At 53.7% G+C, this 60,948-nt stretch overlaps 1 protein-coding gene and 4 non-coding genes across 5 annotated transcripts; all 5 read right to left on the minus strand.

Annotated features, from left to right (window-relative positions):
* Window positions 1–40,019: 40,019 nt before the first annotated feature.
* On the minus strand, window positions 40,020–47,556 carry RPL3 (ribosomal protein L3). The gene is made up of 10 exons (XM_003821613.5): window positions 46,755–47,556; window positions 45,559–45,751; window positions 44,622–44,790; window positions 43,865–44,000; window positions 42,522–42,708; window positions 41,842–42,002; window positions 41,259–41,360; window positions 40,772–40,867; window positions 40,327–40,446; window positions 40,020–40,120 (listed from the first exon to the last, which is right to left on the minus strand). Exons 1-10 carry the CDS (start codon window positions 46,755–46,757, stop codon window positions 40,076–40,078), a joined length of 1,212 nt encoding a protein of 403 aa, XP_003821661.1. The 5' UTR covers window positions 46,758–47,556; the 3' UTR covers window positions 40,020–40,075.
* LOC112438193 (small nucleolar RNA U83B) lies at window positions 40,971–41,063 on the minus strand. Its single transcript, XR_003026670.1, has one exon. It is a non-coding gene; the product is annotated as a small nucleolar RNA U83B (small nucleolar RNA).
* LOC112438194 (small nucleolar RNA U83B) lies at window positions 42,366–42,460 on the minus strand. The gene has a single exon (XR_003026671.2). It is a non-coding gene; the product is annotated as a small nucleolar RNA U83B (small nucleolar RNA).
* LOC112438198 (small nucleolar RNA U82P) lies at window positions 44,001–44,055 on the minus strand. Its single transcript, XR_003026674.1, has one exon. It is a non-coding gene; the product is annotated as a small nucleolar RNA U82P (small nucleolar RNA).
* Window positions 46,208–46,271, minus strand: LOC112438190 (small nucleolar RNA SNORD43). Its single transcript, XR_003026667.1, has one exon. It is a non-coding gene; the product is annotated as a small nucleolar RNA SNORD43 (small nucleolar RNA).
* Window positions 47,557–60,948: the final 13,392 nt, after the last annotated feature.

Consider the following 60,948-nt stretch of genomic DNA (forward strand, 5'->3'; position numbering starts at 1 on the left):
GAATTGCTTTTGCCATGTGAGATGGCATAGTCACCGATTCTGGGAATTGGGACGTGGGTGTCTTTAGGGGGCTGTTATTCTGTCTACCTTCCTTCAAGCCACCAGCCACCTCACGCCCACAATCACCTGTGTCCCTGTTGGATCTGGGCTCCCCAAGGGCAGGGCTAGGCCCGCCTCCATCCCTGCTATGTCCCCAGTGCCTAGAACAAGGCCTGAGACACCTGAATTCCAACATGCATTAGCACTTACTCTAACCTGGGCATGGCAAACAGCCATTCTTGTGAAAAATGGTCAAACCTCCATTTCATCGGGTCCGCCCTAACTTGCACGAGGCACACCACGCAGAAGCTTACCCAGAGGACCTCGCCCCTCTGAACAACAGTCTGTGCAGAACAAGCCACCCTCAAACCCACTTTACAGACAAGAAACCAAGGCCCGGACAGGTGAATGAAGTCCCCATAGTCACACCTACATTTGCACGTAGGTGTCCCTGCCCCTAGGTGGGAGTCACCAGGAAGCCATTTCAGGATTTGCTATTGAAATCCTGAAATACAGACCAGGCATGGTGGCTCACACCTGTAATCCCAGCACTTTGGGAGGCTGAGGCGAGTGGATCACCTGAGGTCAGGAGTTCAAGACCAGCCTGGCCAACATGGTGAAACCCCGTCTCTACTAAAAATACCAAACTAGCCAGGCATGGTGGCGGACACCTGTAGTCCCAGATACTCAGGAGGCTGAGACACGAGAATTGCTTGAACCAGGGAAACGGAGGCTGCAGTGAGACCAGATGGCACCACTGCACTCTAGCCTGGACAACAGAATGAGACCCTGTCTCGAAAAAAGAAAAAAAAAAAAGAAAGAAAAAAAAAAAGAAATCTTGAAATACACCTAAACCAATGGTAACTACTCTCTGCTTCAGGCCTCCAAATGCCCCTTGCACTGCCTGGACCCTCCAGAGCCCCCAGGCCTCCTCATGAACCAGTAACTAGTGGTCAGTGCTTGTGGCAACAGGGGCTCCCCAGGCCACCCGATTGGTCAGCACCAGCCCTGCTGGGTGGGAAATGCTCTCCCCTGTTCTGGCCCACAGTAGGCACTCAGTGGGCATAGCAGGCTGGAAAAGTGACGACTCAGCCTCACTCTTTGCTCCCCACTGCAGCCCCCATGAGGGAATGGCACCTCAGCACTACAGGCTGTGCCCCCCTTCCTCTGGGGCCAGTGGATGTGAGGGGACTGTAGGGTGCAGAACAAGAGGGCTTTGAGGCAGCCCTATCTCCGGAGGGAAGTGAAGGAGATAGCACAGCTTCTCACTTTCCCAGCCTGTCCCAGAGCAGAGATAACCTGGAGGAGACGGGGTGCCCGGAGCCCTGCGAGCAATAGGGCCACCCACCTGCCCTCCAGGTCTCCCACAGTCCCTGCTATCGCAGACTCCAGGCTGAAACCTGAGGAACCGCTCGGAAGAGTGGCCCAAGACAGGCAGGTGATAAGCTGGGCCACTCAGCATCCCCTGGAAAAAGGCCTGCAGGCTGCAACTGCCCCTTCTGCAAGCCTGGTGCCACCCGAACCTGCCCCGGGGAGCCCACCATCACCCGCCCCATGCTCCCCAGAGCTGCCCTAAGACATGGCCTCAGCCTAGCTGCCTTCAAAAGCGCCTGGTCCAGCCCTCTCGCTGACCAATGAAGAAGCTGAAAACAGAGAGTCTGGGGGTCTTGCCCAAGTCACACAGCATTTTGATGGCTGAGGGAGGACTTGAACCCACATCTCCTGGCTGCTGCAGGGAACACACCAGACTGCTGTTCTCAAATACGGCTCAAATATTAAGAGAAGGGGGCAGGGGGCTGGAAAGCACCAGGTCTAAACTCCAGAGGGGTGGGTTGGGGAGTGCAGAGAAAGAGGCAGAATCATGTGGAGAGTCTGGAGCTGGGAACCAGACACCAGGTTTCTGCCTCCAGCTCTGCAACTAACCCACTGTGACACCTTGACCCAGTCTCTGCTCCTCTCTGAGCCTCAGTTTCCCAATATATGAAAAGGAGATAAGAATGGTTTTATCCCATCCTGGCTAACACAGTGAAACCCTGTCTCTGCTAAAAATACAAAAAGATTAGCCGGGCGTGGTGGCGGGCACCTGTAGTCCCAGCTACTTGGGAGGCTGAGGCAGGAGAATGGCGTGAACCCGGGAGGCGGAGCTTGCAGTGAGCCGAGATCACACCACTGCACTCCAGAGCCTGGGCAACAGCGAGACTCCGTCTCAAAAAAAAAAAAAAAAGAATGGTTTTATCACCAGGCACGGGGGCTCACGCCTCTAATCCCAGCACTTTGGGAGGCCAAGGCAGGCAGATCACGAGGTCAGGAGTTTGAGACCAGCCTGGCCAATATGGTGAAACTCTGTCTCTACTAAAAATACAAAAATTAGCCGGGCGCGGTGGTGGGCGTCTGTAATCCCAGCTACTCAGGAGGCTGAGGTAGGAGAATGGCATGAACCCGGGAGGCAGAGGTTGCAGTGAGCCGAGATTGCACCATTGCACTCCAGTCTGGGCGACAGAGCGAGACTCTGTCTCAAAAAAAAACAAAAACAAAACAAGAATGGTTTTACCATAAGAGTTGCATAGTGGATTAAATGACTTAATTTGATTAAGGGACCTGGGAGAGTGACTGGTCCCTAGCAGAGACTCTAAGGTGCTGCCGTTGTTACTCCATCTGTCCCTCCTCCTCCGCCAAGAATGTGGTGAAGGCAGGGGCTGGAGGTATTTGACTCTCAACACGGGTCCCATGCTCATGGTGTCCACTCCTTCAGCAAGTTTCCTGAGGAATGGCTGCATTGCAGTCAGCGCTTCCATCAGGAAAGCACGGGGTCCACGAGAGGCCAGCACACACGGCTGGATGAATGAGTGAGTGAGTGAGTGAATGAATGAGTGAATGAATCCATCTGCCCAGTTTCTCCCCAGTGGAGGCGCTCTCAGCCTAGTTTCCTCCTAGCCCTCCCCCGCCTCTGCTCCCTTGATAGCTCTATGCCCCGCACCCGCCCTGGCCCCAGGTAGAAGCAGCAGGTGGCCGGGGCTGCAGGTGGCCAGTGCAGAAGAGGCTCTTGCTCAGGGACAAATGTGCTGCTTCCCACAGACTAGCAGCCCAGACACCGCCTGCATGCTCTCTATCCAGCCCCAGCCTGAGCAAGCCTTCTTTGCAGGCCCAGAACTCTTAGTGCTTGGTGGCCAAGGGTGCAGGCTGGCCTGAGACCCAGAGCAGAGGCCTCACCCACAGCCAGCCCTGGAGGGCCAGCGACTGGAGGGTGAGTGATTCCCAGGTCTGGAACCACCAGGGCCCTGCTCTGGCCTTCAGTACATTCACATGTAGCACCAAATCTGATTCCCACGGCAGGATGAAGGCATTGTTAGCTGGGGAAACTGAGGGTCAGGGTAGGAAGTGTCTTGCCCAAGGTCCCAGAGTGAGACAGAGGCAGAGAGGAATAGGAATCAGGGCTCAGTTCTTCCAGCCTGCAGTGCTGAGGGGGTCCTCATATCTCCTTGTTTCCCTCATAACCCACACCCCGCCCCCTAGGCGCAGTGTCCCAGCACGGGGCTTCTGTCTCCACTATCTCTCAAGAGTTCCTCGGAACCCCAGTTTCCTCATCATCAGTGTGACTGACCATAGTTCCAGTTTCCTCCAACCGTGTGGTTGTGAGGATTCAATGACAGGCTGTCATTTGCGTAGACATTTCTCCAAAAGAGATCTACAAATGGCTAATAAGTGCATGAAAAGATGCTCAACATGACTGCTGATTACGGAAATGAAAATGGAAACCTGTCCCTTCAGTGGTGGGACCATGTCACACCCACTAGCATCGCTGTGATCAAAAAGACAGGAGCCAGCGTTGGTGAGGATGTGGGGAAACTGGAGTCCTCCCAGGTTGCTGGTGGGAATGCAAAATGATTCAGCTGCTCTGGAAACCAGTTTGGCAGTTCCTCAAAATGTTAAACATGGAGCTGCCACGTGACCCAGCAATTTTCCTCCTAGATATTTACAAAGGAGAAATGAAAACATATGTCCACACAAAGATACGTACAAGAATGCTCACAGAAATATTATTTTTAATAGTCAAAAGGTGAAAACAACCCAAATGTACATCAATGGATAAGTGGACAAATTGTGGTATGTCCTTACAATGGAATATTACTTGGCCATGAAAAGGAATGTTCTTTCCAGCTGCTCTAGTGGAAGAAATAGCAACAAACAACAAGGAATGGAGGAGTGACACATGCCACAACATGATGCTCACTGAAAGAAGCCAGTCACAAAAGGCTACGCATTGTATGATTCCATTTATACGAAATGTCCAGAACAGAGAACTCTCTAGAGACAGAAAGCAGAGGAGCGTTCCAGGGGCTGGAGGAGGGGAACAGGGAGTGGCTGCTGATGGGTGTTGGGTTTCTTTGCGGGATGATGTAAATGTTCTAAAATTAGACTGTGGTCATGGTTGTACAACTCTGTAAATATACTCAAAACCATTGACTCATATACTTTAAGTGGGCAAATTTTAGGGTATGTAAATTATCTCCCACGAAAGTGCTGTAAAAAATGGGCTCGTCCAAGTCCAGGCTGGACAGCCTGCAGTTCAAGCCCAGGAGGCAGGAGCTACTGTGGATCTTATTCTTGCTATCTGCACTCTCATCTCTTTGACTCCTCACAACCACCCTGTAAGGTGGGCACTTGGCAGAGGAGGCAATTCAAGTTTTGGAGAAGGAGGAGCCCCACTACTTCCCTGGTCTTCTGGACAGACAACAGCAGGGTGAGACTGGCTGGGGGCTCAGTGAGCTTCAATTCCACATGCCGGGGCTCTGTAGTAGACTTGGGGAGAGGGGACTCTAAAGGTCTCCAGGCCTCTGACCCTCCTACCCCCCCAGCTACGGGCCTCTGTTTTCCCATCTAGCAAAAGGGCTCCATCAGTGGTTTTCAAACTGTGCTCCAAGGCACCCTGGGGCCAAGAAGAGTTTGCAACCACCCTGAAGAGAGGATGTCCCCAAGGTCCTCCTGGGACCCCACCCACCTCCCTGCCTCCCCTTCAGTCCTGGTCCACCCCTGAAAGGCAGGATGTGGCTGCCAAAGGTAGGTAGGGAAAAGGAAGGCGTGGGGGGCTGTGCGCAGGAATCTACATCCTGGGGACCCGGAGATGGGAACTCCAGGTGCTTGGAGCCCGGCTTCCGGCTCCATCCTAGGGAAGAAGCCTCGGCCGCCGCCTCCCGGGATGAAACTGCCTGGCTTGCAGCCCAGAGCTCTTCCCGGACACGGTGCCGGCATCTCAGCTTCCCTTCTGGTGGAGGAGACACTCTGGAGCCGCTTGCTCAGGGCTTGGATTTCCAAGACTGGATCATCCATGGCTGTGGCTACTGAGTCCCAGATACCCCAAGTATCCAGCAAGAGAGTGAAGCTGGGCCTGTGCCGAGCGCTGGGGACCCTGCCCATTCTGTTTGCATGAATTTAACCCCAGCACACCCTTCTGCGGAGGAGGACTACCAGGTTGGGGGATGTCCGTGAGCAATAGGGAGCGGTGAGGCCTGAGGCCAAATGGAGCACCCCTCGCCCTTCCAAAGCGGGCAGTGGCTACTTGGCTCCAGCCTGCAATGGCCAGACTTTTGATTTTTCAAGAGAAGCCAGAAATCTGGGTTACAATTTGAAATCTCCAGAGTTTGGAAAAGTTTTATGAGCAAAACACATCCACAAACGGGGCACAGCCCGCAGGCTACCCACGGGCAACATTATCTCCTGGATGGGTACAACCACTGCCTTTTTTATTTTATCTTTTACTTTTTTTTATTTTTGGTAGAGACAGGGTCTTGCTGTGTCACCCAGGCTGGAGTATGGTGGTGTGATCATAGCTTACTGCAGCTCCGACCCCCTGGGCTCAAGGGATCCTCCTGCCTCAGCTTCCCGAGTAGCTGGGACTACAGGCACACAGCACCATGGCCAGCTAAGTTTGTTTTTTTGGGTGTTGGGGGGGATGGTCAGGGGTAGAGATGGGGCCTCACTATGTCTCCCAGGCTGGCTTTTTTTTTTTTTTTTTTTTTTTTGAGATGGAGTCACGTTCTGTCACCCAGGCTGAAGCACAATGGTGTGATCTTGGCTCACTGCCACCTCTGGGTTCAAGCGATTCTCCTGCCTCAGCCTTCCGAGTAGCTGGGATTACAGGCACGTGCCACCATGCCAGCTAATTTTTGTGTTTTTAGTAGAGACAAGGTTTTACCATGTTGCCAAGGCTGCTCCCGAACTCCTGACCTCAGGTGATCCTCCTGCCTCAGTCTCCTAAAGTGCTAGGATTACAGGCGTGAGCCACTGCGCCTGGCCCCAGGCTGGTCTTGAACTCCTGCCCTCAAGCGATCCTCGTGCATCGACAGCTCAAAGTGCTGAAATTACAGGCATAGGCCACCGTGCCCAGCCACAAGCAGCATCTTGCCGATGAGAACACTGAGGCTCAGGGGAAGCAACACGTGCAGTCCCCGAGAGGCAAGTAGCCCAGCTCAGACTCAAGCCCGTCTCCGAATTCCAGATTCCAGGAAGGATGCTTCCATGAAGCTATTCCTTTGCTTTGAAAAAAAAAAACAACCTTCCCTTTACAGCCTCGTCAAATAACAATGGAACACCCACCCATACACCGCAGCTCAAGGAAGCTGTTTCTGTGCTGATGCCTGCCATTCTCCAAGAAAAAACTCCGCCATTCACAGGGTGTGTTTAAGGCAGAGAAGAGAATACAAATGCATCTCCCCGCGTACCCACCTAGGGCATCTCTGGAAAAATATACTCAAATACTCAAGAAACGGCGGGGGAACGGGGTGGGAGGAGGACTTCTCTCTCACTGCATATCCTTTGAGTATTTTGATGATTTGGACATGTGAACATATTCGCTCTTCAGCAAGTAAATGGTTGTTTTGTTTGTTTTTCATTGTTCCCTCAATTCATTCTGAGCCTGGGACAGGAAGGGGCATTTCCAGGTGTCTCTGGGGCCCAGAGCCAACTCCCTGGGAGCTGGAGAGAATTGGGGAGGGGAATTAAGCCTGGATGGGACCCCCCGTGTGCCAACCACCCTGCAAATCCCCACCCACCCCTGTGTGCACAAGTACACTTGGTCCTCACAACCACCCCAGAATGGGAAAAAGTTACAATCCCTGTCTACACATAAGGAAACTGAGTCACACAACCAGAAGTTATGGAAGCCTGTTTGGAGCTTGGGGGTCAGGTCCTAGGCCCACCCCTGCTCCTCCCCAGGCCCTCCCGTTTCTCAGCTGAGGATCCACAGCCTGGGATCTGTCACAGCCCAACCCAGGCCCCAGGCCCCAGGCTCATTCTCCAGTTCCCTCTGGTGAGCTAGTGGGGCGGTTCTGGCCCCAATGGCACCACCACACTCCTGCCTACCCAGCTGGGCTTGGAGCAGCTGGATTCCTTCCGGGAATGGTCCCATCCCAGGTCCAAAGACCATCTGGGCTCCATCCAGAGGCATTTCCACCCCTGAACCTCCGGTGCAGCTGGGGGCTACACATACACCCCCGCCCGCCCCATGGAACCTGTGCCTGGGAGTCCCTCGGTACTTCCTGCCCAAGGTGAGATTCGCAAGCAGGATACCCAGAGAACACAAGGTGTCCCCTTGGGCATCTCACAGCATCGCCAGGAAGAGTTTGGCACCTCATTGACTCCTCCTAAGAGACCAGAGAGATTAGACCATTAAGTTAAAGTCACGCAGCCAATGGGCAGGAAGATAAACTGTGCTGTTATTCAGAGTCACCTAGACCTGCTTTGGGTTATAGAAGAAATATGCCAATAGGGCCAGGCGTGGTGGCTCGCACCTGAATCCCAGCACTTTGGGAGGTCGAGATGGGCAGATCACCTGAAGTCAGGAGTTTGAGACCAGCCTGGCCAACATGGTGAAACCCCATCTCTACTAAAATTACAAAAAATTAGCTGGGCGTGATGGTGGGTGCCTGTAATCCCAGCTACTTGGGAGGCTGAGGCAGGAGAATTGCTTGAACTTGGGAGGCAGAGTTTGCAGTGAGCCGAGATCGTTCCACTGCACTTCAGCCTGGGTGACAGAGCAAGATTCCGTCTTGGAAAAAAAAAATTAAAATAAATAAATAAAAATAAAATAAAAATACAGAAAATTAGCTGGGCGTGGTGGCGCAGGCCTGTAATCCCAGCTACTCAGGAGGTTGAGGCAAGAGAATCTCTTGAACCCAGGAGGCAGTGAGCAGAGATCACACCACTGCACTCCAGCCCGGGTGACAAAGCGATATCAAAAAAAAAAAAAAAAGAAAAAGAAATATGCAAATATGGCAAATCCATTCTCATTGGAAAGGAGTCATACTATGCAGATGAGGCTCCCCACTGCCCTCCATCCCCCTCCTCTGCTTCACTTTGCTCCCCAGCATCTACCCCTCCAGACGTGTCACAGGGCTACATGTGAATTACTGTCTGTCTCCCACGAGACAAGGACAGTGTCTGTTGTGTTACCCACTGTGTTGTGTTCCCAGCACCTTAAATGTAAAATAAGGAGATCATCCTGGATGATTTGGGTGGGCCCAGCACAATCACAAGAATCCCTGGATGTGCAAGAGGGAGGCGGAAGAGCAAGTGTCAGGGTCAGAGGGAGTGGAAGACGCTGTGCTGCTGGCTTTGAGGGGAGGAAGGAACCGCAGGCCAAGGAATGCGAGCGGCCTCTAGGAGCTGCAAAGGCAAAGGAGAGCCCATGAAGGCACACGCCCTGCCCGCACCTTGACTTTAGCCCACAGGACCTACTTCAGACTTCCGACCTCCAGAGCTGTAAGAGCTCACATCCCTGTTATTTTAAATCGCTACATTTGTGGTCATTCCTCACAGCAGCAATAGGAAACTGATAGGAAACTAATGCAGTTACAGTGTGGGCTCAAAAACACTTTCCTCTGAATTTACATTTGTTTTGTTTTGAACTGAGTCTCACTCTGTCACCCAGGCTGGAGTGCAGTGACACGATCACGGCTCATTGCAGCCTTGACCTCCCAGGCTCAAGCGATCCTTCCACCCCAGCTTCCTGAGTGCTGGGACCACAGGCGTGCACCATCGCGGCTGGCTACTTTTTTTTTTTTTTTTTTGAGATGGAATTTTGCTCTTGTCACCCAGGTTGGAGTGCGATGGCGTGATCTCGGCTCACTGCAACCTCCACCTCCTAGGTTCAAGCGATTCTCCTGCCTCAGCCTCCCAAGTAGCTGGGACTACAGGTGTGCACCACCACACCTGGCTACTTGTTGTATTTTTAGTAGAGACAGGCTTTCACTATGTTGGCAAGGCTGATCTCAAACTCCTGACCTTAGATGATCTGCCTGCCTCATCCTCCCAAAGTGCTGGGATGACAGGTGTGAGCCCCCGTGCCCGACCGTGTTGAAGTGTTGAAAAGTGTGCTTCTTCATTGGTATGGAGCCCCACCTGGTCAGCACGGATCCAGCCCCCTCTTGTGTGTCCCTTTGTGTGGAGGGTGCTCACAGAGTACTGGCAGGCGTCCAGGACCATTTTTCCTCTTTCGCTATGACACACAGTGCCACGAGCGTGTCCATGAGCACGAGGGAGTGTTTCCTAAGACCTGCCTAGGCCGTTCCTCACTGTGGGACCTCGGGGACATCACATCCCCTCTCTGAGCCTCAGTGTCCTCATCTGTTAAATGGAGCATCTGATGGTCACTCCTTCACAACACGCTCTCCCTATGCCAAGCTGGTGCCCTCTCCTCTCCTCTTGGCAGGGCCCTGCAGGGGGGCAAAGGACACAGCGGGAGACTCCACCCTGACGCTCAGCTGTGATCAGCGTGTCAGGCCCTGCCTGGCTTGCCCTGTGGAGCTGAGCTCCAGGGAAGGCCCAGCCCAAGCTGCACACGCACCAGGCTCACAGAATGAAAAATCAGTCATGGGTGCTTGGGCTGGGTCATCAGAGCCTCTGAGGTCAGGGGCTCCAGGAGGAAGGATCACAGTGGCACAGTGATGGGGAAAGCAGGACATCCGGGAACAGCCTCCACACTGGCCACCCCTTGGCTGGGGACTGTGAGCCAGTCACCATCCATGCCAGGCCTCAGAGTCCTCCCCTGTAAAGGAAGACAACAATGACCCCTCCTGGGCTGTGCTGGGGACCCAGCGAGGGAGCAAGATGTAAACAGAGATAGAAATGACACACTTCCTGGCCCTTAAGAAGCTCAGGTCTGGACACGAGTAAACAGGCTTTGACTTTGTAGAGAGAGGGGCTCCAAGAGGGAGCTGGGATCTCAGAGCCCCACCCCCACTCCATCCAGCCTGGGGAACCAGGGAGGACTTCCCGAGGAAGGGGCATATGGAACCCTTGGGGCCGTGCAGCTAAGCCCGGAAATGCCCTTCTGCAGGGGTGGCCATCACCCCTCCTGAGGCCCAGCAATGACCAGGCCAAGGCAGGAAGCCAGCCAGGGGACTCCAGAGGGGCTTTCTGGGCGGAAGTGGAGGTGGGGTTCCTCAAGGTGGAGAATGAGGTCAGGGCTTGGCCGACCCGGCAGGTGATTCCTCCTGGCCAGCCCCTGGCCTGTCCAGGGAGGCGGTCCCACCCCCAGGCCTGCCCCATCACCAGCCAGTGGTCAGGCCCGGGCTGCCTGATGCCCCCTGTGCTGACTCATGTCCGCCCGGCTGTCCCTGGCCGGAGGGAGGGGGCGGACCCTACTCCACACTTGACCTTATCAGGCCTTGCTGGTGTCCAGCCGCTGAGACGTGGGCAGGGCCTCGGCCTAGCAGGCACGACTCTGGACCTCCCAACCCCCTCCCTGCTCTGGTTGGGCAGGGTGTGCATGAGCTCATGGGAGCCCCAGGCAGGGCAGGGCAGGGCAGGGCAGGGCAGGCAGGGCGTCGGCCCAAGAAGGGATGAGGCCAACAGCCTGGCTGGGGTGCCCCCGTGGAGCTTGCCCGCGGCCCCCTGCCCGGCGGGACAGGGCTGGGCATGGGCTATTTTTAGTTCCCGAGTGGGCCCCAGATGTAGCAGCTGGTACCCTACATTCCTACCATACAGCCCGGCCTGGCACACAGGGCACGCACCAGTATGAGGGCACACACATGTGGACACACCCATGCACAAGAACACTCCTACAACTGTACGAGCATACACATGAGCGTGAATGTGCAGTGGTGTGCACATGAGCATGTGCCTACATCTGTGTACAGAGACACGCTCACTCCACCTGCCTTTATGCAGACACACCAACTGCTATTCACATGTGTACAAACATGTGCACACCCACCTCCCACAGGCACGCCAACATACACAGAGGCCTGCATATAAGGCCCACCCAGGTGTACACTTTGGGGACACCAGCTGGCTGAGGGTCACTCAGCAACATCAGCAGCCCCGGGTCCCCGCCGGTGTGTGCACACACCGAGTGCCAGCTTTAGAGAATTCCATTCCTTGCTGGCTCTGCTAATGATGCCCTCAGGGATGTCCCAGTCTGGCAGCTGTAAACAGGCAACGAGCACAATGGGACTCTTGTTCTTTCAGGTGTAGCACAGAGGGCTGGAGGTGCACAGAGGAGTGGCGGCCCAGTGTAGGGTGGTCAGGGAAGGCTTCCTGGAGGAGGGGGTCTTCGAAGGAACAAGCAGGGAAGGACATGCCTGTTTGAATGAACCCAGCCTAGACTGAGTAATTTTCTCTGCTTAGGGAAATAACAACCATGGTGGTAAACCCTTGTCATGCTCCTATTTACCACACACTTCCTCAGCACCAGACTCCATGTGTGTCATCTCATTTCATCCTCATGACAACCTTATGAGGCAAGTCCTACTACGGTCACCATGTGCAGATGAAGCCCCTGAGGCAAAGAAGGGCCTTGACATATGGCTGGTGAGTCTGATCCCAAAGCCCGTGTTCTTAACCCAGCCTGCAGGCACCGGTAGCGACTTTGTTGGTCATGGAGGGTGTTCCAGTTATCCATTGCTATGCTGCAAATGATCCCAAAATTTAGTGGCTTAAAACAAGAGCAATCATTTGTTTCTCTCACAGATCTGCAAGTCAAGCCAGATGCCACAAGAAGGCACAGCACTGCTCTATGAGGCATCAGCTGGGGCAACTTGAGTGGGAGCTGGAGGTCCCATTGGCTCTACTGGGGCTGACAGCTGGCAGGGGTAGAGGGTCCTCTGTTCCTTCCCACACCGGCCTTTCCATGGGGCTGTTGAGCTTCCTCACAGCATGGTGGCTGAGTCCCAAGAGGTGGGAAGTAGAAGTTGCAGTTTCTTATGGCCTGGGTCCAGAAACTGACACAGCCTCACTGGCAACATATTGATCAAGCATCCACAGAGCCCAGATTCAAGGAAAAAGGACATAGACTCCCATCTTTCAAGAAGAGGAGTGTCAAATAATTGGGGGAAGAGCATGTTCTAAAACCACCAGAATAAGAATGGAGGGGACTCCAAGGCAGGCGACCAGTATCTAATGCAGAGCCTCCTGCCCTGTTCCAGACCTCAGAACTCCAGCCAGGGCCACAAGTCAGCCTAGTGCAGACCACAGACCACCCCACCCACCCCTGCTCATTTCCTTTACATTTCTTTCTTTCTTTCTTTCTTTCTTTTTTTTTTTTTTTGAGACAGTCTCACACTGTTGTCCGAGCTGGAGTGCAGTGGCACTATCTCGGCTCATTGCAACCTCTGCCTTCCAGGTTCAAGTGATTCTCCTGCCTTAGCCTCCCCAGTAGCTGGGATTACAGGTGTCCACCACTAAGCCAGGCTAATTTTTTGTTGTTGTTGTATTTTTAGTAGAGATGGGATTTCACTATGTTGGCCAGGCTGGTCTTTAACTCCTGACCTTGTGATCTGCCCACCTCGGCCTCCCAAAATGCTGGGATTACAGGCGTGAGCTGCCGTACCTGGCTTTTTTCTTTTCTTTTCCTTTTCTTTCCTTTTTTCTTTCTTTCTTTTTTTCTCTCTCTCTCTTTCTTCTTCTTTCTTTCTTCTTTCTTTTTTTTTGAGATGGTCTCACTCTGTTACCCAAGCTGGAGGGCAGAGGCACAATCTTGGCTCATGGCAGCCTCAACCACCCCAGCTCAAGCAATCCTCCTACCTCAGCCTCCCCAGTAGCTGGAACCATAGACATGCACCACCACACCCAGCTAATTTCTTTTTTCACGTATTTTTTGTAGAGACAGAGTTTAACCATGTTCTCCAGGCTGGTCTTGAACTCCTGGTCTCAAGGGATCCACCTGCCTCGGCCTCCCAAAGTGCTGGGATTACAGGCTCTGTTCACATTTTTGTGTGTGTGTGCCAAGCACAGAGGGGCCACTGTGTGCAGCTACAGAGGCCCAGCTGGCCTGGCACCTCGGCTGGAAAGGGGCAGCCTCTGGGTAGAAGAGCTGGGTGCCCAGGTGGGGAAGGCATTTCACTCACCCCCTGCCAGAGCTCCCTTGGAGCCCCAGAGTTCCAGGCTCCTGGGTCCTATCTCCTCTGCTTTCTCCAAGCCCATTCCAGGGAAACAGAAACCCAGACAGGGCTTGGAAGATGTCACTCCTGGGTCCTGAAGTGAGACCCCAGAATAGATGTTCTCCTGAGGTCCCCTCTCCTGAAGTTTTATAATTCTGGGGTTGGAAGTGTCCCATGCTGTAAAATCCAAAAGTCTGTTTCCCTGCTTCTCTTTTTCTTATTTATTTATTTATTTTGAGATAGGGTCTCACTGTGTCACCAAGGCTGAATAGCAGTGGTGCAACCATGGCTCACTGCAGCTGTGAACTCCTGAGCTCAAGTGATCTTCCCACCTCGGCCTCCCAAGTAGCTGGGACAACAGGCATGCGCCACCACACCTGGCTAACTTTTGTATTTTTTATAGAGACGAGGTCTCCCTGTGTTGCCCAGACTGGCCTTAAACTCCTGGGCTCAAGCGATCCTTGCACCTTGGCCTCCCAAAGTGCAAGGATTACAGGCATGAGCCACTGCACCAAGCCTCCTCTCCTTCTTAAGATTCTGAGTTTCTGTTTTGACTCTATTTGACAGCATCAGTCAAATTGCAAATGGGCTTACCCTTTGACCCAGCAATTCTCCTTCTAAGGAATCTTCCAGCCTCCAGAAATCATCAAGCATGTGCAGAAGAGACGAGGCAAAAGTGTTCACAGTGGCTTCTTGTGTAACCAAGGAAAACTGGGAGCTGCCCCCATCTGCACCAATGGCCAGAGCAATTTATGGAACGTTTACGGAACACCGCGTCTGGTATGTGCCTATGAAACTTCTGCATTCAACAGACAAAACTTCTGCATTCAAAACACCACATTTCAAAACAAAACTTCTGCATTCAGCATGCCACAGTCGTGTGTGGAGAGCAGAGAGGAACCCTGGAGGGAGGAGCTGCAGACGGAGCAGGGCCGTGGGGCAGGTGTCTACTGGTTTCCTGTAATAAATTACCATACACTCGGTGGTGGAAATAACAGGCATTTATTCTCATAGCTCTGGAGGCTAGAAGTCCAAAATCAAGGTGTCTACAGGGCCATGCTGCCTCCACGGCTCCAGGGGGCAATCTTTCAGCTTCTGGGGACTCCCGGGTTCCTTGGCCTGTGACCACACTGTTCCAATCCCTGCCTCTGACTTCACAGGGCCCTTTCCTCTCCTGAGTCTCTGTTTGCAAATCTCCCATCCCTTTCTCTTCTAAGAACACTCTAACTGGATTTAGGATCCACCCCAACCCAGGATGACCTCATTCTGAGATCCATACTCTAATTACATCTGCAAAAATCCTTATTCCAAATAAGGTCACGTTCTGAGGTGCAGAATAGACATGAATTTTGGGGAGACCCTTTTCAACCCACAACAATTTGAAAGGCCAATGTGTGTCTTCTCCATCATTTGGTCCTGCTGCAAGGAGGGTGTGTTTCTGGACCTGTGTATTATTTGTGTGTCATTTCATTTATGCCTAGTGTTCCATTATTGGGAGTTATTTCTGTCCTCCTTCTCAAGGTCATTGCCAAGGTCTGATTGCAAAAGTTTTAAAAATTGCAACTTAGGCATAAATGGGTTAATTTTTTTTTTTTTTTTTTTTTGAGACAGGGTCTCTGTTACCCAGGCTGGAGTGCAGTGGCACAGTCATGGCTCACTGCAGCCTTGGCCTCCTGGGTTCAAATGATCCTCCCACCGCAGCCCTGCTGAGTAGCTGAAACTATAGACATTCGCCACCACACTCAAATTTTCTTTAATTTATTTTTTGTAGTGATGGAGTCTCACTATGTTGCCCAGGCTGGTCTCAAACTCCTGGGCTCAAGCGATCCTCCCTCCTCAGCCTCCCAAGTAGCTAGGATTTCAGGTGTGCACCACCACGCTTGGCTAATTTTTAAAATTATTTTAGAGACAGGGTCTCACTATGTTGCCCATTCTAGTCTGGAACTCCTGGCCTCAAGCAATCCTCCCACCTCAGCCTCCCAAAGTGCTGGGATTACAGGCATGAGTCACTGTGTCTGACCTCATTTGAACTTTCAAAAAGTTCTAAAATCCCAGAAGACAAGTTGTCTTCAAAGATCCTCTACCTCCCAGGGTCAATGACTCCAGTTTTCTGGGAGGCCCAGGGGGCCCCTCGGCAATGAGGTGGAAATCGTCAGCATGGCAGGGTGGACGCCTCTGACACCTGCCCTGCTGACCAGGCTGGAAGTTGCCGTGGCATCCTCAGGCCTCCAGATGGTGAGCCTCCCTGAGTCAATGGCGAGGTGATGGCCGACGTTCCCAGCCCAGCACTTGCTCCGGGTAGGAGCTGGGCACCTTGGAGCATGGCAGGGCCAGGGAGTGGGGGACAGTGGACTGGGAGCTCTGCCTGGTACCAGCGGCCCACTTGCCCATGACAGGCTCCTCAAGGGTCCTGGGCAGTCACAGATCCCAACCCCTCATTTTGGGGTTTTGTTTTGTTTTTGAGACAGAGGCTTGCTCTGTTGTCCAGGCTGGAATGCAGTGGCACAATCTCGTCTCACTGCAACCTCTGCCTCCTGGAATCAAGTGATCCTCCTGCCTCAGCCTCCTGAGTAGCTGGGATTACAGGCGCCCGCCACCACGACCGGCTAATTTTTGTACTTTTAGTGGAGACGGGGTTTCACCATGTTGGCCACGCTGGTCTCAAACTCCTGACCTCAAGTGATCCACCTACCTCGGCCACTCAAAGTGCTGGGATTACAGGCATGAGCCACCACACCGGGTCTCCAACCCCTTGTTTTATCAATAGGGAAACCGAGGCTGACAGAGAAGAAAGGGCTTGGCCAGGGTCACCTCCTGAATTAGGAACCATGTGGCCTGTCCCACTGCTGCTCAGCAAGAACCTCCCCAGCCTCCTCCACACCTGTTAGGGCAGCCCCAGTGCCTCTGCCAGAGCGGCTCTTCATTCTCCCCAGCTCACCCTGCGAGGAGAGCAGGAAATGACCAGCCCTGTGCACAGATGAGGGAAACTAAGACTCAGGCTGGCGGAGGGGCAGAGGGGGTCAGAACCAGTCAGCAGACACTGGGCTCAGATCCCCCCGCCAGTGCCCCAAGGACACAGAGACACCAGACCCCCCAGTGTGCCGCGGCAGGATCCACGGGGGCTGGGAGGAGCCCTCCTAGCCCCGCCTGGCCTCTGGGGTTGTGTCTTCTTTCCTGACGGTGCCTTGCCCGTCTCCTGCAGGCTGTGCTGTGGCCCAGGGCCCAGGACAGAGCAGGGTTTGCTGGACCGGTGACAGTCGCATCCTTGCCTGTGTCTGTGAGTTTGGCGGGCCTCGTCTGTGTTTCTCCTTGCTCTCATCAGGGGCTGGGAGACCGGGGTACTGCAGAGAGGGTGCCCTGGTCGCAGATACCAGGGGCACTCAACCGAGTCCCTGTGGGTCTCGGGTAATTAATTAATCATTGGGCCGTTTAAAGATTAACAGCAGGACGGTGGGAGAATGGCTTAACTCATGATAGGGGCACGGAAGGGGAGCTTTCCCTGTTCCTGTCGACCCCTGGACTCTGTGACCTGAGTTAGGGGGTATGGAGGCTGGCTCTGCACCCCCACCCCTTCCTTCCTGTCTGCCCACCATCCCCAGCCTCTCCTGGTCCCCAAGGAGGGGTTCTGAGCTCACAGTGAGGGGCCTGAGGCATATAAGATGGGGCCAGAAAGTTCCAGGAGCAAGAACCAGCCCCAGTTGGGCTTCCCTCCACAGGCACTGGCTGGGCTGTGTGGCCTTAGGCGAGTCACTGCCCACTCTGAACCTCGTTTCAGAGGAGGGCACTCACAGCAGGTGGTTGCAGATGGCAAGAGAGGACGTCCACACTGTCCACGAGCTCAGCGCACAGTAGGTGCTCGGAACTTCCTCCCAGAGACTCGACACCCCAAGTCTTCGCGTTGTGCCCCCTCGTGTCAGAGCCACTCTCCTCTGAGAATAATAGTCAAGTTCATTCTAACCCCCAGGCAAGGGAAAGGGTCCCTTTCTCCAGGGCCAGGTGGGGAAGGTGAGTCAGCTTCCTCACCTGGGCTGATTCACACCTGTGTGGAGTGCGGGTGGGGAGGAGACAGAGACTATTCCTCCCTTCGCTCTGGGGCAGCCCATTCCAGCAGGCCTGAGCTGGAAGGGAGAGGGATTCAAGATGAACCAATACCCCCAGAAGGGGTGATATGGTCCCAAGGCCCAGAGAGGGGCAAAGATGCATGCCCTCACACAGCATCCCAGAGGCAACACCATGGGCAGGGAGCCACGACCCTGCTCCTTTCCCCAGCTGCTCCTCCACTGTTAGGTAACAGAGCCCAGCCCCACCTCCCACCAGCCCACCCAGCTGAGCCGGCCATCGCCCCTCCCTCCAAAGGTGCCCAAGGGGTCAGTGAGCCCCGGTGACTCAGGGCGGGAAAGACCCGTGAAGTCATCCAGCGGCCGGGGCCACCTCCTGAGGCTGTCCTGGCCTCTCGTCTCACCGGCCTGGGAGTTCCCCAGCTGTCTGCTCCCCTGGCTGCAGGACAGAGGCAGCCGCCGGTGTGGATGGAGCATGACCTCAGAGGCTCCCAGCCCTTGGCTCAACGCCGTCGGCCCCAACTGCAGGCCTCAGAGGAGCAGGCCCCTGGCCTGCCCAGCGCCTTCCTCGTGGCCCCACCACGGAGAAGAGTGAAGGAGACACCTCGAACACAGTGTTGGCGCCGGGCCCAGGGCTTGGCTGGAGAGGGAGTCAGGGAACACTGTGATCATTTGTATGATCTGCGGGGCACCCACCCAAGCAGCCAAAGCTTCATCACTGTGCTCATCAGAAAGGCGACAAATGGTGTTGCCCAGGACCCAAGGCCCCAGACACTGGAGGAACAGGGACACAGGCTCACATCTGACCTTCCCCAGCCTTGAGGCTTGGACCCCTTCACGCCCCCTCTCTGGGCCTCAGTTTTCTCATCTGTCAAAGGAGCTGGTGACAGCTGCCTGGCCTGGTGGCTGGGAGGACAAAATCAGTGTCCCAGCAGGAAACAGACAAGGGGGGATGCGAGGAAAAGATCTTAGAGACCTGGCTGAGGGGACTAGATCCAAGCTGTGCTAATGGCAGGAGCTATTTCCAACCCGGAGCCGAGGGCTCTGACAGCCAGCGAGAGCTGGAGGCAGAAAGAGGGCTGAGAGACAGGAGCTACAGCTGTAGGGGCCGGCTGGGATGAGGAGGGAGCAGGGGACACCCCACTTCTCCCCATGGTCCCCCTGTCTGCAGCGCCTCCCCCTGGCCAACCCCACTGCCCAGAGAGCCCAGTTCAGGGCACAGCCCAAGGGGAGGGGCCTGATGAAAATGCCTTCACAGCCAGCTCTTACTGAGCACAGCCACAGCCAAGCTTCGTCCTGGGCCCTGGGGACACAGTGGTGCCCAAGACAGCCCAAGACCCCATTCCACGAGGAGAGAAAGAGGGAGAGTGAAGGAGGTGAATTGGGCAGCAAGAGATGTTTTAATCCAAGGAAAACCCTACAGGGCGATCAGAGACCCCTTACGCAGACGAGGCCCCGACGGTTGGTGGCACAGGGAACCGACGCCCGCCCCCATCACTCTTCCAAGGCCCCACAGAGGTTGCAGGGGGTGGGGACCCAGGAAGGCTCGGTCAGCCAGCGCCTCCCTGGGCCATTCCAGGCTCTGAGCCGCCGCGTGGCGGGGTGGGCAGGCTGCCAGCCGAGGGAGCCCACCACAGGGGAGCCGTGTGCATTCCCAGACGGGCACATTCCTGGGCACATTCCTGCCGGGGAGCCACTCTGCCACCCGCACCGCCCCGCCCACTCCCCGCACACAGTGCCCATTGTCTGCCCAGACACTTTGAGCTGCCGCCGCCCCCGGCCTCTGCCACATCCCCACGCCTCCCTTTCCCGGGTGGGGCTCCACAAGCCCAAGCACCCCTCTCCCGGTCCCCAGCCCTGAAGGGCACCTGCCATTTTTCTTGGAACCAAGGAAGGATTAGAGGAGGGAAGTGACTTGCCCCAAGTCACACAGGCCAAATCCAAATCCAAATCCCTGGACCCCCAGTGAATTACTCTTCCCTAAGAACCCTTCCTCCTCCCAACCCTACACCCCTGGGCTGAGGGGCACCCTGGCTCAACAGCTTAGACCCTGCCTCCCGAGCACCTGCTGTGGGCCAGGCCCTGTGCCGGCCCCTACAACCCTGCCTCCCTCACGGGGCCCAGCAGCCCCGCTGGGTGTGAATTTCCCCAATATCACACAGGACCAGGAAGCTGACTCAGGGCGGGGAGGAGTTTGCCAAGGCCACCCAGCGAGGAAGCCAGTGAGCCGAGATCCAGCCCGGCCCACGCGCTTTCCACCTCCTGCAGGGAACAGTACAGGGCAGAGCCTGCCGGGGTAGGAGGGACTGAGGGAGTGTCCAGGGGAGAAAGTGGTGTCCAAACAAAGCCTTGAGGGGAATGGCCCTGCTCCACAAAGGTGGGCTGGTTTGCTGAAGCCGGGTAGGCCTTTGTTTGCTCATTCACCCAGCATGTGGATCCAAGCCCTAGACGGCACCGGGCTAGGATACAGGTGAGATACAGGTGAGATACAGGGTGAGGAGTCAGGACAGCCTGCCTTCAGGCAGATGGGTCAGATAATATGCACTTCCCAGGTCATAAAACCAGGGGGTTGGCCGGGCTCGGTGGCTCACGCATTTAATCCCAACACTTTGGGAGGCTGAGGCGGGTGGATCACGAGGTCAGGAGTTCGAGACCAGCCTGGCCAATATGGTGAAACCTCATCTCTACTACAAATATAAAAATTAGCCCAGCATGGTGGCATGCGCCTATAGTCCCAGCTACTCGGGAGGCTGAGGCAGAAGAATTGCTTGAACCGTGGAGGAGGAGGTTGCAGTGAGCCGAGATCACGCCACTGCACTCCAGCCTGGCAACAGAGTGAGACTCCATCTCAAAAAAAAAAAACAAAACAAAACAGGGAGCCGCTGAGTCTAAAATATCAAGCGCCCCTTCCTTCCCACTCCCTACCCCCGGTTTCCATCTCTCCTTAGCGCTCATGGGGCTGGTTCTAACCCACTTCCATGCCCATCAGTAGAGAGTCACTCTACTGAACTTCCCGACTAAGAGGTTTTGCAGGCACTGTTCCCTCCCACTGCTGACACCCTTCCCCAGGGAGCCTCAGGGCTTCTCCCTCGCTTCCTTCAGGGCCCTGTTCAAACAAGACCACCCTATAAAAATAGCAACTCCACGCCCACCCCCGAGTGCAGTACGCATCTCCCCCTGACCCTGCACCCTTATTCTGGCTCTTCCCATGATCTGGTTTCCCACTTATTTACTTGCTTTTCATGTTTAATGTCTGCCCTCCCATCACCCCCACTAGAATGGAAGGTGTATGAGAGTTGGGATTTTTATCTGTTTTGCTGTATGAAGTAGATGAGGGAAGAATCAAGACTGATGATAAGATTATTTCAACTCAACATACCAGTAAAACCGGCTCCAAGATCAAGACAGAGAATATTTCCGGCCCCGAGAAGCTGCCCTGGCTCTCCCTCTGGTCAGTACCCACCCCTGCCCACAAGGGTAACCACTCTCCCGTCACCAGGAGCCCACCCGATCTGGACCTTCGTGTCAGTGAGACCAGCGTGTGATTTTTTGCAGGCGTGGGCTTTCTGCACTCGGCATGAGCTCCGCCCCTGCTGCTGCCTGTAGCCAGGGTGACCAGTGGGCTTTTACCTTAAGCAGCAGGTAGACAGTGGGGCTGGTGACAGCTGCGGGGATCCAGAGTTCTGGGAGGTGTGGCGGACCAGCTGGGCCCAGGACTGGGGTTGGAGGTGAAAGTCAGGCAACGTCAGCTCATTGACAGCATTTCAAGCCGTGGAATTTGAGTACTATTGAGCTGGCCGTGCCACTGATGGAATCGTTTCTTGCTGCTGCAAAATTGAGGGCCACATGCTACAGGTCAGGCCTTCTGCCCCCTATCCGCTGTGAGGTGCTTGAAGGACTGGTTTGGAAACAGACCCTATTTCAGAAGCAGAGTTGAGGCTTAGCAAGGGAGAATGACTGGCCCAAAGTCACTCGGCTGGTAGGTTTGGGCCAGGACTCCTCGCTCTGCACTGGAGACCCCTGCACTGCCTTCTTGGTGTGCCAGGTTGGCATGGGGAGGCTGGGCTCACACCCAAATCAGGACATAGCCTATTTTGAGGGTCTGGGTGAGCTGGGAGGTGTTCAGAATAGAAGAGCAACCCATGAAGTCTCCCCGGAGGAAGCAGGCCTGGTGCTGAGTCACAGAAGCCTGGGGCAGGGTAACCCCCACCTGAAGTCACTGTCTCCCCAGCAGTGACATCATTAGCAAGCCAGAATGCGTAGGGCATACAGCTGGAGGACCAGGCAAGCTGAGGCGGGGGCCAAGTGGGTAGTTCGGGGCCAACCCCCATCAGCGGCCAATGGCCTCTAGAAGACGGCTGGGCCTCACACGCCTTGGAAACCAGAGCGAGAGGCCATCAGGGTGGGGAAGGCAGCCCATCACCTCCTGTCCAAGTGCCTCATTTTACAGGTAGGGGAACTGAGGCCTGAGGCAGGTCGTGACTATCCCAGGATTACACGGCAAGTGAGGGGCGGATGCAGGAGAGGGGCCCAGGCCTCCTCCCTCCCAACAGTGTTCTGTCTACCCTCCAAGTTCTGTCTCGCCCAGCCAAGGGCCACTCTTCTCCCGCACTGCTGGACTGGGGTGGTGGAAGAGATGGGAAAGTGGAAGAAGGCAGGGGCTGTGTTCAGAAGGGGCCCCTGAGGCTGTGAGGATGGTCCATGCCCTCAGGGAGTCAGACTGGTGGAGGGGGAGGGAGCACAACTCAGAACTCATCTTCCTCCCCAACATGCTCCTCCCACAGCCCTATCTCCTCACCAGGCCCAGGAGCTGGCGCCTCAGCAACTGCTGCATTTTCAGGAATTTTGCAAACTGGCTTCAAAACACAGCCATGATTAGACGTCAAAGTATTTAAACTTACAATTCAGGGCCAGGCGTGGTGGCTCACGCCTGTAATCCCAGCACTTTGGGAGGCCGAGGCAGGTGGATCACTTGAGGTCAGGAGTTCAAGACCAGCCTGGCCAACATGGTGGAACCCAGTCTCTACTAAAAATACAAAAAAAAAAAAAAAAACTAGCCAGGCGTGGTGGCGCACACTTGTAATCACAGCAACTCAGGAGGCTGAGGCAGGAGAATCACTTGAACCTGGAAGGCAGAGGTTGCAGTGAGCTGATATCGCACCACTGCACTCTAGCCTGGGTGACAGGGCAAGACTCTGTCTCAAAAAAAAACAAAAGAACAACAACAAAAAAAAACTTACAATTTCAATAAACATTCAAAACTCATCACCCCCCAATTACTTGACCACATTCTCCTGCGTATCTATGTTTTTGAGGTTATTTACATCTGTGGATCTGTGCTGGGAGACGTGCCCCTCTCCCCAACCCCAATGCAGGGACTTCAGGTTTCTAACTTGAACTTACCCGTGGTGGGTATGTTTACACCACAGAAATTGGCAAATGTGGCAAGTTAGGGATCTAAGCCAGCCCCCACCCTGCCCAGAGAGCCAGTTGTTAAACATTAACTGGAAGGGCGTGGTGGCTCACGCCTGTAATCCTAGCACTTTGGGAGCCCGAGACAGGCAGATCACCTGAGGTCAGGCGTTCGAGACCATCCTGGCTAACATGGTGAAACCCCATCTCTACTAAAAATACAAAAAATTAGCCGGGCGTGGTGGCGGGTGCCTATAGTCCCAGCTACTCAGGAGGCTGAGGCAGGAGAACGGCGTGAACCTGGGAGGCAGAGCTTGCAGTGAGCCGAGATCACGCCACTGCCCTCCAGCCTGGGCGACAGAGCGAGACTCCGCCTCAAAAAAAAAAAGAATAAATGACACAAAACAATAAAACAAAGATGCTGCGCCTGGCTTCAAAGTCCTGCCCTCTCCCATCCCGCAGCTACAGGGGGTCCTGGCTGATCTGTCTTCCTCCAGGCCAGTTCCAGCCTCTCCCCTTCTCCTTGGCCTCTCATTACGCAAGCCTCCGCTAAGACGGCTCCTCCAAGAGACCCTCCAGATCTCCCCAACCCCCCATCTCCCTGTAGAAGCAGCCCAGCCACTCGCTGACCCAGCACCCACTGGATTTGTGTCTTTGCACAAACCTCTCTGCGCTGATCTTCCAGATTGTGTCTGTCCTCACGCTAGACTGGAAGCCCTGTGTGGTGTGGGCAGGACTTCTCTCTGTCCCACTCATGATGTCTCTCCAGCACCTAGTGCAGTGCCTGGCATATAGTAGATGCTCAGTAAATACTTGAGCGAATGAGTCCATAGGAGGGCACAGGACTCTAAACATGTTATCTATCATCTGTGCCCATGCAAGGAAAAGAAGTGTTGGGGGCATGGTCAGAACCCATCCCCCGTTCTCCCCCAGCCCACCCCAGCCTGTTCTGCCAGCCCCAGGCCGTGGCTCCCTCCCCAACTCTCCCTCAGTCCAGACTTCCAGCATGTGCTTGGTCCTTCCCACAGCAACCCCTTCCCTTGGGGCTGGTGGGGAACAGGCGGGAGGAATTCCTGGCCCCGAGTCAGAGGAGGTGCCCCGGCAGGCAGGCGGGAGGCAGCGCACACACGCCAGGGACTGCTCCAAATTCCAGCTCCCACGGGCCGCTGGGAGCCCGCCAGGCAGGGCTGGGGAAGGGCAGGGAGCCCCTCCTCGCAGGAGCCAGGAGGGCACGGGAAGCCTACTGCAGGACAAGGGAAGAAGTCAGCGTGGAGACGGGGCGGGAGGGCCGGCCTGATGGCCCACCACTCCCAGCACCCAGATGGGAAGACTGAGGCCTCCTGACAGCAAACTCTGAGCTCCTGACTCCTCCCAGGCCAAAGACCTGAAGCGGCCAGTAGTGCATGGGGAGAGGGTTGGCTGTGACCAGAGACCAAACATTCAGGCATGAAGCGGGGGCGTTTGAGGGCCGATTAACAGGAGACCCATGGAAAGAGCCCCAGACTGGCTGTGGGGAGTCCTGGGCTACCCCAGCTCTCAGTGAGACCAGGAGGAGGCCCTGCCCCTGGCTGCAGGGCCTGGACGCCCCACTTGCCCAAGGCGGCCCCAGCACGTTCTGCCACTGGGAGTTCAGTGGGGCAACAGGAGAGGAGTCTCAGGGGAGGGCAGGGGAGGGCAGAGCTCCCGGGAGGCTCTCAGCCAGGCCTCTTCTGAGTCCTCTTCCTGTCCCTGCCCCCTCCCCTTCCTGGGTCAGGGCCAGGTGCGATGGGCTCAGGCAGCAGTCCCTCCCCAGCTGTCAGCGCTGGAGCTGCCGCCAACACCCACACCGGCACACCTGGCCTGCCCTGTGCCACACTGCCACCCGGCCACCACCCCTTTCCCAGCTCCTCCCTGGGCCCCACCAGCTCTTACGGCGCCCTCGGCCCACAGTGTGGTATCTGAACTCTGGACAGCTGGATCCAGACTTCCAGAACCACAGTGCCTTTGAACTAGAGAATCCTAGAACAGCACATTCTTACAACCAGAAAATTACAGGACCATCGACTACTGGGATATTTTCCATTCTAGTCCCAAGAATTCTTAGAACTAAATAATTTCAGGAATGCGTATCTTACAAACGAAGATCAGACCATGGAAACTAGGACTTCTAATTTTAGGAGCGAGGTCTCTTAATTCCCAAGTAACAATCCCATTGTCCCAGAGGATAGAAGCCCCATGTTCTTCACACCACCCAGACTAACAGACACCCAGGAGCAGAGCAAGGCGCTTTGGCTGGGGGCCATTCACAAGGCCTGTACCTTGTGAGCCTGCGCCTGGAACAGAGAAGGCGGGAAGGGACAGGGGAAGAGAGAGGGCACCTCTGAGCAAACCGGAGGCGCTGAGGGCCTCTCCTCCAGGCCCAGGGAGGCTCCCTCCACCTTGGCCAAGAGAGGGGAAACGAAAAGAAAAAACGCAGTTGATGCCACAGGGTTTGGGCGGCGGGTGTGTGGTCACCGGGGGTGGCAGGAGCTCTCTCCTTCCTGGCAGGAGTTTGGAATTTTCTCCTGGCAGGAAGGGCCCACCCTCCCAGGAATGGAAAACACTCCTTGGCAGCTGGCCTCTGAGGCTTGCAAGGTCTTTGACAATCAAACGCGATTGTCCTCCCTGCCTGACCCCCAGCACAGTGCAGGGGGGAGACCGAGGCAGAGTCTCCGTCTAAATCAAGAATCTGAATCTGCCTCTGGTGGATTCCGGTCTTCCCCATCTGTGATCGTGGAATGTCAGAGCCCAAGAGAGACACAGGGGTGGGGCCAGGTGAGTCCCTGCCAAGGCAGGTGGGAGCTGAGACCAGAGAGGGCAGTGGTTTGCCTGAAGTCACTCAGCAGGCTGAGGAGGTCTCTTATTGGCTCCACTGAGGCTCACTTCCAGGGCCTCCTCCAGGAAACCTTCACAGGCCCCTTTGCCCCTTAAGACTTTTTCAGCCACCGAGTCGGGTGCTCTGGCTTTTTTTTTTTTTTTTTTTTTTGAGACGGAGTTTCGTTCTTGTTGCCCAGGCTGGAGTGCAATGGTGTAATCTTGGCTCACTGCAACCTCCGCCTCCTGGGTTCAAGCGATTCTTCCGCCTCAGCCTCCCGAGTAGCTGGGATTACAGGCACCCGCCACCACGCCAGGCTAATTCTTTGTATTTTTAGTAGAGACATGGTTTCACCATGTTGGCCAGGCTGGTCTCGAACTCCTGACCTCAGGTGATCCATCTGCCTCGGCCTCCCAAAGTGCTGGGTTTACAGGCGTGAGCCACCGCGCCCGGCCTCTGGCCCTGTTTTCTAAGTGTTTGGTATGAGTGTCTCACCTTCCTGACCTGGGCTGTGATGGTGCCTCCCCATCAGCCTGGAACCAGATGGAAACCATGAGCTGAGGCCTCCGAGCCCCTGCTCAAAAACCTCCCATGGCTCTGCACTGCTCCAGGACAAAGTCCAATGCAGCCTGGCACTTGGGGGAGGTGGAAAATGTGGCTGCACTCCAGCCCCATCCCTTGGTCCCACTGGGCATGGGTATCCCCGAGTTTCTCGCAGCCCTCACCCGTCCATCTCTCCCCCTGCAGGCTTGACCCTTGCTGCCCTGTCCCTGTGGCCACTTTCTCTTCTTCCTCTTTCCTGGCCTGTTCAGCCTCCCCTGAGACAGCCTTCCTCCGGACTCCCTGCCTGGGGTGGGACCCCTCCCCAGCTTGCCTCCCCAGCTTGCCTCCCCAGCCCTCACACCACTGCACAGCACTGGCGGCCTCTCCCTCTGCCTGGCGCCCCCTCCCTGAGGCTGGCCTGGGTCTCGCTCACACTGGATCTTAGACTGACGCCCGTGGTGAATGTGAGCTGACGGCCAAATGTGGGTCTCAGCCGTTCACACGCCTTCATTCATCAAATCCTGGCAACAACAGGAGGCGGCCTGTTAATTAAAATTAGCCAAGCATGGTGGCAGGAGCCTCAGCATCTCCATTTTTCAGATGATGAGACTGAGGCACAGTGTGGTTAAATCACTTCCTCAAGGTCACGCAGGAAGTGGTGCAGCTGGGAATGGAACCCTGAAAGTCCGCTCCAGAGTTTACACGCATCCTGTCCTGTTAGGTCACTCTGCCCCAGGGGAAAAGGACAGAAGCACCCAGCCCCACAGCTCTGCGGAACCAGAACCCGAGTCGGGAACCCCTGGGCCAGAGACCACCTAGCTCTGCCCCCTGAGGCTCTGAGAGGTCCCTGGTTCCAGAATCCACTGCCCCCCACCCCACAATATACACTCACACAGACAGACATGCAGACACACAAGTCACACACAGACCCAGACACAAGCCCTGGGCCCCGGACTGGCTGCAGGAAGCACGCAGCTGCCCGAGCCTTTTTCACTTCAGCTTTTCCTAAATTTGCTTTGAGGAAGTTGCTGCCACCTTGGAGTTCTCCCCGGTCTCTCACGCGCTCCAGACCACATCTCCCCCGCCCTCCCTTCTCTGGAAGCCTGGAGAACAGAGACCCAAATAAAGGGCCCTGCCCTAGTGGGACTCGGGGAGACACGCAGTGACCATGACACAGAAGTGCATCCTGCTGCCGGTGGCAGGCGACGGTGCCTGGAACAGAGGAGGCAGAGTGGGATGCAGGGTCAGGAGCCCTGGGGCAGCAAGGTTGCAGCTGAGAAAGTGGCCTCTGCAAATTTCCAGGGATGAGCATTCCAAGAATTGGGGAGAGCCAGTGCAAAGGCGCCCAAGGCAGGGGCCAGCCTGCCGCATTGCAGGAACAGAGAGGAGACCTGTGTGGCCATGAGGCCTGGGAGGAGCGGGTCCTGTCCTGGGCACTGTGGTGGCCTGAGCTCTCACTCTGCATCCAGCAGAGCTATGGAGGGTGTGCAGCAGAGGCAGGGTGCAATCTGACAGGGGTTTGTTTGACTCTGGCCGCCGGGTAAAGGATAGATGTGAGCGTCAAGAACAGAAGTGGGGCTGGGCACGGTGGCTCACGCCTGTAATCCCAGCACTTTGGAAGGCCGAGGCAGGTGGATCATTTGAGGTCAGTAGTTCGAGACCACCCTGGCCAACATGGTGAAATCCCGTCTCTACTAAAAATACAACAACAACAAAAAATTAGCCAAGTGTGGTGGCAGGAGCCTGTAATCGCAGCTACTCCAGAGGCTGAGGCAGGAGAATCACTCGAACCCGGGAGACTGAGGTTGCAGTGAGCCAAGATTGTGCCACTGCACTCCAGCCTGGGCAACAGAGGGAGACACCGTCTCAAAAAAAAAAAAAATAGAACAGAAACAGGAAACCAGGCAGGAGGCCAGAGGGGATTGGGCGCTGCTGTTCCACCAGGGCCATGCAGCCCTGACCATCTGGGTGACCCTGGGCAAGTCACCTCATTCATTCTTAGTTTATGCGTGCGTGCCTTCAGGCAATGGGTCTTTCAACAAACGTTCATTGAACTCCTACGACGTGCTCAGCACTGTGCTGGGTGCAGAGGGTACAAGAAAGGCAAGACAGACACAACCCGGGACCCAAGGAGGTCCCCGCTTGGCTGGGAAGATGGACGTTGAGCACAAAGTGGGGAGGGAGAAGCAGAGAGTGCAAAAGAGCAAACATCAGGCAACCCCGATGCAGGTGGGGGTCAGGGAAGGCTTCCAGGAGGAGGTGACATTGGAGCCAAGCCTGGAAGGGCAAGTTGGGGTTCCCACCACAGACAAGAGGGAATGGCATTCTGGGCAGGGAGAACAGCCACACAGGAGCTCTGAGCATTGGCCTCCTGCTTCCCCAAGGGGCTTCCTCTCCTCTACCTCCCCAGGTAGACGAGCCCAGAGGCACCTGGCTGTGGAGCCCAGTTTCTTCTCCTGTGAAATGGGGGTGACCTTTGTGCCTGCCGCCCCCTTCCTCAGGTGTGAGGAGCAAATGGACCATGCATGACAAGAGCAGGTGCAATGCCTGGCTCATGGGGCACAACGAGCCATGAGATCCACTTCCCACGCCCACCCACCCATCCAGGATGGAGAAGTGAGTCCCCTGGGATGAGGTCCAATGGAGGATCTCGGGGAAGGCCTCCCACAGCCCACCCACAAATATCTCCCTAACTCACTGCCTGCTGTGCCTGAAGTCTCTCTCACAAACTCATTCCGAGGTAGGAGGTCGGACTTGACTCCAGAGGCACAGCTCAGACACTGGACCAAATTGAGGACTAGCTAAAACAGGTCGGGGAAGCACCTCCCCCTAAGACACGCCCACCAGTGTGCCATATCAGTTTACCATTGCCATGGCAACTCCCTGAAATTGCCAACCTCTTCTATAGCATTGACCTAACAACCCAGAAGTTGCCCCCTTGTCCTGTAAATTTCTGCATAACCCACCCCTTCATTTGCATACAATTAAAGTAGGTAAAAATATGAGGGCAACCCTGCTTCTGAGCTGCTGGTCTGGGCCCACTGCTTATGGGGTACCCCTGCTCCAGGAAGAGCGAGACCTCTGCTGCTACTGTACACTGTCACTTCAGTGAAAGGTGCTGTTTAACACCATCTGCTCGCCCTTGAATTCTTTCCTGGGAGAAGCCAAGAACCCTCCAAGGCTAAGGCCTAATTTGGCCAGCCCTTTCTTGTCCAGCATCAATCAATTCCTTGGCATCATGAATGCCCACCCTTCCTGTTCAGGTTAGCCCTGGCAGGGCATTGCTCAGCCTTCACAGGTCAGCTCAAGCCCCCCTCTTTCAGGAAGCCTTCCCTGATTGCTAGAGCCCACAGCATCTCTCTGTCAGTCTTGTCACTCTGTACTTCCTTTGAGCTTTGGAGTCCCAGCCTCACAGCTGAAAGGGCTCTGAGAAATTGTGCAACCCTGCCCTCCCTCAGCCTGAGCCCCCATGCCACAGACAAGGAAACTGAGGCCCAGACAGGCCTCACCAAGCCTGCACCATGAGTTCTCAGGAGAGCTGGGACAGGAGGCCACCCCAGTGCCCATCCCGGTCACTGTCCACTATGCCACACAGCCAGTGCAGACTGGGTTTGCCATTCATTATTTATTTATTTATTTATTTATTTATTGTATTATTATTATTATTATTATTTTGAAACACAGTCTCACTCTGTCGCCCAGACTGAAGTGCAGTAATGCGATCCCAGCTCACTGCAACCTCCACCTCCCGGGTTCAAGCGATTCTCCTGCCTCAGCCTCCCGAGTAGCTGGGATTACAGGCACCCACCACCAGGCCCCGCTAATTTTTGTATTTTTAGTAGAAACGGGGTTTTGCCATGTGGGCCAGGCTGGTCTCAAACTCCTGACCTCAGGTGATCCACCTGCCTCAGTCTCCCAAAGTGCTGGGATTACAGACGTGAGCCGCTGCGCCTGGCCCCATTTGCATGTTTTTAATGAATTATAAAATCCTTCACACATGCCGAAAGAAGGGAACATCTATCTCGCTGCAACATGGGAGTTTCTCTGCAACTTGCCCTTTTTGCTCTGCACTGAGAGGTCCCTCCGTGAGGGGCGTCTGTGACTCCAGCTCCACCTGCACTGCCACGTGACGCTCCCAGGCCGAGGAGACAACGCTGTGCATGATGGCCTCAGGGCCAGTGGACTTTCGGATGGTTTCCAGGCTCATGCTATTGATCAGGTTTTTAAAGATCAAAGTGTAGTGGCCAGTTGTGGTGGCGTCCGTCTGTAATCCCAGCACTTTGGAAGGCCGAGGCTGGAGAACTGCTTGAGCCCAGGAGTTCAAAACCAGCCTGGGTGACATAGTGAGGCCCTGTCTCTACAAAATAATTTTTTTAAATTAGCCAGGCATAGAGCTGGGCACAGTGGCTCACGCCTGTAATCCCAGAACTTTGGGAGGCTGAGGCGGGCCGATCACGAGGTCAGGAGTTGGAGACCAGCCTGGCCAATATAGTCAAACCCGTCTCTACTAAAAATACAAAAATTAGCTGGGCGTGGTGGCACACGCCTGTAGTCCCAGCTACTCAAGAAGCTGAGGCAGAAGAAATGCTTGAACCCAGGAGGCAGAGGTTGCAGTGAGCTGAGATTGCACCACTGCACTCCAGCCTGGGCAACAGAGCAAGACTCCGTCTAAAAAAAAAAATTAGCCAGGCGTGGTGGCATGCGCCTGTAGTCCCAGCTACTTGGGAGGCTGGGGCAGGAGGATCACTTGTGCCAGAAGGTCGAGGCTGTGATGAGCCAGGATGGCATCACTGCACTCCAGCCTGGGCAACAGAATAAGACTCCGTCTCAAAAATAAAAAATAAAAAAAGGTCAAAGTCTGCCAACTCCTGAATTCAAGGCCTCGTGTAAAACAAGCTCACCCAAACAGGGGTTCCATAGGAGCGGCCGGTAGGTGCTTCATTCGCCCCTCTGTCCCAGTCTCTTCCACCTCCCAGTTCTTCACTGAGCACCTACTGTGTGCTGGACCCTGCTGGCTGCCAGGCCTGCAGAGGTAACCCTGAGACAGAGGCTGGGGAGGGGCCATGGTGGGAGGGCAGCAGCTTTGCAGCTCCAGCCTGTTGCCGCCAGATCACCCTATTGCCTAAAGAAGCTGGAAATGTGAGTTCTGCGTGAAAGCAAAGGTCAGTACCCTTTAATTTTCTTTTGCAACTCTGAGGACCAAACAAAGCATAACTGCGAGCTGGGCTAGCCCTTGAGCTGCCAATTGCCAGCCCAGGCAGCTCTTTTCCACGCACCACACCAGGATTGTAGACAGGGACACCGAGGCACAGGTGGAAGGGCGACTCTGGTGGTCTCGCACGGCTGAGGCACAGCAGCCTGGGATGAGCTGGCAGGCTGCAGCCGCCTAGTGAAGAGCCTTGAATGCCTGTTGGTGCTTAATAAAGGTTGGTAACGGTGACATATGAATACAATTGACCCTCAAGGCTGGGCGCAGTGGCTCACTCCTGCCATCTGAGCACTTTGGGAGGCCAAGGTGGGTGGATCACCTGAAGTCAGGAGTTTGAGACCAGCCTGGCCAACATGGTGAAACACCAACTCTACTAAAAATACTAAAATTAGCTGGGCGTGGTGGTCTGTGCCTGTAATCCCAGCTACTCGGGAGGGTAAGGCAGGAGAATCTCTTGAACCTGGGAGGCAGAGGTTGCAGTGAGCCGAGATTACACCACTGCACTCCAGCCTGGGCGACAGAGCAAAAACCTGGATCAAGAAAAAAAAAATACAGCTGACCCTCGAACAACACGGGTTTGGACTTGGAGTTTCCACTTTTTTTTTTTTTTTTTTTTTTTTTTTTTGAGATGGAGTCTCACTCTTGTCCCCCAGGCTGGAGTGCAATGGCGCGATCTCGGCTCACTGCAACCTCCACCTCTTGGGTTCAAGCGATTCTCATGCCTCAGCCTCCTGAGTAGCTGGGATAACAGGCGCGCGCCACCACGCCCAGCTAATTTTTATATTTTTAGTAGAGACGGGGTTTCACCATGTTGGCCAGGCTGGTCTCGAACTCCTGACCTCAGACGGTCCACCTGCCTTGGCCTCCCAAAGTGCTGAGATTACAGGCATGAGCCACTATGCCCAGCCAGATTATCTTAATAACATTTTCTTTTCTCTACCTTACTTTATTACAAGACTATAGTATATAATACACATAACACACAAAATATGTGTTAATCAACTGTTTTCACAGTCAACAGTAAGTTATTGGTAGTTAAGGCCGGGTGCAGCGTCGCATGCCTATAATCCCAGCACTTTGGGAGGCTGAGGCGGGTGGATCACTTGAGGTCAGGAGTTTGAGACCAGTCTGGCCAACATGGTGAAACCCTGTCTCTACTAAAAATACAAAATTAGCTGGGTGTGGTGGCAGGCACCTGTAGTCCCAGCTACTCGGGAGGCTGAGGAAGGAGGATCTCTTGAACCCAGGAGGCAGAGGTTGCAGTGAGCCGAGATGGCGCCACTACACTCCACCCTGGGCAACGGAGTGAGACTCCGTCTCAAAAAAAAAAAAGTTACTGAGTGTTAAAATTTTTTTTTTTTTTTTTTTTTTGAGACGGAGTCTCGCTCCGTCGCCCAGGCTGGAGTGCAGTGGCGTGATCTCGGCTCACTGCAAGCTCCACCTCCTGGGTTCAGGCCATTCTCCTGCCTCAGCCTCCCAAGTAGCTGGGACTACAGGCACGCACCACCACACCCAACTAATTTTTTTGTATTTTTTTAGTATAGACAGGGTTTTACTGTGTTAGCCAGGATGGTCTCAATCTCCTGACCTCGTGATCCACCCACCTCGGCCTCTCAAAGTGCTGGGATTATAGGCATGAGCCACCGAGCCCGGCCAGTAGTTAAGTTTTAGGGGAGTCAAAAGTTACACCTGGATTTTTTACTGCATGGGGGGTTACTGCCTCGATCCCCACATTGTTCACAGGTCAGCTGTAAATGAATGTGCAATGTGGAGCCAGGGAAGCTGCTGAGGCGGGAGGTCCTGCCTCTGATTAAATGTATATGAGAAACGCTGGGAATAGTGGTTCCCAGGAAGCAAGAGGGAAGCACTGGGCATTGGGCTGGATCTTGTGTCTGTCACTCCAGATCCTCAAGCCGCCCTTTCACCTACTTCTCTGTGCCCCAGGATACTGACTTCTGGGGACTATATCAACCAAACTCCCTTGCCACTTCCAGCTGGGTTCAGCCATTGGTGTCACCAGCAGAACAGAAGGTTGGGGTCAGTGCTGTGCTGGTAAATGTCTAACAAGCAGCTCCCTGGAGGAATGGCCCTGATCTCTAGTGTCTGCCTGTTTCCCTGATGTAAATATTCCTGCTGCGGGTGGAGATGGTGTCACAGATGGATGGGGGATGACATGGTGTCTTCATCATAGGCTCTGGTGTTGCCAAGCCAGTGTGTCCATAGGCCCTGGGCCATGGGGGAAGATGGCGTGGCGTGTCAATGTCCAGGTGTGTTCCCAGGTGCTGGCATGAGGATGAGCTGGGGCTTTCACACCAGCTGGTCCTCCTCTGTGCTTGGATCCCCATCTATCAAGTGGGGGTGACAGGCAGCTCCTTGCTGCCCCCTGTTGAGGGGTTTCTGTGCAGTAAGGCACACAGTCCTGCCTGGCCCAGTGCCTGGGGCCCGTGAGTCTTCAGTAACAGCGGCCATGGTGGTGACCATGGCCTGGGTCCCTGCTTATGCCCCGGGCTGGCTGACCAGGCTCAAGGACGGCCTGGGGTGGAGGTCTGCTGGAGAAGCCCACTGGGGAGGAGACAGCGGCCAGTAGGATGGGGAAGTTGGCGAGGCAGCTATCTTTAGTGCCTTCCCTCACAGCCGTTTTCCTCTGCCGGGCTAAGCAGGACTCTGGTGGGGACGGGGTGGGGAGGGGTCACTTCTCCATAGTCACATGAAGCCCAGTGACCTGAAGGCCAGCTGTGCAGGCTCAGGGCCCAGCGAGGGTGGGGCTGGCTGTGGTACCGGGCTCCAGGAGACCTCATCCGTAAAGAAGCAGGGGCCCACTGTAGGAGCCTGGGAGAGGGTAGGGGGCCAAGGAGCATTGGGGGTCGCAGTGGCTGCTGGGAAACAGTGTCCCTCCAGTCCTCACCCAGAGCTTTCGCAGCCCTCCTGCACCAGGACAGCGTGGTGTGATGGTTGTGCGCTCGTGTCTGGAGCCTGGATTTTATATCCCCGCCTTGCCACTCCAAGAGTCTGACCTCAGAGACTGTGACTTCACCTTGCTGAACCTCAATTTCCTCCCTGTGAAAACAGAAGTGATGCCGGGGCTCAGTGGCTCACACCTGTAATCCCAGCACTTTGGGAGGCCGAGGCAGGTGGATCACCTGAGGTCAGGAGTTCAAGACCAGCCTGGCCAACATGGTGAAACCCCGTCTCTACTAAAAATACAAAAATCAGCCAGGCGTGGTGGTGCGCCTATAATCCCAGCTACTCAGGAGGCTGAGGCACAAGAATCGCTTGAACCCGGGAGGTGGAGGTTGCAGTGAGCTGAGATCACGCCACTGCACTCCATCCTGGATAACAGAGTGAGACACTGTCTCAAAAATAAGTAAATAAATAAATAAGATAACTCTGGGCTGGGCGAGGTAGCTGAACGCCTTTAATCCCAGCACTTTCTGAGGCTGAGGGGGGAGGATTGTTTAAGCCTAGGAGTTCGAGACCAGCCTGGGCAACATGACAAGACCCACTCTCTACAAAAAATACAAATATTAGGCCAGGCACGGTGGCTCATGCCTGTAATCCCAGCACTTTGGGAGGCCGAGACAGGTGGATCACGAGGTCAGGAGATCGAGACCATCCTGGCTAACACGATGAAACCCTGTCTCTACTAAAAAATAAAAAAAAATTAGCCGGGCGTGGTGGCGGGTGCCTATAGTCCCAGCTACTCGGGAGGCTGAGGCAGGAGAATGGCGTGAACCCGGTAGGTGGAGCTTGCAGTGAGCTGAGATCACGCCACTGCACTCCAGTCTGGGCCACAGTGCGAGACTCCATCTAAAAAAAAAAAAAAAATACAATATTAGCCAGGCATGGTGGCACACACCTGTAGTCCCAGCTACTCGGGAGGCTGAGGTGGGAGGATTGCTCGAGCCTGGGAGGTCAAGGCTGCAGTGAGCCGTGATCGCACCACCACACTCCAGCCCTAGGCGACACAGTGAGACCCTGTCTCAAAAAATAAAAATAAGGTAACTCTGAAAAGAGTTGAGTACAAACCTTGGCACACCATAGGTGCTCAACAAATGAGCCCTCTCCTTCACCCTTGAGGCAGCATTCATTGGCTTTACCGACCCCTGGTAGCCTAGAGTGAGGGTGAAGAGATGCCTGGGCTCACGTCCCAACCCCACCAATACAGCATCCCTGGGCAAGTTATTCATCCACAAGCCCCAGTTTCTTACTGTAAAATGTGATCATAACAGAACCTGCCTCAAGGAGTGAGCCTGATGACTTTTTCTCTGTGTGAAATGCTCAGTGCCTAATACAGAGCAAGATGCTCACAATGATTGCTGCCTGCTGTCCCGCACACTGCCTTGACCTGTGAGTGCTGCTGATTGTGGGTGAGCGGCTGGTGAGGTTGGGCTCTGGATGGTTCCTGGATGCTCCCTTCCTCCCTCACTCTCAGGCCCGTGGAGTTACCGCAGCGCCCCCATTATCTGTGGTTTCACTTTCCTTGGTTGCAGTTTCCAGCAGTCAGCCACAGCCTGAAAATATTAAAGAGAAAATTTCAGAAATAATTCATAATTTGACATTGCATGCCATTCTGAGCAGGGTGATGAAATCATGCAGCGATGATCGTGACTCATTCCTCTGTCCAGCGTCTCCGCACTGCAGGCGTTCCCGCCCGTGAGTCACTTTGTAGCCCTCTTGGTGATCAGAGAGAAAAAGCCTAATCCACAGAGGGTTCCGTACTATCCGCGGTTTCAGGAATCCACTGGGGGTGTTGGAGGGTAGGGGGCTACTGTAATTTCCTGCCTCCCGTGAGGTTTGCATCAGGCAGTCTCCTGTCGGTGGCCTGGCCTGGGCTCCTGAGACTGCTCCTGAAAGGGAAAGGGACTTTGGGCTCCTGGGAACTGCCCAGGAGGCAGGGCAGAGGGACCCCCAGAAGTTGCAGCAAGTAGCTGCATTATCAGCTACGAGGTTGAGAACCAAGGGGAGGAAGGTGAGCTGCCAGCTGCATGGGGCTACATCTGGGTAGGGGGACAGAGACAGAGCAGCACAGCCCCCGCCAGCAAGGCTGTCAACGAGGATCTAGGCAGAGAGCAATTTGGGGTGAGCCCACAAGGTGGCGGCCAGCCACTCACCCCTCTACACCCTGTGGCCATCCCCAGGTGAGCTGAGCGAAGTCCCTGGCTCCGTCACACCTTTTAAGGCAAAGGCAGCTCCCGCCACCACCTCCCTGTTCCCACTTGCTCAGAAATTCCCAGCAGGTATTTTTTCTTTTTTTCAGGAGGAATGGAATGAGACTTCTTGTTCTGTCACCGCAGGATTCCGGCGAGGCCTGTCTAGGGGTTCTGGTGAGAGAAAAGCGTGACAGGAAGCGCATGCCAGCAGGCACTTGGAGATGTACCCTCGGTGACATGCACAGGCACGGCAGCCGCCCCACCCACCACAGGCCTCCACTCGGGACAGCGGGGCACACGCACAATACAGACGAGGCCCACGCACAATACAGACGAGGCCCAGAGATGCAGAGACCCCCAACAAACCTTCTCCATGCTAGGGAGACAGGAGATCCAGCTGGGAATGAGCCCATATCATGAAGCCCCTCCCTCAGGAGCTCATACCGGAGCCCAGGAGCCTTGTCCCACCCCAGGGCCTTCGCACTCACCATTCCCTGGCGGGAGTGAGTGTTCCAGCACAGGGCTCCACAGGCAGGATCCTTGATACCTTTCAAATCTCAGAGAGGCCTCCCCGACCCCACCCACATGACTCCATCCCAGTGACCTGTTTTATTTCCTCACAGCCGTCTTCACTTCTAAACTGGCTTTTTTCTTGACAGGATCTTGCTCTGTCACCCAGCCTGGAGTGCAGTGGTGCAATCATGCATGGCTCACTGCAGCCTTGACCTCCCAGGCTCAAGCGGATCCTCCCACCTCAGCCTCCCAAGTAGCTGGGACTATAGGCATGCGCCACCATACCCAGCTAACTTTTAAATCTTTTGTAGAGACAAGTCTCACTATGTTGTCTCAAACTCCTGGGCTCAAGCCATCCTCCCGTATCAGTCTCCCAAAGTGCTGAGATTACAGACGTGAGCCACCACACACGGCAGGCAAGGAAGGGCTGAGGGGCTGTCAACAGCAAAGGCTCAGCCCCCAGTCAAGCCAGGCTGCCCGTGAGAAAGGCTTTCTGTGCACTTGGGCACATGTGGACAGGTACGGGTGTGACGCCAGCCTCCACTTGCAGCCTGCAGGTGTGTCTGTGGTACTGGGTGCCTGTGTGTGTGTCCTGAGCCTGGGGGAAGACAGACAGACTACCCCTAGGGGCCTTTGTTCTTTGCGTCCTGTCATCCTGGCCATACCCAGAACTCGGTACAGAGCCCTGGACAAGCAGCAAGGCTCGGCCAGGACATCTCAGACCAGCAAACCCTTTCCTTTCTGGGCTGGTAGGCAGCGGGGCTCCAGGCCCAGCCTAAGGGATGGGGAAGGGAGGGGACAGGCTGGGACCCCTGCCCAGTCAGCATCCCCACCAGGACAAGATCTAACCATGGAGACTGACAAAAGGCAGCACCCAGGAGACCAGGCAACCAGGTCTCACACCTGGCCCTGCCACTAAGGTGCCTGGTGGCCTTGGGACAATAGGTCATGACCCATTCCAGCTGTGCACTTGACTCCCATGACTGCGGGGCATCCGAAGACCCTGATGCAGAAAGGAACCCTGCCCAATCCAAAACCCCTAGCAGGGCCCTCTTGCAGGGCACGTGCCGCACACTCACCCCCCTGGTGGCTCCAACCTGAAGTGCAGCTCCAGTCACCTAGGCCCAGGCTGCAGAGCCAAAGATGGGAGGGGCTGCAGGAAGGAGGGTTCTGCCTTGAGACCAACTGCCCCAAGCCAAGCTCAGAAGGGGCTGGAGACTTGCAGGGTGGACAGACACACGTGGGGAAGGTTCCTGCTGCACACAACTCAACTCTGACCTGCCCCTGCCTCAGGACCTACATGGCACTTATCCGCTCTGCACCTGGATGACTTTTTTTTTTTTGAGACGGAGTCTCGCTCTGTCATCCAGGCTGGAGTGCAGTGGCGCCATCTCGGCTCACTGCAAGCTCCGCCTCCTGGATTCACGCCATTCTCCTGCCTCAGCCTCCCAAGTAGCTGGGACTACAGGCGCCTGCCACCGCGCCAGGCTAATTTTTTTGTATTTTCAGTAGAGACGGTGTTTCACCGTGGTCTCAATCTCCTGACCTCTTGATCCGCCCGCCTCAGCCTCCCAAAGTGCTGAGATTACAGGTGTGAGCCACCGCGCCTGGCCGACTTCAAGATATTTTAGTGCTTCACCCTGCACCCTCAGGTCCACAGGGAGACAGTGACAACTTGGGCATCTCCACAACTGTTCTCCCGCAGTCCCACACACGCCCCGAGCCCACAGGTGCACCCTGTACGCTGATCCTCAGATCCCAGCTATTGCCAATCCATCCAAATAAACAGACTCAAACACACAGTTAGGGTCCCGGTGACTAGCAGGCCTGCCAGACACCGCTGGGTGGACAGTCAGCTGGCGCAGCTGGGGACTCTATCCACAAGTAACTCAGCGAGGGATGGAGTACAGCACAGCGCCTGCTCACAGCCACAGCACCTGAGTCTGAGGGAGCAGCTTCGACGGCATCAGGGGACCTGCATTCCACACCCCATCCTGGTAGAGCCTAGGTGCAGCTTGAGCAAAGACAGGGAGTCAGCAAGTGGGTCCAAGCACCAGGGTCTGTGCTGGGCTTCACCGAGATCACCAGGCTCCAGGCCAGGTCACAGGGGTCAGTCCAGAGCCTGGGGGCTTCCTTCAGCTTACAGCAGCAGCTGCACCCCAGCATCCTGGGCTCCAGGGACTGAGGGCAGCAGGCACTCAACGTGCAAGTCAAGAAAGCACGTAAGTCCCATGCCCGAGGGGGCTGGGGTACAGGGGCCATCTCCAGTGGGAACAGGGACTGCACCAGCCAAGTCCCAGAAGGCAGACCCCAGCCCAGAGGGGACACAGCCCTCTGCCACACGTTCCAACTAGGCTTCCAGCTGCCGAGCCGGGGAAGTCCCTTAACCTCTGTGCCTGTGTTCATGTTCTCCCAGTACCAGACTTGGGGTGCAGATTACAAGAGAACCTGAACAAGCCTTAACTGGAAGCCACCCTTCCCTGGATTAATTTAAAACCAAACGAACTTTTTAACCCACGGTCTGCCTGCACACCAGCATCAAAGGCGCCAGGGAACATCCAGGCCTCCCTGTCTCCTTCCCGTCTCCACAGCACTGGCATCACCCAAGCTGTGCAAACAGCAGAGACCGAGCTGCCTCACCCTGGTGACAAACATTTGCACAATGCCCACTGCTCCAGGCTGGATTTCTACAGCTCAGCGGCAGAACCAGGCCCAGCTTTTACCTCCCTCCAGGGACTGAGGGTGGGGGACAGAGTGGGAGGCCAGAGGGCAAACCCAGCGAAGCTACAGAAAGGAGGGCAGTGGCCTTGGGGAGCACGAGGCACCTCAAGGGCCCCCATCTGCCTCCCCAGTCCCAGCCTCTCTCCTGAAGAAAGAGGCAAGATGTCAGTGGAAAATAACTTTTATTGAGACCCCACCAACTGCAAAATCTGTTCCTGGCATTAAGCTCCTTCTTCTTTTGCAATTCGGTCTTTCTTGAGTGGTCCCTGTGGGGAGAGAGGCAGTGGTCAGAGGTAGAAAATGACAGGTGACAGCAGATGCCCACTCTAGAGGGGACCAAGACTCTGGGCCAGTCTCCACAGCCACAAGAGAGGCCTAAGGCATCAAGACCACCCCTACCCCGGCTGGAGCCAAAGGCAGGCGGCTGCCCAAGCCACCGCACCCAGCGAGGGGGGCAGGCAGAGGTGCTCACCATGAATGCTTTCTTCTCCTCCATGGTCTGGAAGCGGCCATGGCCAAACTTGGAGGTGGTGTCAATGAACTTAAGGTCAATCTTCTCCAGAGCCCGCCGCTTCGTCTGCACCAGCAAGGACTGTGGGCCAAGAGGGGAAGGGATTTAGGATTACGAGGAGCCAGGCTTTCCTCAGCACTGTTCACAGCGCCCCCCTGCATCTGGGAAGCCACACGATCAATTCAGCCTCCCCCACCATCCGGCAGATGAGGACACACTCAAAGCAGCAAACAGCCCAGCAAGGCCAGACTGGGAATTTCCTCATCTCAGGACTTCAAAGCCAGTGTGAAGGGACTGCCAACACCCTCTCCTTCCTCTCCTCTCCCACCACAGGGCCACCAGCGTCTGTGGCCTTGGATCCTCCCTCTACAAGAGCCCCCCCATGACGAGTCAGGACCTGCCTCACCTTGCGGAGGGTGAGCACCCGCTTCTTGGTTCCCACCACACAGCCTTTCAGCATGACAAAGTCATTGGTCACTTCACCATAGTGGACAAAGCCACCCTTGAAAAGAAGAGCATCTGATCAGCACAGGCCCAGCACCAGGCCCAGGAGGGGATTGTCGTGCAGATGACCCCTCCAGGTTCAGGCCCTCCCTGACCACAGGGCTGTTCTCAGAAGGAAGGCAACAAGGAACGGTTCCGCAGTCTGTCTCGGGCGCTGTGCCCAGCGCACATTCCAGGCCTCATCACTGAACAGCTGAGCCTGAGACCCCACTTCTCACCAGCCAACCCCAACGAGTGGACTCAGATGACAACATGCCACTTACAAGGGACACAGCTAGGTGTTGTGCTGGCTTCAGTTAACGATCCTGCTAGCAGCCCCTAGGAAGCAGCCTATCCCCAAAAGCACGAGGCCTGGGATGGCCTCACAGAGCAGAACACCCATTACTTACCAGAGGGTTGATGCTCTTGTCAGATAGGTCATAGTCAGTGGAGGCATTGTTCTTGATCAGCTTGCCGTCCTTGATAAGGTAGCCCTGGCCAATCTTATAGATCTGAATGAACAAGAAGGGTGTAAGGCTGGGGCATTAGGTACAAATAACCCAGACATGCCAGTGTGCTGACCTGCAAAGCATGCTAGGAAGGCAGCTGAGGCCTCAGTCCCAGTCACAGCATATCCCAAGGTCAGAGCAAAAAGCTGACTGGCCCTCCAGGTTCCTTTCTGTAAGGCAGCTGGGCTAAAACTAAAGATCCTGCTGTACAACACAGGAGGCCTGACACCCCCCTGGTGGTGGGATCAGGGACCAATAAGGCTAGTATCCCCAGCCACACCAGTCAGCCCCACCACAGCCACTCTACAGGATGGCACCTTACAATCATCAAGATGGGCCAGAACTGACCCATGAGAAGCAAGCCACTGATGTCCATGTGATGCATAAGCTACAGTCAGTGAAGCAGCGCTGACAGGCACAGAAACCCCACTCCCCATCACGGGGGCCTCTTCCCACCCCCAGGGAGCCACTCTCAGAACCTCACCTTCTTGTTGATCTCAGTGCGGTGATGGTAGCCTTTCTGCCCAGCGCGTGCCACAGAGAAGGCTACACGAGCAGGATGCCATGCCCCAATACAGGCCACCTTGCGCAGGCCTCGGTGGGTCTTGCGGGGCAGCTTCTTGGTGTGCCAACGACTGGTGACCCCTGGAATGGATACACATTACTGCACCTCAGCGCCCAGCACCTCCCACTGACCCCTTCCTGCTACTCAACAATTACCAACTATGGCTGGGTCATCTGAGGGAGTAATAAGATTATTTCATGTGCATTACCCACAGGTCTCCCCTGTCAAGCTGGATAGGCTCTGGGGGTGTCACCCTGAACTCAATTCTGAATGGGTGCTTTTTAAGGCATCCATTAGTTTAAGCTCCCCCATTCGCAGGGACTGACTAACATAATTCCAAGCTCCTCTTTGCAGTTATCAGTAGGCTACAAAGAGCAAAGGGTCCAGGAACATGTTAAGTTGTCCCCTGGCCCTCCGCTATCCCAGCCACTTCTGACCACAAGGCTGTTCTCAGAAGGAAGGCAGTAGAGAATGGTTCTACACTGTCCGATTCGGGCGCTGTACCCAGCGCTCACTCTGAGCCTCATCAACGAACAGCTGGGCCTGAAACCACTTCTCCCCCAGGTTTGCACAGCAACTCAAGCCACCGCAAAGCTCACCTTTGTAGCCTTTGCCCTTGGTCACCCCGATGACGTCGATCATCTCATCCTGCCCAAACACTTGGTTCACAGGTACCTGCTGCTCGAGCCTCTCGCGGGCCCAGTCCAGCTTCTCGGCCACGGTGCCTCCGTTCACCTGGATCTCCATCAGGTGGGCCTTCTTCTGGCGCAGAGGAAGCAGGCGCATCTAGGAGAAGGTAGACACAGCTCAGCTCCAGCTGCCAGCGCTCCTCCCACAGCAGAGGAACTGCAGCTCCATGCAGCCTGATTGATGTCAAGCACACGGCAAAAAGCCAGTAACTCTGAACAAGTCACTGAACCTCACCAAGAGGAAGGAACTTCCATTTTTGCCAACAGCAACAACTTAACTTTGGATACTGGTGCCTGAGTTACTGTCAGGATGAGCGGACAAGACCCACACCACAGGCAAACAACCGGATCCCAGCCCCTACCAGCCCGATGTTCCTGTGGCTGTCCTTTGGGTCAGTTCCTTTTGGGGTACTGCAGTGGTTTTACCTCAGCCCCCTACACTTGCCCTAGTGACAAGCCTGCTTTTGAGAGAGCACAAGCTCTAAGTAGGAAAATGCATCACCGGATGCGGTGGCTCACACCTGTAATCCCAGCACTTTGGGAGGCCGAGGCAGGTTGGATCACCTGAGGTCAGGAGTTCAAAACCAGCCTGACCAACATGGAGAAACCCCATCTCTACTAAAAAATACAAAATTAGTAGGGCTTGGTGGCGCATGCCTGTAATCCCAGCTACTCAGGAGGTTGAGGCAGGAGAATAGCTTGAACCTAGAAAACGGAGGTTGCAGTGAGCTGAGATAGGGCTATTGCACTCTAGCCTGGGCAACAAGAACAAAATTCTGTCTCTAAAAAAAAAAAAAAATGCATTTAAGCATAAAGCTTTCACTCAAGGACAGCCTGGCAATGTCCTGACAAAATTTCAATGGTGGACATGCACTCTCATCCGTGGTGGCCCTCAGCACATGGGGCTGTACTCAGCACTTGAGATCAGCCAGGATAACCAATAACAGGACAGCAAGAGGCACCCACTCTAACCAAGTCAATAAAGAGCCTGCTCAGCTCACCAACTAGGTTTCCAGGAGAGCAGCCAGTACACCTCACAACCGACTTTCAGGCAGGCATTTCAGTGTTACTGGTGAGTCACCAGTTGAATTTTAAAGGGGAATGGTTCCCTTGCTAAGGGCCAGTAAGGACACAGTGCCCTCTGCTGGCAAGGGAGAAGCCTACCCATAAGCGTGCGGGCACGGGACCCCCATGATCACATAGGTCACTTCTACTAAGTGGCAGGCCAAGCCACCCTGGGGCACTGGGCTCACCTGGGTGTGGGCAATGACACGGATGACTTGGCAGTACTTCTTCATGCTGCTGAAGTCCTTCTCCAGCTGCTTCTTGCCATCCTCATCCTGCCATTTCTTGCAGTACTTGGTAAAGGCCTTCTTCTTAGATTTATGCCTTCAGGAGCAGAGCAGAGTTGGGGAGGGGACCAGGTGCAGGCCTTCATCACCCCTCCGAGGGGTGAGCGGAAGGCACACTGGCACCGCGTGGGGATGGAGCTCATTGCCGGCTTCTAAGGAGCCTTTTCCACCGGCAAGCGGAGCCTGGATGGAGCTCATCGGGCAGAGCCGAGCGGAGCTGAGCAGAGGTCCACAAGGTTAAGTTAAGTTACACGCATTCAAACAAAATTCTTGCTCTGGGACAAACCTTTCTGCCTTGGGGAAGCACCCACTCAGTGATGGAGGAAATGGGACATTCCACCCAGGGCCAGAGGCCCTTGCCACCCCTATAGGGGTTTAATTATTCTGCTACCTCTCCTGGTTTCTAGTTGGACTCCTCAACCAACTGGGTCCTCAGCCACCACCCACTAGCCTGGACTCAGAATGAGGGTGTTAGCTTCCGGCTGAAACCAGATGGCTGGCCAAGTCTGATCCCAGGTATTTTTCTGTTTGAGAGGCAAACTAAACCCAAGACAGCAGCTCCCTGCCTGCTACAGAGCTGAGAAACCATGCACACGCTGCTCCCTGCTCTCCAGCTCCCAAGCTCCCCAGCTAGGGACTGCATGGCCTCCTCCCTTACCAATTCTTATAGAAACGCCTCTTGCATTCATCACTGATGTGCTCAGCAAAGACAGTCTTGAAGGTCCGGAGGCCTCGAGGGGTTTCCACGTAGCCCACAATGCCCACAACCACCATGGGTGGTGTCTCTACAATGGTCACAGCCTCCACCACCTCCTTCTTGTTCACCTCTGCAAAAAAAAGCAGTAGTCAGACTTGGCAGGAGCCCAAGCAAGGGGTGTAATGTTTTCTAGGAAAATGCAAAGTGCCCATTTAGGCCGGAAGGGCAACTGGGCCCCACACCTGCAGTACGGACTCACAGGGCTGTCCTTACTGCCTATCTCTCATTCAAAGCACATTTATGTTATTCAAACAAAAAATATCAGGACCCTAGACAGCCAAATACCTGTCCAGCTTCAATTCTCTTCTACAGAAACCTCTGGAGGCAGACAAGATTGCTATTTATCTGGAAAATTCAGTGTCCTAACAATAGCTCTGAGCTCAGAGATTAGTCAGTATCAACTGCCTAACATTAATGTCTCCATGGCTCCGCAACCAGTGCTGTTAGACATCTCTAAGTAGAACACACACAGGTGAGTGGCCATTATTCAAGCTTTCAGGTGAAAAAAACATGAATGAGGCAGTTCTTATGCCAGCCTCAGCAGCTCCAACCCCCCACACTAGTGTTACTTCTCTTTGCTATGGTTCCTGGCAAATTTACTATGCTCTGAAATCAATACCACACACCGCACCTAAAGCAAACAGTGCTGGCCATCTGTAGCCTTGGAATATTAGTTTTGAAGTTAAGCATTCCCATTCTGCTGTCGCAGCAGTTCTGACAACGTGTAACTCCTGCTTAAAAAAAAAAGTCTGCCCTCTGCTAACAGCTTGACTCCATCTCTACAATTTCCCTCCCCCTCCACTCCTATTCCCCCAACTTTTAGGATGCCTGTACATACTGGATCCTGGCCTGTCGACTTCCCGCACGATGTGAGTCATGCCAGCCTTGTATCCCAGGAAGGCTGTGAGGTGGACCGGCTTGGACGGGTCATCCTTAGGGAAGCTCTTCACCTTCCCACGATGCCTGCTGCTGCGCTTCCGAGGCAGGAAGCCGAGGGACCCATGTCTGGGAGCGGAGAACTTTCTGTGAGACTAGGTGGGAAAAAAATCACCGTCAGCACCCAAACCAAAGCAGTGCCCCCTTCTCTAGTTCCCAGCTGCGTAAGTTCCAAATCTCAGCAATACTGAAGAATCCTGACCAGACACCCAGCAAGCCGAATAAAAAGGTCATTATCTCTTCCAGGCTCGCACGTGTCAAGAATGCTTTTGTATTCGACAAAATTTAAGCTGAATCTTATTTCAAATCTTCTCAACCTGTAAGAAAACGAGCCATTTTTTTCTCTAACCACACAAAAATACACTAACTAGTGGCACTAAAAACTGCTCAACAGGCAGCTTTATGTGCCAATTAGCAAGGTTTTGACCGCTAAAGAAAGGGACTCCCGGGACAAACGCTGGGTAGCAGCTAGCAATACTACGCTATAGGCTGCCTCCGGCGCCCGGACACTAATTACACTGATACACGCAGGCCAAAGAACTCGGCAGAGCCAAATCAGAACGTGACAATCAGCACACAGTTTCTGTCCGCCCGTCAATAAGTTCATCATCTGTGGTTTCTGCGAGCTCCAGAGGCCTTCGGAGTGCACCAGCGGTCCCAGATATTCAGGAGGACTCCACAGCACTCCCCTCCCCCAAGCTTCTTTACCTCCCAATGAGAACGGCGCCGAGAACCTCCACCCAAGGTCCTTCTACCCAGACAAGCAGCTTACGGCCCTAATCCCAACTAATGATACAATTGGTGAGGTCGAAACTTAGAAATGACTCATGGCTTTAAAAATGCCGGGCCTCCAAGCCTGCTCCCACCCTTACGGCCTCTCTCTGGCCGACCTGCAGGCCCAAAGCCAGTCCTCCAAGCGCTCTTCTCCACAAGCCTCTCGACTTTCCAGAAAATAGGCCAGACTGAAGTCCCCGCTGGGTCGCCTGTGCCCCTAGAGCAAACCCCCGGCGCCGGCCAAGACGGGATGGCGGCGATGCGTCGCGGATTCAGCCGTGCCGACGCCGGTGACAATGAAAAGGCCGCCATTACAACACATACCATCACGCCATCAAATCCCGCCGGTAGAGGCCGGTCGGCCTTACGGGTCCGCTATATAAAGCCAAATCTGGCCCCGCCCCTTCCGGCGTGCGAGCGCGCCCCCGCGGCAGACGTCAGGTCGGGGGCACGTACCGAGCGCCATTTCCACGCATGCTCTTCCGCTCCTAGCTTTCGTTCAGAAGTTGACGTCAGCTTCGGAGACAGAAATTACACACTCTACGGCGAGGGGTCGGGTTCAAACTTAGTGAAAAGCCGCGGAGAGGTGGGCTAAGGGTTGGTGAGCCACAAATCTACGGCGTCCGGCAGCAGCCAAATTTGATAATAACGAAGAAAAATGGCTGCGTCGCTTCTCCTCCTGTGATATGCAGCTATCTCTGGAATTAGCGAAGAAAGACTGAAACTCTCGTTTCCTGGCTCCCACGCTGGTTTTGCCGCGACACCAATTTACCTTTAATACCTTTAATCTCGGGCATCCCTCCCTCAAGCCCTATCTCTGCCATTTCTCCCATGCTAATGCAGTGGCTCGCGCTTGATTCTGAGGGTCAGGAGCGTCCCAAGCCTGCGGAACGGCCTCACGACCTCTGGTCATGCGGAGTCCAGCTGCTCAGCCTCCCGGAGCCCCACGCCTTCCAGACCTCTGCATCAGCGAGGGCTTTCGCTGATCTCTGCCTGGGCTCCAGGGTGACTCGGATCCTGACTGATTCCCTGCTTCCAGGCTCGTCCCTTACAAATCTCTTTTTTGAGACGGAGTCTCGCTCTGTCGCAGTGGCGCGATCTCAGCTCACTGCAAGCTCCGCCTCCCGGTTCCCAGTTCAAGCAGTTCTCCTGCCTCAGCCTCCCGAGTAGCTGGGATTACAGGAATGCGCCACCATGCCTGGCTAATTTTTTTTTTTGTATTTTTAGTAGAGACGGTGTTTCACCATGTTGGCCAGGCTGGTCTTGAACTCCTGATCTCTTGATCCGCCCGCCTTGGCCTCCCAAAGTGCTGGGATTACAGGTGTGAGCCACCGCGCCTGGCCCCCTACAAATCTTTCTAAGAATCAAGTATCTCGTTACTTTCCATGGCCGCCTCGTTGTTTCCTCGGAATTAAGCATCAACTTCAGCGGCCGCCAAAGACGCTCCCCTAACCGTCTACTTCAGCCTCATGGCTGCGCCAGAGCACACGCTCTCATATCACCTGCTTCCTCTGTCCCACCCTGTCATCTTCTTTAATTCTGGGCCTGGCCTTTGCTCCCACCGTCGTTTGAAAAGCATTCTCTCGGCCAGGCGCGGTGGCTCACGCCTGTAATCCCAACACTTTGGGAGACCGAGGCGGGCGGATCACCTGAGGTCAGGAGTTCGAAACCAGCCTGGGCAACATGGCGAAACCCCGTCTCTATTAAAAATACAAAAATTAGCGGGGCACGATGGTGTGCGTCTGTAATCCCAGCTACTTGGGAGGCTGAGGCGGGAAAATCGTTTGAACCCGGGAGACGGAGTTTGCAGTGAGCTGAGATTGCGCCAGTGCAATCCGGCTCAAAAAAAAAAAAAAAAAAAATTATCTCAATCCTCACACCATTCCCGAAGGACATAAGTGATAGATCTTCAATCCATTATTAGAAATCCTGGGGGCCACATATGTTTCAAAATTCAGCATTTTTTTATTTTTAGAAAGGTAATATGGTGCACATACTGTATATTATGTAATACAGCACTTTTTAAAGAAAAACAATATTCCGTAAGGAAACATGAATATTCACATGGAGTGGGACAAATATAAATAGACTCACATCAGTTCAAGGCTGACTTTGCTGCTCAAAAAATGCATCAGTTTACTTTTTGCTGCCAAATAATTTAAGAAGGTTTTTAAAATTTCAGGATACAGGCCAGGCACGGTGGCTCACACCTGTAATCCCATCACTTATGGGAGGCTGAGGAGGGTGGATCAGTGGAGGTCAGGAACTTGAGACCAGCATGGCCAACACAGTGAAACCCCGTTTCTACTAAAAATACAAAAATTAGCAGTTGTTGTGCACGCCTGTAGTCCCAGCTACCCCGGAGGCTGAGGGAGGAGAATTGCTTGAATCCGGGAGGCAGAGGTTGCAGTGAGCCGAGATCGTGCCACTGTGCTCCAGCCTGGGTGACCAATCAGGATTCTGTCTCAAAAAAAAAAAAAAAAGACAAGACCAGGCGTGGTGGCTCATGCCTGTAATCCCAGCACTTTGGGAGGCCAAGGTGGGTGGTTCACCTGAGATCAGGAGTTCAAGACCAGCCTGGCCAACATGGTGAAACCCCGTCTCTACTAAAAATACAAAAATTAGCCAGGGGTGGTGGTGGGCGCCTGTAATCGCAGCTATTTGGGAGGCTGAGGCAAGAGAATTGCTTGAACCTGGGAGATGGAGGTTGCAGTGAGCCAAGATTGCACCATTGCACTCCAGCCTGGGCGAGAAAAGCAAAACTCCATCTCAAAAAAAAAAAAAAAAAAAAAAATTTCAGGATGCAGACAAAGGATTATAACCCACCCATATTGCCCCCCGCCCTTTTTTTTTTTTTCCGATACGGAATCTGGCTCTATCGCCCAGGCTGGAGTGCAGTGGCGCACAGTGGCACTATCTCGGCTCACTGCAAGCTCCGCCTCCCGGGTTCATGCCATTCTCCTGCCTCAGCCTCCCAAGTAGCTGGGACTATAGGCACCCGCCACCACGCCCGGCTGATTTTTTGTATTTTTAGTAGAGACGGGGTTTCACTGCGTTATTCAGGATGGTCTTGATCTCCCGACCTCGTGATCCACCCGTCTCGGCCTCCCAAAGTGCTGGGATTACAGGCGTGAGCCACCGCGCCCAGCCTATTGCCCCGTTTTTACATAGAAAACTAAATTTCCAGCCAAGAGGTTAATAACTTGACAAAGTCACATAATTAGTGAAGGACAGAGCTCAAGTCTATCTGACTCCAGGTTGGTTTTTCATGGCATTAGACTCAGGGATCAATAACCCCCTTGTCGGAAAAGGAGCTTTGGAATCCTGAGCAAGAAGAAATTCTTACTGGAGGCCTGCTCTGTGCCGGGTCCTGCACCAGGCTGCAGGAATATAGAGAACAAGATGGCCACTGTCACAGACCAAATAAGACAATTTAAAATTGTAATGAAGGTTCAAAAGAAAACAATGCCACTAAGGGTCCTGGGCAAACTATTCTCCCTCAAGAATTCCCTTTCCAGTCAAGAAAGAAAAGAGCATCAGTAGACCTGAATTGCCTTGCCAGCATACAGATAGCTCACTAGGTGTAGGGTAAATGCACCTAATAGCAATAACTTAAGCATACCCTTAGAATGACCTTGTATGGCAGATGCACCTGCATGTGTGTTCGAGCTAAGGAATCTGGGCAAGGCCAACCTGAAGACTGGTTCCTTGTCTATGAGGAACACCTGAGCCCCCAGCCAGTCCTGTGGAATACAGACTATACCAGGGATTGAGGTCCTAAGTTTTGGGTTAAATGAAGGCTACCAGAGAGAGGTCATTAAGGGGAAGGTGTTAAGTGAAAATGCTGTATAAACTGCATGCTGTCTGCAACCAGCTGCAGTTTTCCTGTCCAGCACACCACCACTGGAGTGTATGTAAGGAGGGTATGTGGTCCAGCCTGCCGCCATTAGACTCTCTCCTCTACGCCCCTAATAAAACCCTATGTTGGCTAGGCACAGTGGCTCATGCCTGTAATCTCAACACTTTAGAAGGCCGAGGCTGGTGAATACCTTGAGCTCAGGAGTTCGACACCAGCCTGGGCAACATGGTGAAACCCCGGCTCTACAAAAAATACAAAAATTAGCCAGGTGTGATGGTGCATGCCTGTGGTCCCAGCTACTCAGGAGGCTGAGGTGGGGTGATCCCTTGAGCCCAACAGGAAGTTGAGGGTACAATGAGCTGTGATCCCACCACTGCACTCCAGCCTGAGCGACAAAGTGAGACCCTGTCTCAAAAAACAAACAAGCCAGGCGCAGTGGCTCACGCCTGTAATCCTAGCAATTTGGGAGGCCAAGGTGGGTGGATAATGAGCTCAGGAGTTCAACCCCAGCCTGACCAAAATGGTGAAACCCTGTCTCTACTAAAAAACTACAAAAATTAGCCAGGCGTAGTGTCAGGCGCCTGTAATCCCAGCTACTCGGGAGGCTGAGGCAGGAGAATCGCTTGAACCCAGGCGGCAGAGGTTGCAGTGAGCCGGGATCATGCCACTGCACTCCAGCCTGGGCGACAAAGTGAGACTCCATCTCAAACAAACAAACAAACTCATGTCTCATTTGCTGGCTCTGGGTCTCTTCTTTGGTTTCTTGAACCTGATGCCTTCCCTATTGAGGTTAATAGGGATTCAGCAGTAGCGTACTTTGGCCAGGCATGGAGACTCATGCTTGTAATCCCAGTACTTCCAACTCCCGACCTCAGGTGATCCGCCCGCCCAGCCTTCCAAAGTGCTGAGGCGGGCGGATCACCTGAGGTCGGGAGTTCGACACCAGCCTGACCAACATGGAGAAACCCTGTCTCTACTAAAAATACAAAATTAGCCGGGCGTGGTGGTACATGCCTGTAATCCCAGCTACTCAGGTGGCTGAGGCAGGAGAATCGCTTGAACCCAGGAGGCAGAGGTTGCAGTGAGCCAAGATCGCATCATTGCACTCCAGCCTTGGCAACAAGAGCAAAACTCCGTCTCAAAAATAGATAAATAAAATAATAAATAAAAATAAAAATAGGGATTCAGCACAACATTGGGTTAGGCCTCAGTTTCCTTATCTGTCAAATGAGGAATTCATTCATTTATTCAACAAATGTGTACCGAGCCTGCTTTGCCTAGCCCCATGCAGGGCTCTGAAACACTGAATAAAACAGAGGTGGGGTTGGGACCCCTGCCCTGGAAGAGATCAGTCTACCTACGTCATAGCTATGAAACAGAGGCCTGTGCAAAAAGAACTGGTGAATTCCCCAATTTATGGGCAGGGTCATCAGGGAAGCCTCAACCACAAAGATGTCATTTGAACTGGGCGTCAAAGGATTTTTATTTGTCCAGCAAAAAGGGCAGCTCTCCAGGCAGTAGGAACGTGTGCAAAGGCAGAAAGGATAAAAGATAGTGGCCTGCAGAACTAGCTGTGATTTGGCACAGCCAGACTAGAAGACAGTGGCTGGAGGCCAGTTTAGGAAGACAGGTAGGGTTCAGACCTAAAGTTTCCAGCTGGAAAACATCATCCTGAGGCCAGTGGAATGCATTGAAAGCCTATGAACACCTGTGCACTTATTTTTATTTTTATAATGAGACAGGCTCTTGCTATGTTGTCCAGGCTGGTCTCCAACTCCTGGGCTCAAATGATCCTCCTGCTTCGGCCTCCCAAAGTGCTAGGATTACAAGCGTGAGCCACCATGCCAGATCAGCACCTGTGCATTTTAGAAGGGTGACTTTACGGGGCCAGCTGGATTAGGAGAGGATGGAAGGAGTTTTCACTGTTCTGTGTGAGCCACCAACATAGGCACCTGGCAAAGGGCACTGAAGGTGAATATACAGAAGAAAGGGGTGAGTGGCCAGGCGCGGTGGCTCACGCCTGTAATCCCAGCACTTCGGGAGGCTGAGATGGGCGGATCACAGAGCTCAGGAGTTCAAGACCAACTTCGCCAACATGGCGAAACCCTGTCTGTACTAAAAATACAAAAATTAGCCAGGCGTGGTGGTGCAGGCATATAATCCCAGCTACTTGGGAGGCCGAGGCACAAGAATCACTTGAACCTGGGAGGTGGAGGTTGCAGTGACCCGAGATCACACCACTGAACTCCAGCCTGGGCAACAGAGCAAGACTCTGTCTCAAAAAAAAAGGGAGGAAGAAGAAGGAGGAGGAGGAGGAGAAAGAGGAGGAGGAGGAAACAGAGAGAGAGGGAAGGAAGGAAGGAAAGGAAGGAAAGAGAGAAAGAGGGAGAGAGAGAAGGAAAGAAAGAAGGAAAGGAAAGAAAAAGAGAGAGAGGGAGGAAGGGAGGAAGGAAGGAAGGAAAGGAAAGGAAAGAAAAAAGAAAAGAAAGGAAGGAAGGAAGGGAAGAGAAGGAAGGAAGAGAAGGAAGGAAGGGAAGGAAGGAAGGAAAGGGGATAAATCAGATGTTGAGACTGGACAGGCTCTGGAAACTATTTGTATGAGTCAGCGTGGGTGGGACAGGAAGTAGCGAGTATGGGAATCAGGATGCCCATTTTGGATATTGGGTACGTGGTGTTATTTTAGAAGGAAGAGTTTGATTTATATGTGTAGGGATGGATTCATTTATGGGGTTAACTATATCCTTTCTCCTTTCAAGTACAGATGTAAGGCTACATATCAAGACATATGCAATTCATCAGGGTGAAAGTAAGGACATGGCCAGGTATGGTGGCTCACGCCTGTAATCCCAGCACTTTGGGAGGCCAAGGCGGGTGGATCATGAGGTCAGGAGTTTGAGACCAGACTGACCAACATGGTGAAACCCCATCTCTACTAAAAATACAAAAATTAGCCTGGCATGGTGACGCACGCCTGTAATCCCAACTAACTCAGGAGGCTGAGGCAGGAGAATCGCTTGAACCCGGGAGGCAGAGGTTGCAGTGAGCCAAGATTGCGCCACTGCATTCCAGCCTCGGTGACACAGTGAGACGCCGTCTCAAAAAAAAAAAAAAAAAAAGGTAAGGGCATGATGGAGGGATATAAGAGGAAGCCGGAAGTGGGATCACATCTAAAATACACATTATGGATCTCTGTGTTTGTGCCAGAGGTGGTCCTCTCATTTGGTTCAGAGTTTCTGTGTAGCCAAATAAAAAAGATGAATATGGCTAAACATGGTTCACAATATCCACATGATAAAAGCAAACCAGTGGCCAGAAGGAGTCTGCTGTTCCTGAAATAAGGCTTGAAAGACATTTCTCCCCAGGGGTCCTCCTCAAGGGGCCAGGGTAGTACAGCCGATGATGCCTGGAACATCAGCCCACAGTGAACACACAATGGCCGTGTACGCTCAGTGCAGACCAAAGAACTCACAGCGACATGCTGATCTGTGTGAGCTGTTTACAAGAGGCCTTTTAAAACGAGTGGGTTGAAAGATACGATCACTGACTGCCAGTTTAATGCAAAAATCAAATCCAGAGTCTGAAAAGAAATGGGTTAACTTTATTTACAAGGAGTCCCCCATCGAATTTTTTTTTTTTTTTTCAAAACGGAACTTGTAGTAAGCAGCAGAAAAGACTCCAAGATTTTGTTCACATACCTGAAGGGCAGATGGTCTCTGCTGCCAGGTAAAACCCAAGGTGTACTCTAACTTTTGTGGAAGATTAGGAGGACTTGAGGAGGAGGAGAATGGAGGAAGCAGGAGGGCAAGAGAGGAGTTGGGTGGGACAGTTTTGCCTTGATGGTGTTTAAAGGTCTGTGTTCCCCCACTAGCCTGGGGGCTTCATGTTGGCAAAGCATATGTCTCCTCCCCATGTGCTCTGCCTGGAGGCAGAGCCTAGCATAGAGAAGATGCTGAGTCGCATTTGTCAGATGAGGGCATGAAAATAGTGGACCCAAAGGAGGACATTACAGCTGCATTTTCTTTCTTTCTTTATTTTTGAGACAGAGTTTTGCTCTTGTTGCCCAGGCTGGAGTGCAATGGCACAATCTCAGCTCACTGCAACCTCCGCCTCCCGTTTGCAAGTGATTCTCCTGCCTCAGCCTCCCGAGTAGCTGGGATTACAGGTGCCCACCACCACGTCCAGCTAATTTTTGTATTTTTAGTAGAGACTGGGTTTCGCTATGTTGGATAGGCTGGTCTCGAACTCCTGACCTCAAGTGATCCACCCGCCTCGGCCTCCCAAAGTGCTGAGATTACAGGCGTGAGCCACTGCGCCTGACTTATTATTATTTTTTGAGATAGAGTTTTGCTCTTGTTGCCCAGGCTGGAGTGCAATGGCACGATCTCAGCTCACTGCAACCTCCACCTCCCAGATTCAAGCGATTCTCCTGCCTCAGCCTCCTGAGTAGCTGGGATTACAGACACCCGCCAGCACGCTTGACTAATTTTTGTACTTTTAGTAGAGATGGGGTTTTGCCATGTTGGCCAGACTAGTCTCAAACTTCTGATATCAGGTGATCCGCCCGCCTCTGCCTCCCAAAGTGCTAGGATTACAGGCATGAGCCACTGTGCCCAGCCTACAGCTGCATTCTCAATGGCTGCCTGCCTTGCCCATTATGGACAAAGCAATTATGCCCTCTCTTTGACATAAGTTCATATCCTGATCTTTTGTGCTGTCACTGATCACTGCAAAACTACCCTGCCCAGGTGACAGGATGTTTGGTCCAGAGGGTCAGCTAATATGAGCTTGGGGCGTGAGTGCAGCCTCATGTCCCTGGGGCAGGAGCCTGGGTACACAGCCTTTGGGTCGTGAAGGCCCCTTGCTGTGCTTCTCCCTGAGGAGCTGTGGGGGAAATGCCCCACAGAATGGGAGCTGGCTGGGCAGGGAGGTCTGGCAGATCCTGCTCCCGCTCCTGCTGCTGTGTGGCCTAGGCCTGGTGAACTGTGCATCCCTGCTGGGGCTGCAGGCGGAGATGGCAAATCCAGCCTCCCACTGGCTCTCGGTCTCCATGCTGGGCGCCTGCGTCCTGTGGTGCAGCAGCCTGCCAGTGGGTGGGGGTCTCATCCTCATCCTGTCCCGGAGACTGTGCATGGAGGTGATGCTGCCTGGCCAGTGGGCCTTGTGGCAGCAGCTGACTGTTGTGCGGATCTGGAACCTACAGCTGTTCATCACCCTGATCCATGGAGCCTGCCGCTGCATCTCACGACTCCTGCAACACCTGTGGTGGGAGGCCGGCCTAGCCGTGTTCTCCATGGCCCATTGGGCCTACTACAGCCTGGTGGGCTTCCGCCATGATAACAGCAAGGTGTTGGGGCTGCTGCTGCAGGCCGTGCTACAGCACATGGCCATGTCCCTGCTGGCCTGCTGCCTGGACAGGCTGTGGGTGGCCATGGGACGGGTGGCCCAGGCCATGCGGGGCTGTGGCCTTCAACCCCTGGAGAGGGCCAGGCTGTGCCGGGCAGCCTCCACAGACCTGGATGCAGTCACCACTATCCTCCCAGCGACCACCATCCCTTTCAGCCAGCACTACCCCGGACCTGACCTGGCCACCATGAGTAGGCTCTCACCAGCCTCCATGAGCCTGTGCATAGTGGTTGGGGTCAAGGATGCCAGCGAGGGAGAAGAAGGCTGTGGCTATGGGGCCACCAACATATCCCTTAGCACCAGGTTCTGGAGCAGTAGGACAAGCAAGGTGGCCTTGAAATCTTCATCCAAGCAGGCCCTCGCACAGCAGCTCAAGACGACCTCGCACAGCAGCTCAAGCTGCCTCCTCATCCTTCTTCTGTATATCTGTGCCGTGTCTCTCTTCATGCAGAGCTTAAAATAAAGCGATTAACTGTGGGCCGGCCCCCGGTATGTTCCCTGCCTCGCTTTGTCAGGGGGAGATAGAATGGCGACAGATCTGTCCACTTAGGCCTTTACTGGGCTGGTGGGTGGTTCCCAGTATGCAAGACACATGCATACCAGGGGCTGGGCTGGGGGACCTGGTCTCAGCCCTGTCACTACTGTGTATCCTTGCAGAGGTTCCTTTACCCTTCTCAGCCTCAGTTCCCTTTCCTGCAAAATATAGATAATAGGACTCTGAGGAGAGGGGATCTATAAAAAGGTGTCGTTTATGAATTGTAGCATGCTCTTCCCCCTCTAATTACTCGAACAAATAGTGCACAAAACCTTCTTCCTTTTTTTTTTTTTTTTTTTTTTTGAGATGGAGTTTCACTTTTGTCGCCCAGGCTGGAGTGCAATGGCACGATCTCAGCTCACCACAACATCTGCCTCCTGGGTTCAAGCGATTCTCCTGCCTCAGCCTCCCAAGTAGCTGGAATTACAGGCATGCGCCACCACACCCAGCTAATTTTTGTATTTTTAGTAGTGACGGGGTTTCTCCATGTTGGTCAGGCTGGTCTCCACCTCTCGACCTCAGGTGATCTGCCCACCTCGGCCTCCCAAAGTGCTGGGATTACAGGCATGAGCCACCACACCCCACCACCTCTTTTCTATTAAAGGACATAAAAGAAGTCCTGAATAAATGGAGAGACATCACCAGTTCATGGATGGCCTGACATGTCTTTAAAATGTCAGTTGTGGCCAGGCGCGGTGGCTTACACCTGTAATCCCAGGACTTTGGGAGGACAAGGTAGGTGGATCACCTGAGGTCAGGAGTTTGAGACCAGCCTGGCCAACAAGGCAAAACCCCATCTCTACTAAAAATACAAAAATTAGCCAGGTGTGGTGCCACACGCCTATAATCCCAGCTACTCGGGAGGCTGAGGCAGGAGAATTGCTTGAGCCCGGGAGGTGGAGGTTGCAGTGAGCCGAGATTATGCCACTGCACTCCAGCCTGGCCAACAGAGTGAGACTCTGTCTCAAAAAAGTAAATAAATAGGCTAGGCGTGGTGGCTCACGCCTGTAATCCCAGAACTTTGGGAGCCAAGGCGGCAGATCACCTGAGGTCAGGAATTCGAGACCAGCCTGACCAACATGGTGAAACCCCATCTCTACTAAAAACACAAAAATTAGCCAGGCGTGGTGGCACACGCCTGTAATCCCAGCTACTCAGGTGGCTAAGGCAGGAGAATTGCTTGAACCCGGAGGTTCAGTGAGCTGAGATCGCACCACTGCACTCCAGCCTGGGCGACAGAGTGAGACTCTGTGTCAAAAATAAATAAATCAATCAATAAATAAAATAAAAATAAAATGTCAGTTGTGGCCAGGTGCGGTGGCTCACGCCTGTAATCCTACCGCTTTGGGAGCCTGAAGTGGGTGGATCACCTGAGGTCAGGAGTTCGAGATCAGCCTGGCCAACATGGTGAAACCCTGTCTTTATTAAAAATGCAAAAATTAGCTGGGTGTGGTGTTGGGCACCTGTAATCCCAGCTACTCGGGAGGCTAAGGCAGGGGAATCGTTTGAACCCAGGAGGCAGAGGTTGCAGTGAACCGAGATAGTGCCACTGAACTCCAGCCTGGGCAACAAGAGTGAAACTCCATCTCAAAAATAAAATAATAAAATAAAATAAAATAGTCAGTCATCTCCATAGTAATCTTTAAAATCATTAGGATTTCAACCAGAATCCCAAGGGATTTGGGCAAGAGGTGGGGGGATGGGGTGACTCATACATTGATTCTAAAATGTATATGGAAGGCCAGGCATAGTGGCTCATGCCTGTAATCTCAACACTTTGGGAGGCTGAGGTGGGAGGATCACTTGAGCCCAGAAGTTTGAGACCAGCCTGGGGAACATAGCAAGACCTCATCTCTATTTTTTAAAAATTAGCTGGTCATGGTGCTACATACCTGTAGTCTCAGCTACTCAGGAGGCTGAGAAGAGAGGATCATTTGAGCCCAGGAGTTCAAGGCTGCAGTCAGCCAAGATGGCACCACTGCACTCTAGCCTAAGGCAGAGCAAGACCCTGTCTCAAAAAAAAAAAAAAAAAAAAAAAAGATATGTCCACCTACAACCTGCAAATGGGGCTGGCTGAAATATGAGAATCGCTCAAACCTGGGAAGTGGAGGTTGCAGTGAGCTGAGATCGTGCCACTGCACTCCAGCCTAGGTGACAGAGCGAGACCGTTTTAAAACAAACAAACAAACAAACAAGAGTTCAGTGGAGGAAGGAACTGCAGATGGAGGAACATGCCGAGACCCAGCTCAATGTCCCTCTAGGCCCCTAGTACTGGTGGATTTTAATCAGTGGAATAAAGCGATTTAATGTGTGGTGTAAGAGCCCCCTGGCTGCCGGGTGGAGAACAGATTCAGGGTAGCTGGGATTCTCCATGCTGGCCAGCTTGGTCTCAAACTCCTGACCTCAAGTGATCCACCCGCCTCGGCCTCCCAAAGTGCTGGGATTACACGTGCCTGTAGTCCCAGCTACTTGGGAGGCTGAGGCAGGAGAATTGCTTGAACCCGGGAGACAGAGGTTGCAGTGAGCCAAGATTGCATCATTGCACTGCAGACTGGGGGACAGAGCCAGATTCCATCTCAAAAACAAAAGAAAAAAAAAGAAAACCACATTCATCACCATCAGAGCTCGTGGGTATCCAGGTGTATTGTCAACGAGCAATAATATTTTGAAAGGAATACAGATGTGCTGTCATCCAGGCTTTGGTGTTCCGCTTACAGAGCACAGGCAGAGTAGACGTAGCATAATTCTTAAGGGCCTTCAGATTTTCAGAATTATCAATGAGCAGTTGGCTTCAACTTAAACTCACCAGCTATACCAACTCCTGACAAGAGAGTTAGCCTGTCGTTTGAAACTTTGAAGCCAGGAATTGATTTCTCCTCTCTAGCTATGAAAGACTTCCTGGCATTTTCTTTTGATATAAAGCTGTTTCATCTACATTGAAACTCTACTGTTTAATGTAGCCACCTTCATCAACGACCTTAACTAGACCTGGATAACTTGCTGTGGCTTCTCCATGAGCACTTGCTGCTTCACCTTGCACTTTTATGTTATGGAGACAGTTTCTTTCCTTAAACCTCATGAACCAACTTCTGCTAGCTTCTGCTTTTCTTCTGCAGCTTCCTCATCTCTCTCAGCCTTCATAGAATTAAAGAGAGCTAGGGTCTAGGGCCTTGCACTGGGTTAGTCTTTGTCTTTTTTTTTTTTTTTTTTTTTTGAGACAGAGTCTCGCTCTGTCACCAAGGCTGGAGTGCAATGGCTCGCTACAACCTCTGCCTCCCGGGTTCAAACAATTCTCCTGCCTCAGCCTCCCGAGTAGCTGGGATTACCGGCGCCTACCACTACACCTGGCTAATTTTTTGTATTTTTAGTAGAGATGGGGTTTTGCCATGTTGGCCAGGCTGGTCTCAAACTCCTGACCTCAGGTGATCCTCCCGCCTCGGCCTCCCAAAGTGCTGGGATTAGAGGTGTGAGCCACCACGCCTGGCCTAGTCTTTGGTTTAAGAGAATGTTGTGGCTGGTTTGATCTTCTATCCAGACCAAACTTTCTCCATATCAGCAATAAGTCTGTTTCACTTTCTTATCATTCATGTACTCATTGGAGTGGCACTTTTAATTTCCTTCAAAGGCTTTTCCTTTGCATTCACAACTTGGCTAACTGCATAGTGGAAGAGGCCTAGCTTTCAGCGTATCTCAGTTTTTGACATGCCTTCCTCATTAAGCCTAATCATTTCCAGCTTTTGATTTAAAGCAAGAGACATGTGACACTTCCTTTCACTTGAACACTAAGAGGCCATTGTAGGGTTATTAACTGGCCTAAATCCAGCCTGTCTCGGCTGTTGGCATGCCTTCCTCACTAAGCTTAATCATTGCTAGTTTTTGATTGAAACTGAGAGACAGGACTCTTCCTTTCACTTGAACACTTAGAGGCCATTGAGCAGTTATCAGCTGGCCTAATTTCAGTACTGTTGTATCTCAGAAAATAGGGCTGCCCTAGAGAGGGAAAGAGACAGAGAAATGGTGAGTCAATAGAAGAGTCAGAACACACACATTTATCAATTAAATTCACCATCTCGGGCCGGGGGCAGTGGCTCACGCCTGTAATCCCAGCACTTTCGGAGGCCGAGGTGGGGGGATCACAAGGTGAGGAGATTGAGACCATCCTGGCTAACATGGTGAAACCCCGTCTCTACTAAAAATACAAAAAAATTAGCCGGGCGTGGTGGTGGGCACCTGTAGTCCCAGCTACTCGGGAGGCTGAGGCAGGAGAATGGCATGAACCCGGGGGGCAGAGCTTGCAGTGAGCCAAGATCGTGCCACTGCACTCCAGCCTGGGTGACAGAGCGAGACTCTGTCTCAAAAAAAAAAAAAAAAAAGATGGCCTGAGACTCCTTCCACGTATTTACCCTTTAGAATTCTGATGGGCCATGTTTCTTTCTCTTCCTTTTTTTTTTTTTTTTTGAGACAGAGTCTTGCTCCATCTCCCAAGTTGTAGTACAGTGGCATGATCTCAGCTCACTGAAACCTCCGCCTCTCCCCAGTTCAAGAGATTCTCCAGCCTCAGCCTCCTGAATAGCTGGGATTACAGGCGCACACCACCACACCCAGCTAATTTTTGTAATTTTTTAGGAGAGAAGGGGTTTCGCCATGTTGGCCAGGCTGGTCTTGAACTCCTGACCTCAGGTGATCTGCCCTCCTCGACCTCCCAAAGTGATGAGATTACA

Source organism: Pan paniscus, chromosome 23 (assembly GCF_029289425.2).
Source record: "Pan paniscus chromosome 23, NHGRI_mPanPan1-v2.0_pri, whole genome shotgun sequence".
In the NCBI taxonomy this organism is placed as follows: Eukaryota; Metazoa; Chordata; class Mammalia; order Primates; family Hominidae; genus Pan; species Pan paniscus.

Bases quoted from the DNA above. Each gene is read 5' to 3' on its own strand.
- RPL3 (XM_003821613.5), bottom strand. The intron at 44,791-45,558 runs GTATGTACAGGC...TTTTTTTTGCAG, and splicing joins AGTCGACAGGCCAGGATCCA to AGGTGAACAAGAAGGAGGTG. The intron at 40,447-40,771 runs GTGAGGCAGGTC...CTTGGCCCACAG, and splicing joins GGGTGCTCACCCTCCGCAAG to TCCTTGCTGGTGCAGACGAA.